The following is a 72,089-nucleotide window of genomic DNA, read 5'->3' as shown; positions in this document are numbered from 1 at the left end:
AGCCTGACATTTTGTGAGCTACTTAATACACCCAGACAGAGTTTACTGGAAATAGCAATATATTGTGCAGAGTTCCTGAAAAGAAGGAATATTCATTTGTGTATTAGGTTTCTTTTGCTTTCTTCTTGTATGAATTATGCTTGCTTTTTAGTAGAGATAAATATTTGTGAGTTTTTTACACATTATTTTATAGATGTGCAAAAGTTATCTCTTCTGAAATTGAAATATTTAACAGGATATCTGTAGTGTTCCCAACATTTTAGTTTTGCCTTCCATGTAAATGATTTTAAAGTTTGCTTTGTATGTGATTCAAATGTCCAGAATAGGAATGTTAATTCGGTCAGAATGTGTGACTTGTGTGTCAGCAGGGTTCAATAAACACAGGACCATTTTTGATGATGTTTATTTAATAGGATGAACAGTAAAGCTTTAAAAGAGGAGCTGTCCATTGTTCAACTAGCTTATGTAGAGAGTAAAAAAGATGGAATGTAGTATCAATGGGAAATTGTTCATAAATGCAGTTGAAAACTTATTTTTATCAAAAAACTTATTTTATCAAAAGACCATTTACTTAACGTTGATATTTAAATGACTACTAATGGATGTTTTATCCATAGTGAAAAATAAATACCTCAAAGAGATTTGCTAAACTTTTTCTACGTGCCATCAGTTGAGACCGAGAATGCAATATTTTTTAATATTTCAAAGAATTGTGTTCATTTATAAACCTTCTGTGGGGTAAACACCATACAGGTCTAGAGGATGCCATGCGTTCCCTAGGTGAGTGGGTCTGTATTGCATAAGAAAAATAGAAAAATGTGAGTCTAGAAAAATACATTATGCAGACATTCTCCAGTGTCTCTGTTTCAGTTTCTGCCTTGAATTTCTGCCCTAGCTTTACTTGATGATGGTCTGTAGCTATAATCCCAATAAACCCATCAAAGTTGGCTTTGGTTAGTGTTTTATTTCAGCCACAGGATCTCAAACTAAAACATCTGCCTTACCAAACTGGGGTTACAACCACAACCTAGCATGCTTCCTTAAAAATTAATATGGATATCTTAATTATGGATACTATTGCATGATAAAACAGCATGACCAAAAGCAACTTGGGAAGGAAATGTTTTATTTGGTTTAAAGATAGCCCAAGTCACACTCCATTAAAAGAAATCAAGGTAGAAAATTAAAGTCAGCTGGAACATGGGGGCAAGAGCTGATACAGATTCTATTTGTATAAGCAGGGTGGGGTGCTTACTGTCTTGCTCATCTATGTACAACTTAATTCCTCCCTTACTCTCAACCTGTCAAGTTTTCACTTGGTTATCATTTCAAGTGGTGTAGGCTAGTATAGAATAAGACACCATTAGGAAAGTATAATTGTTTCTGGGATATTAGATATAAAATATTAGATAATATTTTAAAACTGTAGCATAATTTGTAAGAAAAGCTTTTATGGAGTTTAATACATAGAAGATCAGAGTATTTATTGGCATGTATTCATGAAATTATGTTCTAAAAAATAGCATTGAAACAAAGTTCAAACGCAGAATTTCCAGAAGAAATATATATGTTGGCAGAACTTATACTGGAAAAATTCTTTGCATTTGAACCACTGAACTGTTGCAATGGTAAATGATGGTTGTATTTAATTTTGCATCAAAGTTACTGTAATACTATAATCTAAAATTCCCCTTTGGTCACTTAGCTACTGGTCAATATAACTAATTAAATTTTTTTTTTCTATTTAAAACCTATGGTTAGCAAGCAGGAGAGTTTGCTCAGTGGGTAAGAGCATGTATTGCTCTTGCAGAGGACCCAAATTCATTTGCTGCCACTCACATTGAGTTGTTTACAACTACCAATTAAGTCCAACTTTGATGGCTGAGCTGAAACACTCTCTGTACTTAGTGAGGGCCTGCATTCGAAAGTACATACTCGACACACATATTCACATGATCAATGATAAAATAAAATGAAGGTGAATAAATAAAGTCTGGCGATAGAAATCATGACCTAAATCATGAAGTAATTGTATGTAACTGAGGAAGAGACCTGGTCAGTCGTCCTCATCAACGTAGATCATGAAACCCAATAGGTACAAGATCAACAGAATCACCATATATGGGCTGCCTATTCTAAAAAAGAATTGTTCAGGTTCCAATACTCCCTCAGAGTTTGTGTTGAATGTATAAAGGCTTAGCTTTTTGAGAATATCTTTGTTATTCTTCTGCACATAAAAGAGACAATAGTTAAAATATCATCCTCTAAGATATGTAGAATAAAAGCATTTTAACAATGAAGTGATTTCTACTAATAAATGCATTCATTATTTATTTATTTTACTGAAAAATTTTTTATACAATGTATCCTGACTATGGTTTACCCTCCCTATACTTCTACTTCCTCACCCCATATTTTAATTTTAGTTATTTTTCTTTTCTTTATATACAGTTTAGGTCCTTGGCATTCATATTATAACCTCCAGGTTTTTTTTAAATGAAATTCCTTTGTATGTGGTCAAGTTTGTCTCCACATCTATATATGGGTTTGTGTGTGTGTGTGTGTGTGTGTGTGTGTGTGTGTGTGTGTGTCTTGTGCTCTCATGGTTATTTTGTACTACACAGATGTTTGTTTTTGACTTACCTTATTATGCTAAATTATATTACAATCCCTTAATTTTCCATTTGCTTTGCGGTGATATAATGTATTTGAACAATTCTCAGAACTTTGTATTGTCCTTGAAATACTCATATTTGGGTTCAAAAATCTTTATGTACCTTGGAATTGGTCAGGAATACTGGCTAATAACGACATAATATGACCTATTCCATTATTAGTTTATGTATCATTTCCCATGGATTAGTTTTTAATTACTTTATTGCACAGTTATTTTATGCTCCCCTGATTGAAATTCATATGAGGGTGTCATGGATTATGGTAGTTACTTGCTGTATAAAATGGGAAATGTATATTCAGAAATATTCCTATGTAAATCCTGAGTATTAAAAATTAATTACAAAAATCAAGCCCAGTGTGTATAAAAGGTAATTAACTGCTAACGGATTATGCAAGAAGGGTGTAATTAGTCCCTTGTAGTAAGCTGGAATTTAGAGACAAGCTTATGTCATACAAGGTAAGGATTAAACTGTCCTAATTATTAAAAATATGAAGATTTTATATGGATATTTCACTGTTAAATCTAGGAAAATCACAAAACTTAGCAAAAATGTCCAACAGCCATATTAAATGCTGTATAAATAGAGTACTTTAATTGACAAAAGTAGCAAAACCACTCAATATTAAAAATCTTTTTTAGTGTTTATAAATTGTAAGTATTAGGCAATCATGTTTCCAGTATTATGGTTGGTTCAAGATCTAAGGACTGTCTTCCGAAAAATAACACACCATATTGAGTAAAATATTTCTGTGATTTTTGTCTGATTTTCTGGGCCCCCGAGAATACTACAAAGCCAACGGGAAAGGTGGAATGTGAGCATTTCTCGTAAAGCACGGAGGCTAATATTGAGGGGTGCTATGAACTTTGAAATAGATAATAAGCTTTCCTGGAATTACTCAACGTTTGGAGCCTGTTCTAGACTCACCATACATATTAGCCCTTCAACGTGTGGTCAGCTAGGAAAAACACAAATGTTTTAATCCTACCTTGTTGGCAGTGTCTTCAGAAATAGAAAGATCCAGTTGCAAAGAAAACTATGTCTTAAGTAACAATAACCAAACCACAATTGCATCATGAATTTTTTTTAATTTGATATAAATCTGGATATAATAATCAGTAAACTCTTCTATGGAATTAAAATAGATATGTAATAGGCAAAAAAAATGATCCAAAGAGGTATATCTGAAATACAATCATAAAGGAATATGTAAAAATTCATAAAACAATTTAAATTCAATGTACCTTTTATTTATGCCATTTTAATTGCACAGTTATATTAATAATTAATATCTATTCATAAATCAGAAATTAAGTTAAATATTCACTCTCTTAATTATCCAAATTCTTTTTTAAATTTTTTTATTCATGAGTCAAAGAAATTTTATCCAAATTCTTATTTAAATATTTACTCCATAATAGAGTCTATGGATTTAGAAGACATGGATTTTAGTATATTTCTTATATTAGGAGGGGCACAATTGAACAATTGTTTAAAATATATTAATAGTCTTGCAATGAATGTAAAATATATACCATTGTTAGACTTTTAGTTTCTTACATTTGACGGATAATCAGCATGATATTCTTTTCTATCATTAATATTGGTCTTGGCTATGGTTTCCTTTGCCTACATAAATTTGGGAAGTTTGAAAGGCTATAAGCACCAAACTAAAGTTTTAAGAGACGTTATGATGTTTTAGGTAATTGCACTATGGTGCTGTGGTATGGCATAAAATGTGTTAGTCTTAGGCTCTTTTCACAGGACAATCTGGAAACAGTAAATCCAAAGTAAGTCAGAGTCACCTTTAGGATTCCAAGCAGAAATTTTACCCACTCAAAAGACTAATGAGTTAGCAAAAAATACTGATATTGAAAATCCTCAGCATTCAGAGATAATTTGTTTCACAACATCACTTCAGAGACCATTAATGACTAAGACATATTGGATCAATCAGAAGAAAGAGATTAATTCTTCCATTAGCATAAAATATTAAGTAAAGCTCTGCAGAGGTGATGGCATCTCACCTGAACCTTGAAAAATGAGTTGACTTTGAACCTAAATTGCTTAACTCCTTGTCTCATATTTAGCTGTTCAATCAGGGTAATGGAGTATGAAAAACTATCGATGGGTACCTTAATTTATATTGGAAAAATTTGGAAGAAAATCTGTGGGCAAGCAGCATTGAAAGAACTCTGGGCAGTGAAGGGCAACACAAAAATGAATTTATTTCTTAATGAAAACCTAGTTTTGCAAAATAAATATTTTTAAGTTTTATTTTTATAGTGTACTACTTCTATAAATCCATTTGCTTTTTCTGTAGGCATATTGTAGAAAACGTTGAATGTATTTTGCGTCACCTTTGTCTGGATGAACCACCCCCAACACACACACACATGCACACATGCACACACATGACACACACATGCACTCACACACAAACATGCAAACACACATACACACACATGCACGCACGCGCACACATTTATTTGTTTATATAATACATTTGTAAAGTGCTCTTCACTACTTTGTTTCATCAATCATTCTCTAAAATTTGCAATATAAACATACACTTGTATAAGTTTTGTTTACCTCCTAATAGGTTCTTAATAGGGTTAGATTCTATCTGTTTTTATCTCAATTACAAAATGGGCATGGACAACCCTCAGGAAGTAAGAAGTCCATCAAAAAAGAAAGCAAAGATATCAGCTGGAATTTGGTGTAGAAAACTTATGATGAGAATCTTAGAGAGTTTATTATTATTTCACTATATCCACATTCAAATAAAATTAGATGTAGATGAGTCAAAGTAGACATTTTATATAGTGGTAACTCTTTTTATGTTTCCAATGGTAATAAAATATGGACTTATTAAGAAAAGAGATGGGCATATGTAGCTCTTTTTTCCTGCTAAACCAATTAATTAAAATCTACACAGGATAGAATTTATTCTGAAAAAGCAAGGGTTTTTGAAAAAAATCAATTAATCATTCCAGAGTGTTCCATTGTTTAAACAACTGGCTTGTTCAAGCGTGGTTCTACCTGCCAGTCATTTTAGTTCACATGTTAAATGCTTCTGTCATCAAAGTACAAGATATGTGTTGTTGATTGCTTTAAAAACTTAAAGCATTACATGAATCTCAAAAATGCAGAAATTCAGAAAGATATATAAAATTTCATTGTTGTAAATGATTTTTAATTTTATTCTCTTATTAAAACATGTAAGGTCTACTGAAAGGCATTGCCCTGTCTCATCTGTCATCTATCTTTCTTTGAGAAAGCCAGTTTTCGGGCATACTCACCTCTGCCTGTTTCTGCTCACTGTCTTTATAAAATACTTTCCTCATAGTCTTGCAGTGGTCTCACTAGTTATGAAGTAGTAATAAGTTGGATAGAATTTGTTTGTTAAATTATTTGCTTAAATTATGCATAAGTGTCATGCTGGGCTTTAATTTAAACTAATAGTATTTCTAATAATACCACTGCAGAAACAAGGTGCTAATAATTTCCTTTTTGTCTACCCCCTACTTGGTTTGCAAATATGGGGTTATATATTTGAGACTAAAAACAAAAAAAAGACAAGAAAATGGCAGACCTTCTTTATGTAAGTAGTATTTTATATATATAAAAAATGCCAATTTCTCTCAGTACAACCCCATTCCAACACATACACACACACACACACACACACACACACACACACACACACCAAAGACCAAAAGAAGTAAAATTACAGTGTCCTTATACTTTATAGAAGTTCATTTGCCAAGTTATGAGTTCAACTTACAAAATCTGTGTTGACAATTAAAACTGAATGTATTATATGAATAATGATTAATACAATAATGGTTTTTATTTATCTCAGAAAAATTGCATTTATTTATGTGCATATACATCATTACAACTAACTTTATTAATTTAGTATGTATATATGCTCATACATTGAATAAATACATGTCATGCTGTCATGATAACCAACTTAATTAGAATCACCACAGATATTTCTTCTAAAACGCATTTTCAATTCTCCTGAGTTCCTCACAGACACTGGAAATCCACTTTATATATCATAATTCAAAGTGAAGAAAAGCATACCTGGAGTTGTAGAAATATATCATGGAATGATTTATAATGCTTTGGGATTTTTAGATTTTTTTTGCATTGAATTTGTAACTTTGAGTCTAACAACGCTGTGTTGTTTCTTTTATTTTAAATTCTGGATCTTCATTCTAGAGCTTTACAGAACATATTTCTCCATAATACCACTTATATGTATTTCTTCTCAGAGCTGAACATTTGTTATTGGGAAATCAATCAACCAATTGCTGTGTTTATCTTATAACCTTTGCCCTCATTATTTTGTGGGCTCCCATGTGTGTTGAGGAATATGTGTGTGTGTGTGTGTGTGTGTGTGTGTGTGTGTATAAACCTGTTTATTCTTGTGTGTAACAAGTGTTAATGAAAAAGAGGCAATGGAGGGGTGCACAGGAGGGTTATGAGAGAAGACAGATGAAAGGGAAAATATTTTGAAGCCTTTCCTTTCATTTTTCCTCAATATTTTAATATATATTTACACATTTGCACAAGCCATTATGAACAAAACCAAAACCAAATCAAAACAGACAAAGTAAAATGTGGAGGATATATCAGACCTTTCAACTATTGGGCACAGTAGGTATTTATGAATTCATAGTTTTATTTTTTTATTTCCTTTAAGAGCAATTATGTTATATCTGAAATATATTTTATCCACTTATTCTCAATTGAGTTAAAGTAACTTTCAGTGTTTCTCTGTCTCAGGTTTCTTTCTCCACTTCCATTATCTATTGTTGAATTAGTTTATTTCTCGAAGTTTTTGAGGCATATTCATATATATATACATATATATATGTAGGTAAGTATGAGTTCTGTGAATATGTTTTCTATGCTTTTCATTTATGTCGATGATCAGGCAGTATTATGACATATCATCTAAATTACTCACCTATTATTTTAGACACAAGCATAACTTCACCACGGAAGCAAGAAGTTTTGCTCATGCATAAACTTGATGTTCTTTTAAAAAAATAAAATTGTCTATCAATGATTTGAATGTGACCATAAATTAATCTCTTTCAAAAAAAATCCACCCATTTATACTACAATGATGTTTGATTATTGCTATACTATCGCTGTCATTATTGATGTCATTTTGAATTAGACAAAATAAATTATCTGTCTTCAAGAGAGTTTCACTATAAAATTTACTAAAAGATATTAGAAAACTATGGTGTCTCACTGTGTATAAATAAAAGAATATTAAAAATGACAACCAATGAATTTGGTGAACACCAAGTATTTAACAGTGTTATCTAAAAATAATAAATGTAAATAAAAGAAAGGCAGTATATTTCAGCACAGGTAAGACATAAGTAAAATAGGAATCTTAGATAGCTTAATATTGACAATATTTATATGAGAAAGTCGCTTAATATGTTGCAGTAGTGACAATAAAGTAAGTTTTTTATATTTGGGACTCCTGATGTGTTTAGACTATAACAGGAGCTTTTCATATATTCATAGCTTTTCAGATGCCTCTACACAAGCTAAACTAGATTTTATATCTAAAATGGAAAAAAAATACTAAAAATTGGGTTTATTTTCTCCCATTTTTCTGATTATTATATTGTTCTTGTTATGTTTAAAATATGTATTTGGAAATGGTAAGCATTATATCTTGAAGGGAAAATAATAGATAATGTATTATTGCAGAATGAGATATTATTCCCATTTTAGAACCCCCAAAATCCTGTTGCATAAGTGATTTTCATATGAACATATTATTACTCTCTCAGAGAGTTTTGGTGACGTAAAGGTCAGTAATGTCAAAAAATAATAATACACACAAGGTGTTCAGAAAGATCAAAATGGAGAGTACATTACTTGTTGTACATCCTAACACATTTGTCTCTAGTTTATTGCAACATATGGTTGAATTGAAAAATAAATTCTAATAAATAACATTATATGATTAAAGGTAAACACTGTACGTCCTAAAGAAGATTCTTTCACCCATTGTTTACCAGATACAACTGACATAATTGTGCTCTTAGAAAGTAGAAATAGACTACCAAATTAAAGAAATGTCTAGCTAACTACATAGTTATTATTAATGTAAAGATAGGCAGATAAAGTATGAGCCAAGTAGTGACAATGACTCTGAAGTCCAAGAAGAGGACACATTTAAAAAACACAAAGAAACGAACAAAAATGAATTCAATGGTGTTATAATAACATCAATAATTGCTTAAATTCAGAGTCTGGATGAGATTTATAACATGTGCATCATGTTTTAATATTACTTTCCAACTGGAATCCAAAATAATCTTAATAAGAGGAAAGATGAAATTTCAAATCTAGACAGGTTATGCATAGTGAACACAAAGGTGAGAAATAAGGCAGAAGTTTATCATAAACTTATTGGAAATGACATTGAATTTAAAGAAAGAAGGGGAAAAGTAGCTAAGGAATAACAATGGGACAATAGTAATTAAATATTAAAATCACGAAAATTCAATGAATAGTCTAAAATGGATATCAATAAAGATAAAAGAAAAGGCATAAATACAACAACATTTAATGGAAGAGTAAGCCATGAATTTGAAAAAGAGAAAGGGTGGGTAAGAAAGAAAGAGAGGGAGGGATCTCAAAAATATAAGATAAAATTTAAAAATATAAAAGAATAGTTCTATCAGAAACCAAGACAAAAATGGATTAAAGAGTGTCAACGTCTAGTGCGTTGGGGCCCCTGGGGAAGGGTCTCACACAAATCAGGAAACGGGATGCAGAGTGTGAACAACTGCATAACAAGCTTTATTTTGTATGGCTTTTTATACAGACTAAAAAGTATTACCTCAACTCTGAACCCCCCCCCCCTTTATTCACACAAATGATCATGAGAAACTCTTGCCTCTCCTTGCAAGAAACAATACCTCAATTAATAACAATAATAAAAATGAAAAGAAGTACATAGAAACAAGGCAAAAAGTATACAGAAGCAAAGCACTTCTTTGTAACTGGTAGAGCGTGAAGAACTGAGATCAGAGGCCACTTCCTTATCCAGGGTACAGATTCTGACAGAACGTTTGAGAAATGGGTAGAGAAAGTTTGCTTTCATCTATGCTCGGTTTGCCGAGCAACCGTTTCCCAGGTTCGTCTCATCTGTCCCAGGAGGAGCCTGCACTCTAAGTCAGTTCTGTGTCTCCACAAAAGAGAATGGAGAAGAAACCATGACGGTAGTCAGCACTATGACAGCAATGAAAATTATGGGAAGAAATTTTTCTTTGAAGACATCCAAAACTGTGTCTAAAATTTTCAAGAAAATAAAAAAAGCAGGGATCTGAAGTGATCACTAAGTAATTAAGAATAAGTCCTACTCTTTCAAAGGATGAGTTTGATTTTTCAATGGTCATTTTCAGAGGCTCAAAATCCTAGCTCATGTTCTACAAGATTAGCCATCCTCTTATGGTCTCCTTGAGAACCTGCTTTTCCATGAATATACTCCTACATAATACATGTGAAATCATTAAAATAATAAAATTTATCTGGTAATTACATAAGACAGAAAACACAATTAACAAAAAAAAAGATAACATAAAAGTCAAAAGCATTTCATAGCCCTGAAAATGAGGGCAAAGATGGGACAATTGTGTAAAGGTAGAATGTATATATGTGAAAAGATATGTATAAAAATTGATATTGTAGGTTGTAGTCATACTTTCTGGATTCTGGTCAAAAGAATAATCCTATTATATTTTTGGTTATCATTTTAACTATACATAATTATACAATGACAATCGTTGTGATAATTTAATTGATGCACATAGTATGTAATGACCTATCATGGCAGTTTATAAAATCTGAAAATGTTTAGTCACATAATTTGTGTAAATACTAAACCTTTTCGTATTTGAATATGTATATATAATGTACAATTGTTATATCAGTACAGTTAACATATCCATCTTATTGTCCTTACTTTATATGTGAAAATAAGAAAGATTCCCACTACATGAATGTCTTGATTTTAGTTTTCTTACCTTAACTCTAAAATGAAAACAATTTTGTGGTTTTAGTCCCTAAATCTGTTTTAATTCATTACACTGCAATTGAGAATAATTCATTTTGTAAAGACAAGCTAGAGCCTGACTCTAGGTTAAAGCTATTGAATAACTTAGAATAATAACTTAAGAAATAACTTAGAATCACCATGACCTGACATACAACAGCACTGTACTTACACAGACATGGCATTCAGATAAAGTGCATTTTGCCGCTCATTGAAGTGTAACAACAGAAATAAATTTAATTATCGACACAAGATGCTGTTTTTCTGAACAATTTATTTTATACTCGATATAATTAATTTTTAGAAATATAAAGTTTGAATTTTTGAGAATGCAGATGCTTAAACTTTGCCCTAAAAGTTCATTTTCTATTCTTCCTCAGGAAAAAAAAATCAAACACGCCTTCTTAAAACTGAAAGTGAAATAAAGCCTTATCTTTCACCAGTAGATGAATATTATCTTGGATCATTTTGTTGAATAAGACTCAATAGAGGACAAGAGTTTGATTTACAGCATATACAGCATATAACAGTCATCTGGGTTACAGAGTATCTGATGCTCTTTGGACCTATCTGAAAACCAATCAGAAATGTTCCACAAATGTCCATGTAAACAGAACACTTGTACCAATAAAATAACTCTCATGTGGCTGCTAGAGACTTGAACTTATGCTTCTGGTCTCAAGCACTTTATCTCCTTAACTATATCCCAGTTGCTACTTTCTTTTTTTAACTTCAGTTTTATTTTTATATAAATTGAATAATGTTATTATGGATGGGAATTTTTTTAAAGATTTACTCTAATACAATAAATTGAATGTTTAGAAACAAATCATTTTGTCAGTCATTTGTTTTATGACATACAAAGTACCAACTTATTCCAAACAATATTTCATCAAAATGTTACAATGTGACCATGTAGCACATTTTTTTTTTTTTTTTTTTGTTTTTTTTTTTTTTTTTTTTTTTTTTCCTCATGGTTTATTTTTTTTATATTTAAAAATTTCCATCTCCTTCCCTCCTCCTCCCCCCTCCCTCCCCTCCTTCTCCCCTTTCTCTCCCCTCCTTCTCCCCCTTCCCTCCCCTCCCCTCCACCCATACCTCCCCTCCCTCCCTCTCAAGGCCATGTAGCACATTTAAATTCAACAAAAAATTTTGAGTGCAGATCCTGCAAGAGATGTGTGACAACATGATCATTTGATGTTTCCAAGACGCCAGGAGCACAAATGACCTAAAGATTCATGCATAATTCCACTGGCCTCTAGTTGCATTTAGTTGTATGAAAGTAATTTTGGATCATCCCAATGTAGAAATAAACACAATACCTATGTCTCATATTGTAGTAGATTTCAGATTACATAAGTAACAAACATATTAACTGAACATGGGCTAATAGCTATAATAAAGTGCTAGATTTAAATTTCTGAGTTAAAATTTTTCAGAATATGCTTATCTTCCCGTGGCATTCTACTTGAATCTCACAGTTAGTTTATTACTACTTAACAGCAGGAAACTCTCTAGACTTGAACTTTGTGAAGGAATGAAACAGTATTTGATTATCTTCCAGAAAGGAGATCATTATAAAATTTTGTTTTAATATTTTTATCTTGATTCAGATTAACGTATTAAGCTCTATGTAAATTGAAAAACAAAAGATCACAGTATGAGGAACACTACCAGACACCTTTAGAAACTATATTTTATTCTGTAGTCATTTACAGAGTTCCACAATGACATGCACGCAGGAAGTATTTTTTGCTTACATTTATTTTTTAAAAAATACATCACTTAAATTTTAAATTGACACATAATTAATATTACAGATTTGCATTTGAAATGAGAACACATTATTTTTTTTTACTGCTCCAACTACTGAAATGCAAAAATCAGCATGTAGATGCATTTTTGTTTGTTTGTTTGTTTGTTTGTTTAACTTTGTTTTGTGAGACAAGATTTCTCCGTGTAACAGACCTCACTGTCTTGGAATGCACTCTTCAGACCAGGCTGTCCTTGAAATCACAGAGCTCTACCTATCTCTGCCCGTTGAGTGCTAAGATTAAAGGTGAGAGGCATTACTAACCGGCTAAATAAATAGATTTTTAACTAGTGTCTGAAAACAGCATTTATATTCATCATTATCTTTCATCAGTGTCTTATGATTTTCATTGTAGAAGGGACACATACTCATCACCATGGTCTCTGCCCTGCTTTCACTTCTATGATACAGTGAATGCTTGAAAACTGAGATAAAAGCCTCCCACACTGCCAAAGCTAAAAAGCAGAAAAAGTGTAGAAAAGTGAAGCAAACACCATCTGACTATTGTGTAAGACAATTGGTAAAAATGAATTACCATTTTAAATGTAAAACGTGAATGGATAAAACTTTGAGCAGGGCACAAGCAGAAGACAATATGGTTTTCTCTTGTTTGTTTTGTTGTTGTGCTATTTCTGTTAGTTGTAGATTTAGATAAGAAACGAAACTCACAAGAAGCAGATGGTATTCTTCAAAAGAGATTCAACTTGACTAAAAAGATTCCTTTCAGCAAAGGAAACCATAAAGAAAATTAAGACTTTTAAATTGGGAAAAATATTTTTAAATTAATTGTATAAAATGTAATTGATATCCAGAATACATAACAGGGGAAAGTAAACAGAAAATATCCACTGCATGTCAAAACAAGTGATCTGAAAAGTGATTTTCCAAAACAAAAACACACTAATGCCTAAGAGAACATGAAAAACCGGTCAAAGGACTAATCATTAAGAAGATTCTAACGCAGAGTATGTGGATGGCAATCTTTTATGGGACTTCTCCTGGACCCTAACAACACTGCTAAAGAGGGTAAGAATCTAAGACTAGATAGATCATCAACTCAGGGAAAAATCCTATTGTCATTCTTATGCAAATGAACCTAACAATAGAATGACTCCTAATAACACATTGCTAAAACCATAGACAAGTGCCTTGCTCATCAGAGAAGCATAGTCTTACAGCAGATGAATGAATGTTAGACCTCAGAGCCACAACAGGACAATGTTCAGAGGAGAGACTTCGAGGTAAAAAATTCCTAAACGAGGTGTCTTTATGACTCTCCTCCTCTCCCACCTCACAGATCCATGCAGGAGTGGAAACTGTATTGTACAAAAGCGGTGTGGATGGGAGCAAAAGTATTTTATCAAATATATTTAAAACATCAAAATATTCATGAAAGTGTCATTTTCAAAATGTACAGTCATTTGTATTAAATATCAAAGGAGAAGATCAGCAGAAGTAAACAAACTGACTCCATGAACTAGTAGTAAAATTTTTATTTCCTGTACAGTAGTAATAAAGTGGTCCTTGTTCAAAACACAATTTAGAATAATTGACTATGCATCAGATCTTTTATTCGTTGTGATTATGCACTATTCAGTCGAAGTGTTTAGACTGAACTGTATATATCATATCCTTCAAACTAACTAACCAGCTGTGTACACAAAATTAAATATGGCTAGGTGGTCATATTTAGGAGAATGGTTGTTAATTTGTTAATAGAGTTCCCCATGGTTGGAAGTATGAAATAATTGCTGTTATAAAGAATGAGCTCATAAAATGTTTCATGCCACTTTTATTTTTTTTGTAAAACAAATTTAAAGATCTGTAATCTATTTACCTTTTAAATTTTAGTAAAAGAAATAATGTACAGACTGAGCAGGCACAGTTGACCTTTGCGAAGTGCAAGCTCTTCCCATAGAGCAAGTCAAGGGGATGCAGCAGGAAACCACGAGTCTATAAAAGATGTACTACTCAAGCCTCTGTGGCATTGCACTGAACGCAAGCATCTTTACTCCACACTGCACAGTATTTCATGAAACCGCATACTGTGCTGGAGAAGCCAGGTTCAGTTCTATGCTATCATGATTGGCAGAGACCTCATACACAGAGCATATCAATTTCTTACAGACATATGGAGAGAAAGCAAGAACAAGACAGAAATCTTAACATCTTCTATTAGACATATTTTCATTTTAGATGAAGGAAAATTCTCCTATTTTTGTGCCATTCTTTTGTCAAGTCTACAAAATTGCATAGAATTTTATGAATCTTTTTATGTACACAGTTCTATAAATATTTAATATTCTATTAATTTAATTTTAAATGTCAAGTATTCCGTGGTTATATTTTGTTACATTTTTTTAAAAGGAGAACTTTTAACATTTTACAATGGTTTTATGAAGGAATTTATTGTATGGAAAATAAAATGGTTCAAAACTCAAAAGTGATACATTTCAAAACTTCTTTGAGAATCAAAACAGTGGTTAAAACTTTTCTTTAAAAAAATAAGGTAGCTTCACATTTTCATCATCATGAATATTTAGGAGCATTATACCTAATTTTTAATATTTCAATTAAATATTGGGGTGAATTGTACATATCAATGTAATTGGGTTGTGTAAATATCCCAAAATGTTCATGAATTCATGGTAAAGACATGAGGCAACAGTGAAGGGTACTGACGAATGTTAGGCCTGAGAGGCAACCTTCATCAAGACTTCCATGTAAGAATTGTTTCATGTGGGAAGAAAATCTTTGTAAAGTCGACGTTTTCCAAAAAGCATAGGTGGTATGTAAAAGACAAATGTTTTATATCACTCATTTATAAGATCAAAAGAATAAAAATAATGAAAACATGAACTTTAAAAATCATAACATCAATGCAAAGGTATGTATAGTGCGTATCAATTGCAAAAGTGAAATCTTGATTACATTACATTATTTTAATTAAATAATGTACATAATATTGATTGATCTATTCAAATATTTAAATAATTTTAAATGATAAACCACATAATTGAATGTCTATTATTTAAGTTGTCTATTATTTAAGTATGTTGCTTTAAATTTTTTTTATGTAATTTTGTACTGTAAGTCAATAGGCATTTGTAATTCTCCCTTTCTTGCTTATAAAATGTCAATCTTACATTTATCATATTAATTATACCTTCTTGCATACTGTACCGCCCGCCTGTACTATGTGACTGCACGGTACTACTCATGTATTGTGGCGCCTGCACTACAGGACCATTCGCTAGCCAGGCAAGTGCCTGGAGATTTAAACACACAAAGACACACAGACAGAGTCATGGGTCATCCTTGAAACAGGAATGTTCCCCCACCCCCTTATTCTGTCCAGGGACAGTTTAAATAGCCACACGCCAGCCAAATGCACCAGAAACCAATCCCCTGCCATCAGGAATTCCTGAGGGTCTTGTGCTCAGAGCAGGTGCAAGCATTCCAAGTTGTTTACCAGAAATTCAGGATCTGGGGAGTTCATAGCTCCCAACAGCGTACAAAAACAAACAAACAAACAAACAAACAAAACAAAACAAAACAAAAAAAACAGAGTACTACTCTAGGAAAAAATTATAAGTAAGAAATCAATGGTTGCCCAGAATAATAACCTTAAAACACTAAAAAGAAAAGGTTCAGATCCTGTTTTCTTTAAATGTGAAATAGCTAAACACTCCTAAACATAAAAAGCAAATGTGCCAGCTGGGCAGTGGTGGAGCATGCCTTTAATTCCAGTACTGGGGAGGCAGAGGCAGACGGATCTTTGTGAGTTCTAGGCCAGCCTGGTCTACAGGCTCCAAAGCTACAGAGAAACTTTGTCACACACACACCAAAAAACAAATGTACCTCCAAAAACATCTATAACTTCAGCTCAGTATTATTCCAAGAAATTTATTCAAATGTGTACTGAGGATTCATTAGGATATCTAAATATTTTGCATAGTACATTAGTTATTGTAAAAAGTGACCACAGAGGTTTGTAGTTTCTTTTATTATTCATTACCTTATGAATTAAGAGATATTGCCACAAAAGTTTAATTTTTAGAAATTATAAAATTTATATAATTGAAGGCATGAAAAATGTATTTTGTGGGCTAATAAATAATTTTTAAAATTTATTTAAAATTATCCTTGAATTTATTTGATATTAATTCACTTGTGTACACATGTGTATGTCAAATAATGCCTGATATTATGTAAACTTTGTAGTACTGTGATTATATACCTAAGAAAAACAATTTATAAAATATATATGTATATATATATATATTGATTTAAGAAACTTTAGAAGGTTATTCAGGGTGCTTTGACTTTTGATAGCAGAGAACATCAGAGTAAAAAATCATCTCCTGGCCACACACCTGAAGAAAAGTGACTATTTCCTTCCTTGAACAGCTATGTATTGCCGGTAGCTGCTTGCAAGCGTGTGGGAACATGTGAGAACTCCTTCCTCTGTGCTGAAAAGTTTAATTGTCTTGCTCTTGCACAGGTTTTGTGTCGGTAACTACTGCAGGGTCTGGATTATATTTCAATAGCTATAATAAAACCATCACTAAAAGCAACTTCGGTAAAAACTTGGTTGTTTCATCTTACACTTCAGTTCCAGAATGGAGGTATATCAGGACAAAAATTCCAGCCAGAAACAAACCATAGGATATGGAAGTGTGCTGATTACTAGCTTGCTACCCATGGTTCACTAAGCCTGCTTTTTGTACTATCCAAGACCAACTATCCTGGAGTGGCATCACCTGCAATGAGTTTGCCCTAACTACATAAATCATTAATTAAGACCATTTATTAGAGGATTGCCTGTAGGCAAGAAATTATTGTCTCAATTGACTTTCCCTCTTCCCCAGCTATTCTCAGGTTGTCAAATCACCAACCAGGACAGTGAGCTACTGTGATAGATACTCCTGACACTTCTAACAACAGCAATCAGAACACTTCCTTTGTTAGGATTCAGGCATCTGTACTGGTCTGACCTTGAGGCTCTGAGAGGATGTAGCCTCAGCTATAGGCACTAAGTGGGCCTGCAGTGTACATTCACTACTTTCTCTTTTATTAGGGCCCTAACCACATCCCATCTCACTCTTTCTCTCCTCTTCTCTTGTGTCTCTCCCAAGAGACCAGTCTCCTCTCTCTCCTCCCCTCCCTTTTCCACTCTCTTTTCCTCAACAACAACAAAAACCTCCATGTGAGTTCTGTCACGTCATCTTTCTCTCGCATGCAGTTTATTATAAATTATAACACTTTTGAATTTCTGTAGATTTATTTATATATATTTTCCATCCTCGTTCTGAAAAGTCTCTTGCATCATGGGGAGTGATTGTTGATGTAGATGTCTTAGCTATCATTGAGAGGCAATAATGGTTTTGTTTTGTTTTGTTTTGTTTTTTTGGCACTTTGAACTTTAATTTATCTCTTAATCTCTGCTGACTGCAAAGAGAAGGTTGTCTGAACAAGGATGGGAAAGTCACCAAACTATGGATGATATGTTCATAGATGTTTAGAAAAAAAAAAGGTTATCTTTTCTAAAATACTGTTTGCTAACATAACTTCCAATTTGGTTACCCTTTCTCTAACACTACAGCATCCCTTTCCTGTTTATGTAATTCTCAGAAGCTGAGACGGGATGGAGCTAGTCAATAACATCTCATTTTTTGTGAAGGTGGTAGGTTTTTATCAAGTGATTCTGTTGAGTTTCTGATCTCAGTGTTCACATAATTAAGCACTTGAGGTACTTCCAATCACTTAGTATTTATGACCTTGATGTATCAAGGAAATTGCTCCACTTATATCTTGTTTTCTGTGGTTCTATATGAAATTTAGAACACAAAGCACATCCATTTCATAAATATTCTTTCATAATTAAAGAAATAGTTCTTTCATAATTAATTAATTCTTTATTAATCTATCCATTTGGGTAACTTCTTTTGACAACTTTCAAAATATGTACTGTTTCTTGCCAAGATATTCATTTTTTTCTCACAAAATGTAAAATATTTTCTAGCTTTCTGTAAATCTATATAGAATTTGAATTGATTTTTATCAATAATCAGATAAAATCTATTTATATGAGTAATAGCCTCATTTCTCTTGAGATTTTATGTAAAAATATATATATTTTACTTTAGTGACAAAACTTGTTATTCATCAAAATTGCTACCTAGTTCACTACAAATTAGATTCCGTAGAGACACTTTCCAATAAAGGATGTAAACTTCAGCATAAAATAATAATAAATGTCATAAAAAATGTGAACTATTGAGCCCATTATCTCTAAGAAGTAAATTAAATTTTCATTTACATATTGATTTAGAATACTCCTGGGGAAATAAGTCAGAAAATATTAACCAGATCTTTGAGAAGAGACAAAGTTGTATAGAATCCTGAGTTATAAATAAAAGAAAACTTCCAGGCCATTAATTTGCTCCCTATTTTTCCCACAAAATTTGTTATTCTATACAACCATTAAAAATGGGAGGAAAAAACAGCTGTATAACTCTAACTGAAAATATAATGACACTAAAATATTTAGCCTGATACTAAGAAGAAGAATGTAGCAAAATATGCCTGCTCACAAGAGGTCTATTCAGTATTATTTAAGGATGAAGCTGTGGAGAGATCCTGTAAGAAGAAAGAAAAAGGAAGGACAGAATGTGAAGGAAGGAAACGAAGATTCCTAAATATAATAAAAGCTATTTACAGCAAGCCGACAGCTAACATCAAATTAAACGGAGAGAAACTCAAGGCTATCCCACTAAATTCAGGAACACGACAAGGCTGTCCACTCTCTCCTTATCTCTTCAACATAGTGCTTGAAGTTCTAGCAATAGCAATAAGACAACATAAGGGAATCAAGGGGATTCAATTTGGAAAGGAAGAAGTTAAACTTTCATTATTTGCAGATGATATGATAGTATACATAAGCGACCCCAAAAACTCCACCAAAGAACTCCTACAGCTGATAAACTCCTTCAGTAACGTGGCAGGATACAAGATCAACTCCAAAAAATCAGTCGCCCTCCTATACACAAAGGATAAGGAAGCAGAGAGGGAAATCAGAGAAGTATCACCTTTCACAATAGCCACAAATAGCATAAGATATCTGGGAGTATCGCTAACCAAGGAAGTGAAGGATTTATTTGACAAGAACTTTAAGTCTTTGAAGAAAGAAATTGAAGAGGATACCAGAAAATGGAAGGATCTCCCCTGCTCGTGGATTGGGAGGATCAACATAGTAAAAATGGCAATTCTACCAAAAGCAATCTATAGATTCAATGCAATCCCAATCAAGGTCCCATTAAAATTCTTCACAGAGATTGAGAGGACAATAATCAACTTTATATGGAAAAACAAGAAACCCAGGATAGCCAAAAAAATCTTATACAATAAAGGTACTTCTGGAGGCATTACCATCCCTGACTTCAAACTCTATTACAGAGCTACAGTATTGAAAACGGCTTGGTATTGGCATAAGAACAGAGAAGTTGACCAATGGAATCGTATAGAAGACCCGGATCTTAAACCACAAACCTATGAACACCTGATTTTTGATAAAGGAGCCAAAAGTACACAATGGAAAAAAGAGGGCATCTTCAACAAATGGTGCTGGCATAACTGGATGTCAACCTGTAGAAGAATGAAAGTAGATCCATATCTATCACCATGCACAAAACTCAAGTCCAAATGGATTAAAGACCTCAATATTAATTTGAACACATTGAGATTGATAGAGGAGAAAGTGGGAAGTACTCTACAACAAATGGGCACAGGGAACCGTTTCCTATGCATAACCCCAGCTGCACAGACTTTAAGGGCAACATTGAATAAATGGGACCTCCTGAAGTTGAGCAGCTTCTGTAAAGCAAAGGACATTGTCACTAAGACACAAAGGCAGCCTACTGACTGGGAAAAGATCTTCACCAACCCTGTAACTGACAAAGGTCTGATCTCTAAAATATATAAGGAACTCAAGAGACTAGACGGTAAAATGCCAATTAACCCAATTAAAAAATGGGGCGATGAACTGAACAGAGAATTCTCAACAGAAGAAGTTCGAATGGCCAAAAGACACTTAAGGTCATGCTCAACCTCCCTAGCTATCAGGGAAATGCAAATCAAAACAACTTTGAGATATCATCTTACACCTGTCAGATTGGCTAAAATCCAAAACACCAATAATAACCTTTGCTGGAGAGGTTGTGGGGTAAGGGGCACACTCATCCATTGCTGGTGGGAATGCAAACTTGTGCAACCACTTTGGAAAGCAGTGTGGCGGTTTCTCAGGAAATTCGGGATCAACCTACCCCAGGACCCAGCAATTCCACTATTGGGAATCTACCCAAGAGATGCCCAATCATACAACAAAAGCATATGCTCATCTATGTTCATAGCAGCATTATTTGTAATAGCCAGATCCTGGAGACAGCCTAGATGCCCTTCAGTGGAAGAATGGATGAAGAAACTGTGGAATATATACATGCTAGAATACTACTCAGCGGTAAAAAACAATGACATCTTGAATTTTGCAGGCAAATGGATGGAAATAGAAAACACTATTCTGAGTGAGGTAACCCAGACCCATAAAGATGAACATGGGATGTACTCACTCATATTCGGTTTCTAGCCATGATTAAAGGACATCGAGCCTATAAGTTTGGGATCCTTGAGAAGATAATAAGAAGAACCTCCACCTGACGATAGATGAAGAAAATGACAGAGCCCCACCTTGGAGCACCGGACTGAGCTCCCAAGGTCCTGATGAGGAGCAGAAGGAGAGAGAACATGAGAAAGAAAGTCAGGACCGTGAGGGAACCTCCAGCTGGCGACAGATGGGGAAGGTGACTGAGCCCCACATTGGAGCACTGGACTGAGCTCCCAAGGTCCCGATGAGGAGCAGAAGGAGCGAGAACATGAGGGAGAAAGTCAGGAACGAGAGGGGTGCGTTCACTCATGGAGACGGTGGGACAGAACTAATGGGAGATCACCAACTCCAGTTGGAATGGGACTGATGGATCATGCGACCAAACCCGTCTCTCTGAGTGTGGCCAACAGCGGGGGCTGACTGAGAAGCAAAGGACAATGGCTCTGGGCTCTGATTGTTCTTCATGGACGGGCTCTGTGGGAGCCTTCTCAGCTTGGTCGATCACCTTCCTGGACCTGGGGGGAGTTGGGAGGACCTTGGTCTTAGCATAGAGTGGGGAACCCTGATGGCTCCTTGGCCTTGAGAGGGAGGGAGGGGAGGTATGGGTGGAGGGGAGGGGAGGGAAGGGGGAGAAGGAGGGGAGAGAAAGAGGAGAAGGAGGGGAGGGAGGGGGGAGGAGGAGGGAAGGAGATGGAAATTTTTAAATATAAAAAAAAATAAACCATGAGGAAAGAAAAAAAAAAAAAGAAAGGGAAGAAATTTGGAAAATGAAGAATACAGTTGTCTTTATTTCATATGGTGCATTAATTCTTACTGAAATTCTTAACATGACATGTATACACACCAGTAGTAATGCTTTCCCTGATAGCTAAGGAAGTTGAGCATGTCCTTTAGCATCTTTTGACCACTTGAAATTCTTCTGTTGAGAATTCTCTGTTTATTTCAGTACACAATTTTTCACTTTAGAATTTTAATGTCTAACTTCTTGAGTTCTTTATATATTGTGGACCTCAGTCCTTTGTCTGATGTGGGGTTGGTGAAGATCTTCTCCCATTCAGTAGGTTGTCTTTTTGTCTTATTGACTATTTCCTTTGCTTTACAGAAATTTCTCAGTTTCAGGAGTTCCCATTTACTTATTGTAACTCTTATTGTCTGTGCTACTGGGGTTATACTTAGGAAATGGTCTCCCGTGCCCATGCATTTTCATTGTAATGTGAGCATAACCAAGTGTTTACTTTCTTGTGGGCTTTATTTGAATATGACTAAATTAGTACTTTAAAACGCAAAGAAGACTTAGTCATTATTGTAGAATAATTGAAATAACATAAAAAACTAAAGAAGGAATTCAAGTATACCAATTATATAATTACAACCATAGAGCAAGATAACAACACAATCTGGTCAATCATTTCATTTGTTAAAAAACTTATTTATATGATTACTAGGGAAAAATTAGCATGTTTTCTTCGAGTAATTTCTACTTTCTTAATTTTAAAAAACAATAATATTCTGTACATATTAATTGGAGTTTTACAAGTTTTTAAAAATTCCTTCATAAATCATATTTTATCAGATTCATTGTCCCCACAACTCCAAGATTCGCCCCCTCCTTTCTCTCATAACAACCCAGGTCTGTATCCATATTAAAAAAACAAACAAAAAGCAAAAACAAATAAAAAATTGTCCCAAATCCATCAGTGCACTTTGATTTACACTTACACTCTATGTGAAGGGAAAGTGATTCTTCCCCTCCCAAACCAGACTAGCATATACTAGAGTTTGGACTTCAAGACCAACTCTGCTGGGATTTGTTTCACTTGAGTGCCATTCTTATCCTTTACCCAGGCGACTGTATTCAGGTTCTCCCTCATTTATAAATCACAAATTAAATTATGATATAAAACAAAACTATCTTATTAAAATCAGACAAAACAGACCAACAGAAAGAAAAGAACCCAAGAGAAGGCACATGAGTGAGAACCTGTTTCACACACTCAGGAATCCCATAAAAAATAATAAGCTAGAAGCCATACTAAAATCACAGAGTATCAGGTGCAGATGCATGCAGACCTGTGCATGCTGCTTCAATCTCTGTGAGTTCATATTTAATTTTCCATGTTGATTTGGAGGGCTTATTTTCTGGGGGTCCTCCATTCCCTTTGGTTCTTACATTCAGAAAAAAATATCATAAAATGTTATTTAATTTCACACAAACTATTAAGTCATATTGAAACCTCTGCATGAATAAACACAGATATGTTCATAGTAAACCTACTAGGTTTTCAAATAATCTTATCAACAATGAAAACAAATTGATAAATAAGAGAAGGTAAAGCATTTGTGATTTACAAAGAAATCCCTCCAAAGTGAAAGTGATAGGGTTATGTTGAAAACTGAGAAGAAAGAATCAATCAAGATTTGCATGCTTTTATGCTGGACTATGTAAGTAGAATAGGTTCAATTACAAAATAATTGTTATAGTATATAATATACTTCATAGCTTGATGGCACTTACTATAGCTCCTAAAGTACCAAGATTAATAATGAGCAAAAGAAATGAGGGCATAAAAATCCCATCAGGTGATATTAATAATTTCCCTTTAGCTTGCCTTTTCCTGTCAACACCATTGTCAGAGATCTTAATGTCATGCATCTGTGTCTGTTATTGTTTTCCTATTATTATGATGTATAGATTTAATCACATTAGAAAAGACTGTATCATATTAAGAAAGAAGTGTATTAATGTTGCATCAACAACATTTTAAATATTAAAATGGTCCCTTGAGATGAAACAATAATTTTCAAGTTTATTCCTTGTATTATGGCCAGATATTTTAAATTCCTTCTGTCTAATTTTACATAATCAATTACTGTATTCAGCAGACTTCTGTGGAGCAACAACTGATGAAATGGATATACATTTTAAAAAAGGATTTGTCAGATTGGCTTACATAATAGAGACTGAGTTAGCCAAAAATAACCATGTACATACTCTATGCCTCAGAGCCCAGGGGCTGCTCAGATCATGAGGCTGCATACTTCAGGAGACTTAGTCTGCTGCTCAGTGTCAGTCCACTTTGGAACCCGAGACCTCTGCAGCATGTTCTCAGTGAAGAACAGCAGCGACAACAGTGGTTGCTGCAGTTCAACAGAAAAGAGAGGTTCAAATGCAAGCAGTGCTGTATATGGGGTCTCTTTTATCTCGGCCAATCTGCAATCCTAATCCGCTTTAAGGGAGCACTTTTTTTCCTCTTCCTAGATATTTCCTCACAGAGGTATTCACACGCATGGTTCAGTTTACTCCAGATCTACTCCCTTTGATAAATCATGACAACTACTTTAAAAGTTACATTTTTTGTTCTGTTTGTTTATTTGTTTGTTTTTTGAGACAGGTTTTCTCTGTAGCTCTGGAGCCTGTCCTGGAACTAGCCCTTGTAGACCAGGCTGGCCTCGAACTCATAGAGATCTGCCTGCCTCTGCCTCCCCAGTGCTAGGATTAAAGGCGTGTGCCACCACTGCCCCACCAAAAGTTACAATTTTTAAAAGGAAGGTAAGCTTGCATATAGTTTACAAAAGATTTAGTTCTACTTTCTAATTTGCTAAAGCTTTATCTAAAATTTAGAAATAAATATTTGGGAACATTTTTTATCAAAAATAAAATTTGACTTAATGTTTGATATGAAATGAGATGTCTTTCTGTAAAGTAGGTTATTATTGTGGCCGTTTAGCAGTCTGCTAAATGATGAAGCTCTAAACAAAACTTCAGGTTTTGAGTGCATTACTTAGTCCTAAAGGATATTTAATGTAGGAAATGGGGCAGTTTGCTGTTCAAACAGAACTTTTTAATGAGCTCGCTTTTAGTTCTCTTTGGTTTTATAGCTATTGAAAACACTGATTTCATGATAGTTTCAAAATATTATTCCTGCTGTGTATTATATGTAGAAATTACTTTAGTCTGAGCAAGAGAGCTAACTTTATTAAATTAGTTAATTGTGATCTAGTAGATGCAATTTGGATATGAAAATGATTATTATTTACATATATGCTATACTAAAGTAAACCTAATTATTTTTTAGTTACTAAAGGAAAATGAATACATTATAATATATCTATTCATACTTATTTTAACAGGAAGACAATTATCTTATGCATACCGTATTTAACTGTGTTCTCCCAGAAGAACTACAAGCATGCTAAAATTGCTTATGAAATACTATTTCAGAAGAAATTCAGAGTCACAAAAGTCAATCCAGGAGATATAGGCAGTAAATTAAATGTGTTTAAACTCCTAGCTTCAGTGCAGTAGAAAATGTTAGCACAGTGTTTGACAAATCAGTGCAATTTCTTTAATACCATCCTGTAATTCGTAGGTTCTGCCTAATTCTTATATTCAGGTTTGTACTTTATCATTATACATACTTTATATGAACAATGTTATTTGCAAAATTCATAGTTCTACTTATGAAATAAATATGAAAATGTCTGAACGAATGTATTATTAAACTAACACAGGTAGTGGTTGCAGAGTTGGGATCTTACTCAGTATTAAAAAGTAAACGGTATACAGTGTGTCCATGAAATTGTCTTATTTTTATAACTTTATTTTGCAACCATTGAGCTCTTGTCTTCTGTGTGACCTTGAATCATTTGGTATGTTCTGCTTAATTTGAATTTGCATTCCTTTGTTTCAAGTGCAGTTGCCTATACACACTAAAGATTATCTCAATAATTTAATCTTAAGCATTGTATTTTAGAGTCATATTAAACAGTATTGATTCATTGTGAATACATATATGTACATCTACACATGTGTATACACACACACACACACACACACACACACACATGCCTTGCAAGTGAAAGAACAAATTCTGGGAGTCAGTTTTATACTTCCACTGTGAATTTTGTTGATAGAATGGAAAGTATTTAAAAGATAATAAATCTTTAGTTTTACACAAATTTTACAATTAATGTTCACTAATAGGATTAATATAAATGAGCAAAGGCAGATACAATTCTTCATATTGTCCATAATTCATTAACTATGTGTTATGAGCTTATCTAAGTTCATTTTAATATCATTATTTTCTTATCCTGGACAATTACACACATTTGCATAATACATTTTAGTGGCACTCATTCCTTTGTTCTTTCTCATTCTTCTACCTCTCCATGCTCCTCTCTTCACCAAGTGCCAGCCCCACTTTTATTTTGTGGCCATTTGCAACATGAATGACTCACCCGTAAGCAGGTCACTGTAGACAATGAAGTTGGAATCACGTTTGAACTCTTACTTATTCTCACCTGAAGGTGTATCTAGAGTCTGGATATCCCTTACAAACCCACGGTCACATCTCTTATTTCAATGTGTCATAACTTTTATCTGGGTTAAAGAGGGAATCTTGTATATCTTCTAACATAATCTATCTTAAGTGTTCTTTCTTTACTGAAAAACTAATTGTGGTTCTGTAAAAATAGTTCTATAACTCACTTATCAAAACCTAGTCCGACAACAAGCCACGTCCTGGCATCTTTCCTGGTTGTTAACTCAGTCGTATCACTTCAGCACAAGGTGATCTTTTCTAAAATCTGTGCAGTGCATTCATTTTTCCCTTTCATTTTTTTCTCAAAAATATATACTTTCCAACTGGAGTGTCCGTGTTTACTTCACTCAATTTAAATATCTCTCAGTATCTTTTCCTATATCCAATTTTGCTGCTAAATCATAGTGGTTTTTAGCCAAAATTTCCATTTATTTTCTTGTTGCCCTGATTCCCTAGCACATCAAATTATGGAGTGTCATCACAGATATTTTGCTCTATGTTTTTAATATTTCAATGGGATGAAATACAAGAAATACAACTTCCTAGTTATAATATATGAGTAACTTTTGCTTTTTCATGCATATTTTCAAATTCATTTTCAAAAGCAACATGTCAATAAAAAAATCTCGCTTATCACCAGGGAGTTGTGGTACACGCCTTTAATCGCAGCACTTGGGAGGCATAGGCAAGTGGAGCTCTGAGTTTGAAGCCAGCCTGGTCTACAGAGTTGGTTCCAGGACAGGATCTAAAGCTACACAGATACCCTGTCTCAAAAACCCAAAAAAAAATCTTCCTGGACACCTGGGAACCCCTCTAGAGTCAAGTCTCTGCCAACCCTAGAATGGCTCCCTTAATTAAGATATATAATTCCTTGTTCCCATATCCACCCTTCCTATATCCCAACCATCCTATTCCCCCAAGCTCTCCCCATCCTCCACTTCTCACTTTTCTCTCCCCATCGCCCCATCCCACCCCACCCCGAAGTTCCCATTTTTTGTCTGGCAATCTTGTCTACTTCCAATATCCAGGAGAATAACTATATGTTTTTCTTTGGATTCACCTTCTTATTTAGCTTCTCTAGGATCATGAATTATAGGCTCGATGTCCTTTATTTATGGCTAGAAACCAATTATGAGTGAGTACATCCCATGTTCATCTTTTTGGGCCTGGGTTACCTCACTCAGGATGGTGTTTTCTATTTCCATCCATTTGCATGCAAAATTCAAGATGTCATTGTTTTTTACCGCCGAGTAGTACTCTAATATGTATATATTCCACACTTTCTTCAACCATTCTTCCACTGAAGGGCATCTACGTTGTTTCCAGGTTCTGGCTATTACAAATAATGCTGCTATAAACATAGTTGAACAAATGCTTTTGTAATATGATTGGGCATCTCTTGGGTAAATTCCCAACAGTGGGATTGCTGGGTCCTGGGGTAGGTTGATCCCGAATTTCCTGAGAAACCACCACACTGCTTTCCAAAGCAGTTGCACAAGCTTGCATTCCCATCAGCAATGGATGAGTGTACCCCTTACTCGACAACCTCTCCAGCAAAGGCTATCATTCCTTGGGCAGCTGAGGAGAGAAAGCCAGAAATGTCCAGATCCTATTGCCATACTCATGAATATCTTGCATATCACCATAGAACCTTCACCTGGCGTTAGATGGAGAAAATGACAGAGCTCCACATTGGAGCACTGGACTGAGCTCCCAAGGTCATGATGAGGAGCAAAAGGAGGGAGATCATGAGCAAGGAAGTCAGGACCGTGAGGAGTGCGTTTACCCATTGAGACGGTGGGACAGATCTAACGGGAGACCACCAAGTCCAGTCGGAATGGGACTGATGGAATAGGGGACCAAACCGGACTCTCTGAATGTGGCTGAAGGTGGAGGAGGACTGAGAAACCAAGGACAATGGCGATCGGCTTGGACTCTACAGCATGGATGGGCTCACTGTGAGCCTTGTCAGTTTGGTTCATCACCTTCCTGGACTTAGGGGGAGTTGGGAGGACCTTGGACTTAACATAGTGAAGGGAACCCTGATGGCTCTTTGGCTTGGAGAGGGAGGCAGTGGGGGTATGGGTGGAAGGGAGGGAAGGGAAGGAAGGGGAGGAGAGGTTGAGATGGAAATCTTTAATAAAAAAATTGAGAAAAAAAGCCAAAAAATCACTTATCATTTTCTAAGACATCACACTTTCATAATATTTTCAAAATTTATAATATTTTAGATGTAGCTTATTTATGTGATAAGCAATAATGGAATTTTGGGTTTTTTTTGTTATTGTTTGTTTATTTGGGGGGACATGGTCTCTTTGCATAGCCTTGACTGTCCTGGATCTCACTCTGAAGATGTAGCTAGGCTTGAATTCACAGTGATCTGCCTGCCTCTTCCTCCCAAGTGCTAGGATTATAGGCAAGCGCTAACACTAGGTCAACAATAATACAACCTTAATGATTCAACAGTATATGCATTTGATTTTTTATTATTGAGGAGGTAGAGCATAGTTACAACTATTTAGTAGTTCCATTTGTTAGCATATAATTAACTGTCATCTTGTTCTCTTTACTCAATGTTCAATTCATCAATTTATAGGGAGTTTTTATCCTGTCTTTTTTATAAAGGGCCAAATGGCTTAAATAATATCATGTATTTTATGTATAATTCACAATCAGCTATAGCACATCAACTTCTGTGGAATATGAGATAAGCTATGCTACATTACAACATCTGCAATGTTTCATATGTAATTGCCAACTTGCTTATATCTAATAATTCTAATAACACATCATTCCTCAAAAACACAAATTATCCACCCATATCTTAACAGTAAATTCTCATGAAATATCACATCAATCTGGGGAATGGACAGAAAAAGGACTAATGATGATATGATATTAACTCAGTTTTTCAAAGGTGCAAAGTAACCTTGTTGGAGCTAATATATGGGAGTTGTCTGTGCTGGAAATGCTCTGTGCCTTCATGTGGAAGTAGAAGATCTCACTCAAATATGTAGAAATGATAAATAGTTCCCAGTGTGCAATGAACTTTGTGAGCTTCATAATTTATAAGATATCGTAATACCATAATTAGTATTAGAGATGACATATATCATTTATTTAAATATGTTTGTGTGTGTTTCATATACATATTCCCTTGCACATTCATTCTGTGTTAATAGTCTAACAGAATGTACTTATTGTATCATAATACTCCTACCGTGATATTTTTGTCAAAACTATGAAAATATGAATAACAAATTATTGGTGACCAATAGAAACAAATGTTTCCTGGACAAATAATGAAAGCTTCCCTGAACTTCAGTCAACCTCTCTATACCTGAGAATTTAAGAAGAAGAATAAAACCCGGGACTCCTTATTTTGCTGCCTTAAGAATCTTTCTTGCTGACCCTTTACTCATCTTGAAAGTGTGGCATAAAAAGTATTTCCCAAGACTCTTCTGTAAGACATCAAGGGAGATATTTGGCAAATATCAAATTATAAGGAGCTCATTTCTGTAACATTAATTTACTAAACATAGTGAAGGAATACATCTACATATTTTTGTATGACTGTGAAAAGGTCATTTTAGTTTTGCATTCCTTCAAAGATTTTAACGGAAATAGTTGAGACTGCTCAACTGAATAAAAGGTATAGTTACTAAAATGTAAGAAAATATATAAATGTTGTCTCCAATGACTTTTTTTTCTCATTTTTTTATTCAAGATTTCCATCTCTTCCCCTCCTCCTTCCCCTTCCCTCCCCTCCTTTCCACCCATACCCCCACTCCACCCCTCTCCAAGACAAAGAGCCATCAGGGTTCCCTTCACTATGTTAAGTCCAAGGTCCTCCCAGCTCCCCCTAAGTCCAGGAAGGTGAGCAACCAAACTGACAAGGCTCACAGTGAGCCCATCCATGCTGTAGAGTTCATGTTCATTGCCATTGTCCTTGGTTTCTCAGTCCTCCTCCAATGACTTTAATGTTGGAAGGACAGCTATGGGGTACTGGTGAGAAAGTGTGTATAACATAACAAAGAGAAAACAATTTGTGCTCTTTCCAAGTTGTAGAAATTCACACTTGAAATGTTTTCTATTTTTACAAGAAGAATTCTAGAAACATTTTCCTTTCTTTCTCTTATTTTACTAATAAACCTAATATATATTTTGTTTTCCATCCATCCCCAGTTGATAATTTCTGGTTGAGTACAATGGAGGATGATTTACTGAGCCTGTGACAAATTTTAAGTTGGTACGAGCAATAGAGCACCTGACACAAAACCTAACACTAAATTCATCAAAAAAATTATAAAGCTACTATTTCACATTTTTGTTATTAGCAATATGAAACAATTTTATAACAAGGATGTAAAAGAGAGTTATTAAATATATTTTTGAGAAAATTTCATAATTGTGTTAAAGAGAAAATTGTGTGAGGGCAGAAATTAAGCATATTTTAATGATATTATTTCAAAATCAATAATTCCTTAAGTAGAAATGAGTGTGTATTTTCCTTATGGAGAAAACAACTGAAGTAGAATCTGAATCCTGTAATAAATGTATTTGGTGTGATGAAGGAAAAACAGTATTTCAACAACAGCAATATTGCAAAAAAAATGGCTAAGTATTACAACAAAAGTGATTCACAGTTACTGACTATTTTATATGAAGATACAATAAAAACAAAAAGAAATAGAAGCTTGACTTGCTAAAAATAAGTTGTATTTTACCTTATTTTATATCGAGGTTTATATTTTACACTTAATTATTCACAGATGATTATTTATAGCATTTGTTCAGAGAATAAATATTTTTTTCCTAATATTTCTTGCCTTACTATTTTTTACTGTTTTTGAACACACTGAAAATGAAAATGAGAACATTAAAGTTTATAAACTATATAATTTACATTAAGTGGATAATGTAAAATTCTATAGGTAAAATTTCTGTGCATTTTAAAATTGATGTGGGATGATATTAGAAAATACATAGTAGTTGCATTTCAATTAATTGAAATTAATTGAAATAAAAATAATTACAATAGGTTATTATTGAAAGCATTTTATGATTTAAAAACTTTATACATAGAAAGATAGATATATTAGATGCATAGAAACTATTCTTTAGACTTCCATGAGAAAATCACAGTGGAGTTTCTCTGGAGATTAACAAGTAGGAAGTTTACTATAAATGCTTCCTGGAAAGAAATGAGACAAAATGCACCAGGAGAGAATCTGAGGAGAGGTGCACATTGTTTTTGATGAAGAATTCCAATGTATGACTATCAAGGAGCTCTCTCCTACGTGAATATGAATTTTTTGCGGGGGGGGGGAACCGGGGGAAGAATTTACAGAGCAAAACCACAGAAGAGGTTTGACATGCAGCAATATGGTTTCATTTTTTCCCCCAAATAAATTATTTTCAAAAATAAAAGGTAGGCACTTATAAATTCACTGCACTATTGAAAAAAATGTAGGCACTTAGTTAATAATGGCCATCTAGCATGAGAATATTCACTGACAATATTGCAGGGATGGTAACCTCAAACCCAACTCTCAGTTAAAGACGTTATAAGATATTTCTGTGGAATCAGCTGAAATTGGGAGGCAACATTTGGGAAGAAGAAATTGTTCAGAAGGGCATCTTAGGGCCAAGATAGAGTCCATGCTTTTGATATCTAGTTACTTGAGATTATATAGGCAATAGGGTCTCACTTCCATTTCTAAAAAGTTAAAAGAAAGAAAAAATGAAAATCAAAAAAGGACATTTTTAGCCAAAAATGGAGGTATACTCTAAAAATTGAGGAAAATAAACAGGTGATAGATTTTTTATTTTGAACTAATTTATGTCAACCATAATGAACATAAAATAAAGTCTTTCAGATAAGAAACTATTCATGAGTTAACACCCCTCATAAGACTACACATAGAAGCATAATTGGAAGCTTTAATATATCCCAGATGGCAAAGAAGAAGCAGATACTTAAAATAATTAACTCTGATGCAGAGAAAAAATTTCAATAAACTGTCAATGATAAGAACAATAGTAAAATTATATTTATTTCTCCTTCAAAGAAGATATTAAAACAATGAAAATGTTAGAAAGTACAAGTGCTGAAGTACTTATTTTTTATAAAATTAAATATTAAAAAGGAGCTTAATGAACTCAAAGAGGACTACTGTGTTAAAATAAAATCAAAGAAACACAAAGATTAAGTAGAGTAAAAGGAAGAACTGAGGAAGGGGAAACTATAATCTGAATATATTGTATGAAAACATATTTTCAATAAGAAAAAAGAAAGAGAAAAGAAAAATGAGAGAAGGATGAGGAGGAAAACAGGAGGGTTGCAGAAGCAGCAGTAAGAAAGGAAGGAAAGAAACAAAGGAATGAAAGGGAATAAGAAAAGAAAATTTACTGAACGAGGATTCCACACCTGGTAAGAATATGCTTGAAAACTCACAGAAAATTGTTGCCGTTTTCAGATGAATGAAAACGAAGCAGCAACAAAACCACTTTTTATGAAGAAAATGTTTGATTATAGAGAACTGACTTAATAGGAAGTCGAAAGTGTAAACAAAATGGGAAATATAAAACTAAGTTTTTTTTTTCCTGGCTCAATCTAAGCATGTATTAATGTGGATATTGCCAAAGAGACGAAGGATATAGATGTTGAAGTTTATCATGAGTAAAACAGTAAAAACAATATATCCATGCTTCATCTCAGTTCACAATTCAAAATTTTTTATGGCAATTAAGAGATGAAATTAAATTAAATATACATCAGCAATACTGGATGAATGGTGGTACATATACATGATATATAAAATTTTAATATTTTATATTTTTTATATTATATCACCAGTTGGGTTGTAAAGAACTGCAGAACAGTTTTAGAAATGTCGAAATGTTGGAGAATGACTTTTTTAAAGATTCATGCTGGCTCTTAAACCAGACCTAGTTAAAGAAACTCAACCTGGCTTTGCAACCAGCGCCAGCAGAAGAAACACAGCCTAGCTCTGAGACCCAATCCAGAGAACAAAACACTTTAGCCCCAAATCCAGAACCAAAGACATACACTCTGACTCTGAAACCAGTGCAAAAGAAACACACTTTGGCCCTAGAAGCAGAGCCAGTGAAAGAAATATTCCTTGGCCCCAAAACTAGAGTCAAGGAAACAAACAAACAAACAGGACCAGTGAGAGAAACACAGTTTGGCTCTGAAATCAGCATTCTCTGCCCCTGACCTACTAAACTAACCAATCCCTCTTCTCCCTGGGAAAACTCTGCCCCTAAGAAGCCCTATATAAACACTGTACCTGTTCAGTTTTCTGCTGTTCTTCTTTCACCCTGGAAGAGGCAGCCACTCTCCTGGAATCTTCCACTCCAATAAATTTCTTGAATAAGAACAAAAAAGAATCATGCAGCACTCATTTCCTGAAACATTTTTCCAATGCTATATTTTAAATAACTCATGGAAGTGGAATTCAGAAGTCAACAGGAAATCACCACAACTATTCTTGATTGATCTTTGTGGCAGTATGATCCCAGCATATCTTCATTAAACTGGCTCTGTGTCCTTATCACCCATATTCTATATCACTAAGATATGAGTCCATGGCACATTCTCATAGTATTTTGTGTCTATATTAACAAGTACAAGATTAAATGAAATATTTATTTTAGACATATAAGAAATACTGTAAACCACTTCGCAGTTATGTGATGATGAGAAAAACAAATTCAATATGGGTATATGAACTTTATATTTCTAGTTTTCTGGTTTATATAAAGTAGGAGAGAACTCATAAGATTTGATTTAAAACATTGAGAAAGTAGAAGGACAAATGCTAATTTGGTCTCTATGCAGAATTAAGAACATGAAAAAATACAAAATTTTCTTCTGTTAGTTTGCTTCCTTCTCTTCTGTTTCTCTGTTTGTATTTCACACTATTTTATTTTATTCTATTATTATGTTATACGTGTCCTTTTGAATGTTAATCAGATAAATAAAATAAGGTCATGGGCACCGTGTCCCCCACCACTTGGTCATGGTCTTACTCCTGTCAACTTGGCACCATTGTGCTTCCATGGTAAATGGCTCAGCTTCGTATTGCTTACTCTAGTATTCTGATATTGACCAATGAGATGTAGTACTAGTAATTTTTTATTGTTATGTACAGAAGACACTTTTTCCTTGTAGTCATCTTCTACCTCTGATTTTTGAACCTTTCCATTTCCTTTTCTACAATTATCTCTAAGCTTGGTAAGTGAAGTATATAGGATTTAGGTCTGGGCAGTTACTTTTATATGTTTTGAATTAACTTTTAGTATGTATTCATTCATAAAATTGCCAACTGACTCTTAATGATTTGGCTCTAATTTAGCTAGGGTTTTACTGGCATAAAGAGACAACATGATCACGCCAATTCAAATAAAATAAACATTTAATTGGCGCTGACTTACAGTTCAGAGGTTTCCATCATGGTGGGAAGCATTGGGGCATGGAGGCAGACATGGTGCTGGATGTAGCTGAGAATTCTACATATGGATCCACAGACAGCAATAAGTGGTATTATACTAGACCTGAATTGAGCATTTTAGACATCAAAAGATGCCTTCTTGTGATGCACTTCCTCCTACAGCACTAAACCTACTACAACATGGCCACATCTAATAGTACCAGTCCCTATGAGTGTATGGGAGCCATTTTTATTCAAACCACCAGAGCTTTATATTACTTGCTTTTTTAGGCTAGGGAAAAATTATGTTTGCATCAACCTAGATTTTATTAGAAATATTTTTCAGAAGCATTATGCTTTCCAATAAGTTTGGTATGCAACTTTTATTTCAATCTTGCTTGCCTTATATATTTATTTCATTTTCAAAATGAAAGGCAGTTTCACAAACCTAATTGGATAGTACATTGGATGATTGAAAAAAGATTCATCACTTACATCAGCAATTATAATTTAAGATTTTTATTTATTAGGTAGCACATTTTGAGCTGTGCTTTTATATTTAACAGTAATAGTATTCATCCTTGAATGAGAGAAGTTTTAAAAACATGATTTCAGAGAACAGCATTCACCAAGAATTTTGACTGATCTAATTAAAGCTATAATAGTACAGTCACACTTCTCAAATAGGGCCTCTTATTAGCCTTTCAGGTGGTTCCCCTTGCAGTGCAGCATGCCATGGCCAGGTCTGTGTTACGGAAAATTGGATTCATTATGACAGTGATGACAAATTATCTTCTGCAAGAATTGTTCAGCATAATGGGTCAAAAGAGAGGATGCCAAACAAAAGAACAAAATGGCATGAAAAAGAATAGAGAATAAAATAGTGTATATAAAAAATGAAGAAATAGAACAAATTTTTAAAACCGAATAAGTAGGTAATGTGAAAGTGTATGCATAATTAGCTTTTCGTGTCATTAGAGGTTATTACATTCTCATTTATTTTATATTCCTATATGGCAAGCCCAGTATTTCAGTGCTCTTACCATGCTCAGCAAAAGCAATATATGCAAAATTACAGGAAACCCTTTTAAATAATGGCTTATCGTGAAATGTGAATCACTAACTTTCTTTGCCAAAAGTCAATAGCACTTAGTATAAGTTTAAAGTTGAGTTTTGATTTGTTCAAAGATGAACTTCATTACGTATGACATAACCACTTTCCTATCTTTCCATAATATATTTTTTTCAATATCAAAGATTGGAAAGGGATTTTAATAGTTTTTGACATTTCTATGCTATTCACGTGCTAATGATTTTGTTAAATACAGCTTGGAATAAGATCAGCCTGGGCATTCTTAATATGAAATGAATTTCATCTGGTGTTTGGATTCAGAACAAAGACTATAACCATGTTAGCAGTGTTACTGTGTTCATATAGTCGCTTTAATACATCCTGTAATACTATTAAGGTGACGTGGGGAAATGTTTCAACTCACATTATTTCTTTACTTACGAGTTGTCTGTGCATCTCATAAATTTGAAATTTTCATGAAAGTATTTTTATTTGACTTTTGTAGAACGTATCTTGATGATATAGATGGTATAGTTTTAATAATAATTAAGGTTCTAAAAATAAATATTTAAGGAGACAAAAATGAAATACACTACAATACAATTACTCCAGAAGTTAGTAAGAATTTAAGCTAAGCTTTAATGAGTAAGAGCCTTGTGCTGTCTTCCAATACTCTAGGACATATATAGTGTATAGATTATTAAGGATATTACATGATATAGAGTACTTAACATCCTTTGAAATAAGGTGATGCCTGCGCATTTCTACATTGAAAATTTCAAGCTATGAATATTACTACTTTCCATTATTTTAAGCAAACTTACAAAAATAAATATAGGGAGAGATTCAAAATCCTATAATTGGGACACTATATTAACATTTATTATTATTTTATTTTTATATATTTGTACAATTATATGTTATTTAATAATAATACCTTATTACTAAAATATAGCATTTATAATTATTCTTGTTATTGACTTGGTAAATTCTTTTTTTTTTTTTTTTGGTTTTTCGAGACAGGGTTTCTCTGCAGCTTTTTTAGAGCCTGTCCTGGAACTAGCTCTTGTAGACCAGGCTGGCCTCGAACTCACAGAGATCCGCCTGCCTCTGCCTCCCGAGTGCTGGGATTAAAGGCGTGCGCCACCACCGCCCGGCTTGACTTGGTAAATTCTTTTGTGTGTTTTACAAATCAAAAAGAGTGAATAGAATAAAAATTCTAATTAACAAACATGTCCTGTGCATAAGGATATCAAGCCCAGATTGTTCTTCAGCTGACTTCTCATGTCTAGACAACTGAGGGGGCGAGTTTTATTGTCCTGAAAACTGCAATCTCTGACAGGAAGTATTAGGTAGTCATCATAGTAAACTGGATCTCTATTTACTTCCTTCTGGACAGTGGAACCACCTATAAATTTTGACAGAATTTTTGGGACCCACCTCTACTTCTTGTTCCCCTATTGTTGGGGTAGGGAGACAGCCTTACCAACCATACCAAACTTCACCACTTCGTTGTGTCTTTAGGAGTCTTCTCCTTACCCCTCCTCACTCCTTTCTAGTTGTAGTGACCTATTTCTGACCCCTTGCTGCAAAATGACCTCTTGTTTTTGTTTCTGTTTTTGTTTTGTTTTGTTTTTTGAGATAGGGTTTCTCCATATAACAGCCCTAGCTGTCCTGGAACTAGCTCTTGTAGACTATTCTGGTTTAGAGCTCACAGAGATCTGCCTACCTCTGCCACCCGAGTGCTGAGATTAAAGTCATGTGTCGCAACCACCTGGCTGCAAAGTGACCTCTTAACCAAAGCAGGAGTCTCTGTTTCCTTTGCTCCCCATCAGTCTGTGTGACCCATGGTTGTCTGGCTGTTCCTGACCTTCTTCTCATTCAAAGCACACAATATGACACACCTTTTTCCTTTACTGGCTTCCAATATCAATTTCCAGACATGAGATAATTGAAATCTCTCTACAGATGAACATCATTCCCCTCTCGTCATTCAATTACAAAACGGAACGAAATATATCACCCTGTCTATCCTCAAAGTCTCAGGGTGTTTAAACTTCTTTACTCTGACTTCTTGAGAAAAATTATTCTGTGCCTCACTTTTTCCTCCTGTATCACCCCCATACTTGTAGTTAAAATTGTGAATGGAGTCTATCACTTGGTTTGGCATCTGACTTATTAATTCCACAATGGTTCCTCTCCACCAAGTAGTACCCCACCCCTATATTCTTCTTTTTACTCTCTGCTCATGGATCTCTTATTTTTTTCTGCCTTAGACCACAAGGATGCCTTCTTTTCTATTTCTCTTGACCCCAGTCAAAAATACCTTTGCCTTTACTGGAAGATACCATGAAACCCACATATCTAACCAACTCACCTAGACTGCATTAGCCCAAGATAACCCACATCTGTTTGACCCTGAGACCATGTGCTTTCTGTCCCTAAACTCCCTCCAGAAAATCTCATGACTTTTCTATGAACTACTGGGCTTTGTTCTTACCTCCTTGCTCCTAATTGGAGCTGATAATACTTCCCCAGTGGAGTTTGTTTTTGTGACTCTTCTTCTTAAACTCCACAGACTCAGTTTGATTCAAATCTCATTGTTACTACACACAGATTGACCTCAGTATAGTCAATGGCCAAAATTAGCTTGCTCGATTTTCAGTGGTGTCAGCTTCTATCACTGCACAAATAAATGTCGTAAAATTTTGCTCTCTCCTTCTCTATTATCCCTATCTACACCTGTCTGCAGGAACTCTTAAATATGAACTTGCAATGGCCAAGATAGTAGTAGCCCACAGCCTGTTCTAGTGGGGTCAGGAAATTTTTCTGTGGTAGGTTGTCAAAGGCTGACCCTGTTTCCTATACCTTTGCTATTCATCTCTTTCTGACCTGGGATTACCTCATATGTCTGTTTTCTCTATTTTGTATGATAATCCCTTTCCTGAAGCAGAAGCCATAAAAATTTGTGTTCGTGAAAGATAGGATTTAGCAAACAATGTTCTTTTAATAAAACATTAAAGCTTCACCTTCATGCATTTATATACAAGATTGTACCTCATACTGGTAGCTGAACTTTGTAATATATAAGTCAGCTAGGAGGTATTAGTTTTAAAGAGACATTCAGGGGTCATGGAGAGCAATCGAGGCTTAACAACATGTGGCAGGACAGAAGTTTCTAGAGAGTCCAGGAGAGGCTATTGTGAAAATGTAGTTCAGTAACAATGGCAGTGTAAGAAAGTCTTCTAAGGCAAGTAAAGGAAAGTTCTGAGGTATAAGAAAGTGTTTTAAGGCATGTACAGGAAATTTCTGAGGTATCAGAAAGCGTTTTAACGCATGGAAACAAAAAGTTCTGAGGTAAAAAAGCATTTTAAGGTATGTAAATGGAAGTTCTGGGGTATAACAAAGAGATTTAAGGAAAGTAAAGGAAAATTTGCAAGGTATAATAAAATACTTTAACACATGCAAAGTTCTTAGGGTATAAGTTATTTAAAGTAATGAAAAAAATGTTTCAGATATCTTTTGACCTCTATGTTTTTGTTATATTATGATTTGCAAAGCTCACGAAAGCTATACTCAGGATCATCCAGACCCCTCTTGTGGTGAGATCTGGAGACTGCTCACCAGCAAATTGCCAATAGGAAATGATTATCCCTATAACAGCCAAATTGATTTATAAAACACCTATCTTCTGTACTTGCTTTCTCTATGATCAAACTGTGTAGATATTGGCCAGAGACTTATAGAGGCTGCCCTAATTGGTTCTGTAGGAGACATGATGCATATTTAGAAAGGCATTCCTCCTCTTATGCACAATGGTGAATTTCTTATATGATAATTAAAGACCTGTGGCACTCTAGATGGTAGATGGGAATCTTGTAAAAGAAAACTTTGAAGTAGACACTAGGCAGAAAGAGTGGATCTGGAATGGGATGTTAAAACTTAAAGGCCCACCTCCAGTGAAACCCCTCCTCCAGCAGGGTCACACTCTCTCCAACAAGGTCACACATCCTAATTGCTCCCAGTCCACCAACCAGGAAACAAGCAGGAAAACATACAAAGCCAAGAAAGCCAATCACGTTCAATCCACTATAACAATACATCTCAAATAATCTAAAACTCTCAAAGTACCTACTTATCAAAGAATTCATAACTTCCAGTGGAGCTATATTACAACCAACCATGTTAGACACATATTTCATATCCTCTGGAACACAAATGAGCAATGTTGTCTTAAATTTACATACCTCACCAAAATAAAGGGCTTAATATGTTTGGCTCCTCATATTAGGGTTTAAATTAAACTTGGTTTGCTTTGGAAACATTACATTTATTTACATATCTATATATTCATTTATGGAATGTGGGTGATATAAAAATTCTATGATGTAGGACCTAAATTTACTTCTTGTTTAATATTAGTCAATGTACTGCCCTAACTGAAATCCTGATAGCTGTAGTATTTAATGATTTTAGAAAGAAAGTAATATGATTATAATTTTCAGTTAAACTGAGGAAATCTGACACACAAAATACATTTTCAAAGTTAAAATTTATTAGTGGCATATTTGCTCATATTTATTATGCTTTATTAAAAAGAAGCGGGGATTCAAACTAATATTTCATATGAAATGCCATCAATACACATGGTTCACCAGGACTCAACCCATATTGAATGCACGGCTAGTATTTACTACTATAAAAAATAGTTACCAACTTAAACAAAGAAAATCATGTGTGCTTCAGCTGCTGAGGACTTCCCCTTTAGGCCCCATTGAAGTTCTTTCTGTGAGGTCCATATGTCACATTAAACATCTCTTGCTAGGAATTGTGACCATATGAACCAAGTGTGGGCTATATGCAGAGTATTTGAAACTTTTTTGTTTTGCTGATCATGTCCCAGAACTCTAAATTCTCATTCAATACTTATTTTTGACGTAACGTTATACTCATCATTTATGGAAAATTATATGTCAGTGTGTTGAACTAATTACCAGCCAAACTCCAGACACGAGTCAAGAACTAAGCTTTTCAGCAAACCTTCTAAAAATAGTGTTAGAAGAATGCCATGTTAACTTTTCTACATTGAAATTATTTTTTCTTGGGAAAATTATCGCAAATACAGCAAATTGTTAACATAAGGAATTAGAAGCAATGAGCGAAATGGCCTTGCATACTAATCCTTAGCAATGTAGACTGAAGATGCTAAATGACATAATAATTACTGAACTACTAATAACATCTAATTAATAAAGCCATGGACACAGGTTTTAAAGCTCTATCACTAGGCTTGCCTCTCACCAGAATAAGATAAAACTATGATTTTACAAAAGTGCCTGCCCACACCAGAGTTATGAATTGTTAATGATTTTTTCAGATTACTCTTAAGTCCAATCAGCCACTTAGATGTGAGGAGCAAGCCTTAATTTTAATTTTCACTTTTCATTTATTAAATTTCATAATTAATTTTAATGTGCAGCCGACTTCTAGCTTGACTGTAAAGAGGTTAAGTGGATACCAGCAAGAGGGTTATAGAAAGCAAATTTGTTGAGACTGAATGAGAATTGATTGCTGTAAGGGTTCAAGGCTTGTTAAAGAAGATTTAATTGCTCATTAACACCTTATTAAAAGAGTTTATTCTTCAGCAGCACTTTCCGAGGAATCAATTGAGATGTATGATCAGAAATTAATTTTCTCCATGGGAGTCAAGTAGATTAAGGAAAGTAAAAAAGTTACAACGAATAAATAAGATTTGCTGAGTAGAATATGTGAATTTTCAAATCCTAAATCTAAATCCAAACAAATTTTATCATCTTTCCATTCTCATCCAGTGACACTGGTAAGCATTTGTAGACTGTCTCCATTCCTTAGGCAAGAGGTGAGCTATCTGTCATCTCTACATAACAAAACCATCAGCTGCTCAAAGGTGACAATGTTTCCTATTTGTCCACTAATGTCGCTTATTAGCACTCTCTCATGGTCTATTTGTTATTTAAAATTTGAATTTTCTCCATTTAAACTCACAGGTAGGTATACATAATGTCCTGTGTGAAAATTAAAATCGACCTACTATAAATCAATGTAAGTTTCTCTTATAATAAAAAACACATCTTAGTCTCCCCATTAACAATATTTCTTCTGTTTTCTATTTCTTTAGAATAGTCAAATTTTATAAATATTTTTAATAAGAATATCCTCTGTACCTTCTCACCACTCAAATTGATACATTTAAAAATGTATTTATAACTCTATTTTCAGTTCTTATAACCGAGTATCTGAGACTGCATAATTAAATATTACAATGGCTTCTTGAATTTTTGATTTCTAGGTTTGAAATCGTCCCAACATATCAACACTTGCTTTGTTTCCTTATGTTCGATGGCATCATAATAATTGAATGTGTGCGACGAAGTTATGACATATAAGGAAAGTAAATCAGAGTATGAGGACTTACATGTCTCCTAAGTACTTTGAATTAGGCATCTTAAAATTGCCATTGCATCACATGTTACCAGGCTGGGGACAAGTGTTTAACAGACGAAGCATTGGGGTTCACACACTTCCAAAGCATGCAGTCCCCTTTTCTTTTTACTCAATTCTTAAAATTTATGTCTTCTCATCAGTAACTAAAGTAACTTGCCAGGGAGGAAGAAGGAAGGGGGGACCTGGGGTTGATATGTGAAATGAATAAAAAAAACTTAAAAATTAAAATATATGAAAAAGCAGCCTTCTTGGAAGCTTTGACTGCAATTTTTTTAAAAAAAAATATTTATTATGTATACAATATTCTGTCTGTGTGTTTGACTGCAGGCCAGAAGAGGGCACCAGATCCCATTACAGATGATTGTGAGCCACTGTGTGGTTGCTGGGACTTGAACTCAGGACCTTTGGAAGAGCAGGCAATGCTCTTAACCTCTGAGCCATCTCTCCAGCCCCCTGCAATTTTTGTTTTTAAAATAGGTGTGTGCATTTCTCTAATAACAGTAGTAAGAGTCTCACTAACTTGTACTGTATGTTTTCTGTGAGACTGATCTAACAGGAGTACAACAAAACCTACTGCTTAAAACAGAAGAAATTCAGTATTTGTATTAGTTAATATTAAAAGCTAAGGAAACTTTGCAGCAAGTGTTTTAAGAATTCCTTGACAAGTCGGGAGGACATCATGATTAGACGCCAAAGAAACATGTAATGATACAGCAGCTGGAGTAAATACGAAACGTTTTGCTCCTTGTCTGCTGCTCTTTTTGCTGTGCATCCTCTCCCATATGGTAATGTATTTCACACAACCATCATCACTCTCTCTCGTCATCCAGCTCCTTCTTCTTGTTTTCCTAATTCATTTTAGCCAGCCAGCTACTCTACTGGTTTTGTACAAATCATTTTAGATCTACATAGGAAATATGCTCTATTTGTCCTTTTGAATTTCCTTATTAGACATAACATGACATTTTTGTATTTGACAGCAGAACTATTATCGAACACAGGTATTTTCTTCTGGTTGAAACTGAGAAAAAAATAGTTTCAACTCATTATTACTGTAAGCTAATTTAGGTTTGCATAAATGTTATCAGTCATTATTTGTATATGATAAAGTTGAACAAATATTATATTCTCATTTGTTATTCCATCCCAGACATCTTCTTGGCTGCCAACAACCACATCCAGCACACATCATTTGTTGAGTTAATGTCAGTGAGAAAAAATAAAATTATAGAGTGCTCTTCAAAATATATTTGCTGTAATAGTGGCTGTTTCTGCTTTTGTCATGTGGTAAGCATAGCAGGTCATTTTTCCTGCTTCTTAAAAACTGCAGCTCAGTTTCCCATCATATGATTAAAATTTAACTATTCTAAGATAAATATGTACATAGATCCCAGATTCTTTGACGTGATACTATGGAATAAATGTAAGATGTAATTACGTTTCCTAAAATTGTAAGCCATAATAAAATTCAGTGATAAAAAGAAATACCAATGCCATGACTTAAAATGATTTGTGTGATAATTAAGTGAATCTGATCATTAAATAACGCAGTGAATATATCGTTCCCACCTTATTAACATAAACCCATTAGTATAATTGATACCCAATGATGCACATGAGAAATAATGAGAATTAATCTTATATATTCCTCCATACAAATTTCAGATACATCCTACTTTACCTCAAACCTCAATGTATTGCTGTTTAGTCTTGTAACCAAATTATTCTTAGTAGGCCTGGTAAATTTAATGACATAAGTTTAGTTCATATATAATACTATGTTTATTGTGGAGCGATTTTATGGGTTACATACAAAGAAATAGTATAAATGCAATGCCAACTGGTGGAATTTTGGCCTGGAAAAAAATAAGACTATTTTAAATTAATGAATTTATAGAGTGAAAACTTTCAGAATATTGTTTGATATTACATATTACACTGTTTGGACACTGATCTATGTTAACATTATTATCAATTATTGTTTTCTTATTTTGTCGCTTATAGTTTATAAAATATATTTTATAAAAATTTATAAAATATATTTTATAAAATTGAGGATACTTTTTCCTTAAAGTTAAAAAACCAACATGTTAATAATAGGGTATAGTCATAAAACACTATTACTAAGTGAATAATGCATCCTCATACTACACTGATTCCTTGTGTTCCAACACAGAAAAAGACAAACGCAATAAGACATGTATTTGGTGGTCATTGTCCTTGCAGATGGTCTTCAGTAAGTCTGCTTTAATGTCTAGAAAATTATGTTTTAAGAATGCCAAAGCAGCCTATTCCCCCAAGCTCTTCCCATCCTTCACTTCACACTTTTCTCTCCCCATCCCCCCATGGAAGGGTGGATATGGGAACAAGGAATTATATATCTTAGTTAAGGGAGCCATTCTAGGGTTGGCAGAGACTTGACTCTAGAGGGGTTCCCAGGTGTCCAGGAAGACGCCCCCAGCTAGGTCCTTGGGCAGCTGAGGAGAGGGTGCCAGAAATGTCCAGATCCTATTGCCATACTCATGAATATCTTGCATATCACCATAGAACCTTCACCTGGCATTGAATGGAGAAAATGACAGAGCCCAACATAGGAGCACCGGACTGAGCTCCCAAGGTCCTGATGAGGAGCAAAAGGAGGGAGATCATGAGCAAGGAAGTCAGGACCGTGAGGAGTGCGTTTACCCATTGAGACGGTGGGACAGATCTAACGGGAGACCACCAAGTCCAGTTGTAATGGGACTGATGGAACAGGGGACCAAACCAGACTCTCTGAATGTGGCTGACAGTGGAGGCTGACAGAGAAGCCAAGGACAAAGGCGCTGATCTTTGTCTCTTCTGCATGGACAGGCTCTGTGGGAGCCTTCTCAGCTTGGTTGCTCACCTTCCTGGACCTCGGGGGAGCTGGGAGGACCTTGGACTTAACATAGTGAAGGGAACCCTGATGGCTCTTTGTCTTGGAGAGGGGTGGAGTGGGGGTATGGGTGGAAGGGAGGGGAGGGAAGGAGGAGGAGGAGGGGAGGAGATGGAAATTATTAATAAAAAAAATGAGAAAAAAATAATTATCTGTTGTAACAATAAAAAAAAAAAGAATGCCAAAGCAGCTATTTCAAAATGAAGTCAGTAGGACATATGATTTCAGCTTTTTACCCCAACATTTACTATTGTTGTTCATGGAAGGCGAAAGCAGTAGAAAGCGGTTCAGTGTCATGCTCACCTACATGTCCCATGGAGCCAGCCTGTGATGCGATATACTTTCCTAAGCATTTAAAACGGACTCTTTTACTTTTTTAGCTGGTATTGCACTATATACATGTATATGCGTATTTATAAATATTCCTAAATATATCACGTTGAGTCCATATACTTTCTCAAAGTCCTGCTCAGGGCCAGTTTGCCAAAGCAGGCTTTCCTGAAATCAAGACCAATTATCATTTCACGGTCTCTTAAAATGTGCTAGTTGACACTAACAAACCTTTCCATTATTTAAAATTAATTTGTGTGCTTTTATTAAGCAAGCTATGATTTCTATATATATATATGTATATATATAAATTCTGTGATGACATTCATGCCCAGCATTGCTTATAATCCTAAATGCTTCAGAAATAGCTGACATTTGCTAGAACAAATTTATCAAATGTTAAATCCTGCAAAACTACAAACTGCATTCTCTCAGCTAAAATTTAGAAGTAATCGCCTTCCATCATGTCACAACTAGATAAAACACCTTTTGATAATTTCCCTTAGTCTAAGGATGCTTCTTTTATTAGTTTTTATTGTGTCAATGTGCCATAAATAGTTATTTAATTGCTTTGTCCCTTAAAATGTATAGACAAATATTTTCACTTCCTTTCTTTTAGATGTATTCAAGAGAATAGGTGTATAATAAATACATGTATTTTAATAAAATAAAGCTCTAAAGATGCTGTTTGGACTTACAGTCTACCAACAGCATATGCTCTTCATATTTCATTCATTCCTGCATCGAGATTTTACTTTGGGATTAGAAAGTACCCACAAGAATATAATGCTATAATTAAAACTGTCTTACTTTCAGTCCAAAAAAATGGTAGCTATTACTACAAATAATTAGAACTCTTTGTGCACCTTTTTAAAAACTTGTATTCAGAGTAGTTACAAGAAAATTCTGCTGTTTAAGTAACGTTTTCATATTGAGATTTAGTAATGCAAAACAATTTGAAAATGACTGAATAACATATTATCATGCTCTGATTCGGTATTCATGTTTCTCATCATGCCAATATTTGACTAAAATTGCTACTCTCTATTTCTTATTATGACAATGTTGGAAATTGGAAGCTTATGGTGTTTTTTATTGCACTGTCCTTGTAATTATTGATGCTGAATATTTCACCCTGTTTCAAGTGGATAAGTATATATGATTTTGAAGATATATATTCATATAAAATATTGGATAGAAATTGAGTTATATGTGATTTTATTATTGATTTTAGAAAATTATATATTAATAATAGATACAATTATTTACTAAACATATGAATTATAAATATGTTCCCATCTCTTTCACACTGTCTTTTCATTTCTTTATCTTTTTGTTTTTGTTGAAAATAGAGACTTTTCTTCATATAAAAGTTCCTCTCTCTCTTCTCCTTGCTCCTTCTCACCTCACCTCCCACACAAATCCACCCACGTTCTGTCTCATTGGAAAATAATCTGGCTTTTTAAGGAATTGTGATAAACTATAACAGGATAAAATATAATACAATAAAGTCAAACTATAACATCGGTGTTGGACAAAGAAGAGAAACAGAGGAAAGAAGCCCAAGAGAATGAACAACAATTAAAGAGCCATTTGTTCTTCCACTAAAAACAGTGAAGTGGAAGTTATAATATGTGCACAGAGGACCTGGTGCAGATTCCTGAAGGCCCTGTGCACGTGGTCTATTTCTGTGAATTCCTGTGAGCTTTGCTCCTGTTGATTAAGACGCCTTGTTTTCTTGTTATCCTCCACCCCTTGTAACTGTTAAATTCTTTCTTCCATCCTTTCCAGGGGATTCCCTGAGTCCTGAGGAGAGGGTTTTAGTGTGTAATAACAATTATTAGTAAAGAGGAAGTAAATTTGAAAGAAAGATGAAGAGATCACACATGGGATTAGAGAATATAATGAAGGGGAGAATGATGTCATTATACTCTAATCTCAAAACGTCAAATAATATTTTAAAAGTTAAATAGAGAAAATTGAGTTGAAATTTTCATTTAGCACTCTCAAATGTCAGAAAAAAAGAGAGAAAAAATGACCAAGTACAAGGAGCAGACATTTGGTCATTTGACAATGCTGTTAAAAGGTGAGTTTAATTAGATAATTCAAGGATGTAATGAAATTGCACTGTTAGATTTGAGCTTCAAGTACTGTGGGTAATGTCTTAAATGTTTGATTTCTTGCTTGTTAGGTGATGTATTTTCTACTCATGTGTATGGATGTCTTTCAGCTCTTCCACAAAATGCTCTTCATTTTATCCTATTGAAAATTAGCCGGGCGGTGGTGTCGCACGCCTTTAATCCCAGCACTCGGGAGGCAGAGGCAGGCGGATCTCTGTGAGTTCGAGGCCAGCCTGGTCTACAAGAGCTAGTTCCAGGACAGGCTCCAAAAAAGCTGCAGAGAAACCCTGTCTCGAAAAACCAAAAAAAAAAAAAAAAAAAAAAAAAAAAAAAAAAAAAAAGAAAATTAACAGAAAACGTGTATGTGCGTGTGTACACAAACATGCACACACATACATATTTCAATATTATAAACATTTAAATGTTTATTCACCTTTCATTATACCAACCTAATTCAATGTATGAAAATAGTCTAGATAGTTTTATACATATATCTTGTGCTGACATCACGTTGCAAGACTAAGGTTGCTCTTCATTAAATTAATATGTAATTTTAAGTATAACATCTGATTCATGTTCAGATCTTGCTTTCATAGCTATATTGGTGAGACTTCTTGAGTATATTTCTGATTTTCTACATGAAGTAAACTCACAGAAAACACCACTTTTCTTTATTCTTATTTATACATTTATTTTTAATGTAAGCAACCTTAAATTTTAGAAATTTGTTGTTTTTTCCTAGTTTGCATATAGTTATAATGTATCAAGTATTTATATACATTTAAATAAAAGGTTTATATTCTATTAAGAGTGAAACTTAAATCTAATAAAAATACATACTATTAATTGATATAGTAATACAATTGCTAAGTAAAAATAATACTGTGTGATAAAATATTAAACACTGAATTAATGGTAACATTTTAATTGATAACTTTTTATGCTCATATCTATAAATATTATACCGTTTATTTTATTACAACAAACTAACGATTACTATGAAGTATTATAACATTAATTTATTGACTACAGAGAGTATGCTATATCTCAGATATTGATGCATCTGAGAGCTGATGTGGGCGTTGGTCTAAGTACTGCATTGTCATCTGAATTTATAGTAATACATTATATATCTGCCTGACAAAGATAAAGTGATCTATTTAATTCATCTTTGTTTTCTTCAAAGACTTTCTTTGATTCTTAAATATACTAGGTGATGTAAAGAGAAGTTTTAGAGAGAAATAAAAATTTTAGTTTTTTTTTTTTTCTGAAACAGGGTTTCTCATTGTAGCCCTGATTGTCCTAGAACTCACTCTTTAGACCAGGATCACCTCAAACTCAGAGATCTGTCTTCCTCTGCCTCTTTAGTGCTGAGAGAATTAAAGTTTTATAATACATCATATCTTTAAACTATTAAGTCATAATAATTATTTATTAAGTTAAATCACATTAACTTACAAAATTTATTTATTATATTAATAATAAAAATTCTGACAAATGCCAAACATGCTAAGCAAAGTGATATAAATATTATAAATATCCCCAAATGCTAAATCACAATTAATTCTTGTCATTGATAAGAACAATTAGTATTATAGACAAATTTATTTTAATGTACGGGTCTGAATAGTTAATAAGTATATCCTGATCCTGATTCTATGAAGAATTTCTGTCACATTTATCACAATGTATTGTCTGAAATTTCAAATATACAATATTTTTAAATAAAACAATTCAGATATGTACTAAATATCAAATAAATATTTATTATGAATTTTTAAACAAAATTTTGTGATGTTAAGCTTTAATATAGCTACAAAATTTTTCTCATTTATTTTATTTAGTAAACTAAATGAGGAAAATATTAATAAAATATTTTAACTGCATTTAAATATATAACTAATTGTAAAACTAGAGTGTGTAAATAATGTTATAAAATTATTTAACTACGAAAAGGGATTTTTAAAGATATTTCATATACATTAGAATGGCTTTTACAATTTAGAAACAATAGCAATTACTAATATGGATATCAAGAAACTGCTATTTTGTGCATTTATAGTGTGAATAGAAAGTAATGTGACTTCATTGTAGGTTTGTATAACTTCATCTTAAAAATAACAATATTGGAATAAAATCTATCATTGCCACTTTTAGCAGATAATCCCAAATGTAACTGGAAAACTGCACAGTTATATGTGCATCAATATTAATGACATCACTCATAATGTTCATAAGTAGGAAGTCCTATTTTGAAACAATAATTACATTTATAACAAAGTTTAACATGGGTTTTAATTTGAATAATACACATTTTAAAACCAATAAAATCCTTATCTATCTTACATTATACAAGTACCTTGAATTATGATTGAGTTTAATATGTCAACTATAAAAGGGAGAATGTCATGATACCATTTATACAAGATAGATAGAAAATCATTCATAGACAGGGAATCAGAGAACAGAGAATGGGGCAATATTTATCACAAGTGACAGTTACAATTAGCAATGATGAAAAGGAAATGGAGAAGATTTTATAGTAGTCTATTTACCATTTGTGTATTAATTGGGCATTTGCTGAGTTTAAGTATAAAACAATTTATTATGATATTAATATTAAAAACATAATTAGATTATTTCTAGAATGTATTGAATTGACAGAAAACAAATTAAACTATGTATGCTGGAGAAGAGTCTGATAGATCATGTCTGCCCCACTACACTGTTTGTGTGGGAGAATGGTGTGTATTCTGTCAATTATATTTTAAAGATATGCTGATTGGCCAGTAGCGAGGCAGGAAGTATTTGTGGGACAACAAGACAGGAAGTAGTGTTGGGTCAGTGAGAACAGGAGAATTCTGGGAAGGAGGAAGCCCATTCCTCTTCAGTCATGACCTGTACACAAAAGCAAGATGTGACTGCTTTGCTGAAAAAGGTACCAAGCCATGTGGCTAACAGCTACTAGAATAATTGGCTAATATAAGTTATAAGAGTTAATAAGAAGCCTGAACAAATGGGCCAACAGTTTATAGTTAATGTAGACCTCTGTGTGATTTCTTTGGGACTTTATGATTGCGGGAACAAGGTAAGACAGAAAGCCCAACAACATACTGCTAGCCATGGGGAGTTTATCATGTTGGTGAGTTTAATCTGAATGTTCGTGAAGGTGATGAGATATATGACTGTGGCCCTGGGGTGAGCCTCTGACTGTGGAAGGATGAGTCCAGTAACATTATTCGCAGAACCACATAAAAATTAATAATCAGAGGATAAAAGACAAGACAAATCTGTACATAAAATTCCAGTTTAGGTAAGGTGTCAAATTTGAATGGTCAATAAAGAAGAAATAACTGTATAAGAGAATTTTGGGAGAAAAGAAAATATTGTAAAAATTAATATAATCTTTGTATATAACTGTAAAATATGATGGAGAAAACAGCTGAAAACAAGCAGGTAATAAAGGGTATGTTTGGTGAGAGTGTTTGCAACTCAAGATAGTATCATGATTTTTGTTTAAAACAATACTATTCAAATTTTTGAAATCATGATATAAGATATTTAGAAACTATTTTCAGGACAGAATTTTCTACAGAATATTATAGATAGATTTGTAACTTCGGTTCCTTAATTCAAATTGAAATTTTAAACAAATTGAATAATGTCTATTACATATAACATCTAAATGATAAAATCTTATAAATATATAAATTATGAAATTACAAGAGTGAAGAAATCAAGTAGATTTGCCTTCTTCACTGGGCACAATTCTCATGCAAAACCTCTAGGTGAAAGGATGTGCCCCAGGTGAGCCACCATGAGAATATGAATGAGAACACATTAATACTCTTATTTACATTGATTTTACTATCTTTGTAATTCAAGAATTTGAGTTAATTGATAATATAATTTAAACTTACATATTTGTGAATAATCAAATATGTGATGAGATTATATAATAAAGTTGTTAAATATGTGAATAAAAATTTTGTAGATAAGGAATTTCCAAAATCTTCCAAATGCATGAATTTTCACAGCTTTACTCTGTAGCCTAGGCAGAGAATACATTAATACATAGAGAGTGTATGCACAGTGGTATTTCCCCTGCAGTTTCCTTTATATATATGTGTAAAAATGAATCATATGATCATATGCCAGAAATGTGATAAAACTTCAAAAATGTTAGAAATTTTTAAAAACACAGACTATATACTATTCTCTAATTTATTAAAGTGTAATGCATACCAGAGATACCCTTTACAAACGTATAGTTCCTTTAAAAGTACTAATGTATTTGTGAAATATTAAAATATTATAAGATGGAGAATTATTAAGTACATCAGCAGTTTTCTTTACAAAATTAAACTTGCTATTTCTCCAAGCATTATTTGAAAGAATGTTTACCCATATTGAATATATATTCACATAATTTTTTTCATTTAACGCAAATTTCCTTCAACTTTTAAGAAAATGTATTATATGAAATTTCCAAGTAATGTGATAATGATCACAAACTATGATAATATATCATATTTTAAGTGAAGAACATATTAAAGATCATATTCCCTCAGAAGGAAATTTTTAGATTGCTTGAACACAGTTCAACTTTTTTTTATATGTTCAAATTACGTGATATTGTTTTTTGTACCCAAAGATAGTTGCTTTCTGCTAGGCTGTAGCCGTGATCATTATCACCTGTGTGTAGTGTGAAGGCTGCTTGTCTGTTTCCTGGCTGCCCAGACTCCCAAATAACCACACAAAAGTGGTATTAATTAAATCACTATTTGGCCTATTAGCTCTAGCTTCTTATCAGCAAGCTCTTACATGTTAATACACGTGTACTGCCACGAGGCTGTGGATTACCAGGTAAAATTCTGGCATCTGTCCTGGTGGGGATACATGGCTTCTCTCTGACCCCATCTTCTCTCTCCCAGTAAAAAAATAAAATCTCAGAATAATATATTTACATAGAAGTAGGAACACACAATTTTAAATGAATCATTTGTCTTTGTAAATAATTAACATCTGAATAACTTCTATTGCTATTAAATATGAAAATGTATGTTGCCCATAAACGAAAATGAATATTTAAATATTGGTCTCCATCGTGGTTTGAAATAGAAAGACCCAAGTAGGCTCAATATTTAGTAGCTAGCTTATGAATTTGTTTGAAAATTATTAGACAGTGTGGACTTTTTGGAAGAGGTTTAACACTGGCCGATTTCAAAATCTCATGCCATTTTCAATTGACCCCTCTATTTCATGCTTGTGGATTAAATGTAATACCTCACTCAGCCCAACATCCAACTCCTGCCTGCCTGACAGCCTGTGGTCATACAACTCTCCAGGATGGCATTGTCTCTAACAACTCAAAAACCATAACCCTCTAATAATATGCTTTCACTTTTAAGTTGCCTTGGTCATGGCATGGCATTTTATCATGACAAAAGAAAAGTATTTATGACAGTGTCTTACATTTACTTTATTGCTTACTAATTTTTCTATTACAAAATAAATCTGTCATAAATGTTTACATATAAACATGTAAAACTTAGCAATACTGGGTTGCACAATACTTTCCACAAGTTTTCTAATATGAGCATGAACTGATAATTACATATATAAACATTAGTATGTAGAAAATTTACTACAACTTTTACTTATTTAATTTTTAAAATTATTCTACAATCTATAAAATTATATAACCAAGAGATTAAATATTAAGCCTTTTATAGTGAAACATTATTTAAGTAGTAAGTTGCAAATTGAAAAATTATATTCCTGCAATGTGTAGCTATTAGTATTTTAATATATACTAGTAATAAAATTAACCAAACAATGGAACATTATTAGATAAATGAAATAAGGGTATGCTTTTTTATTTATCTTTAGAATGTTTCTAGTTAACATTTTACCTCTACAAAATACAGTCATTTAAGTAGTCATATTACTTCCAGTTATTTACTTGCAATCTAATTATGCTGTATTCTAGTGGAAATCAAATTAAACTAATGTTTACCCACTGACTAAATAACCACCCAAAAAGTTTGCAAGTCCATTAGGGAACTACAAATAGCAAATTTACTGAAGGCTATGTTCTACATTGCATATACATTGTGTTTTAAACAAATACAAAATCATGTATAGTATTTAATTCAACTACTCCTAATTAAAAATGAGCAAGCAAAGACTACAGAGACTAATGATGTTCTTGCTTTGTTCATGTTAGGAGAAATATTACGGAACAAATCATATGGCTTCGTTGAGCTTTATTATGCCATCTGTGACAGAGTGTATTTTCCCAATGTGGAATGCCATCAGCGTTTCTCTCTTTCATTGTAATGCAGAATGGAACTCTTCATGGTTGAATTTGGACTGGTTTTCTCAGTATTTGTAATCAATATAAAAAGCAACTATCTGTAATGGGGTTTGGTGCCCTCTTCTGGCCTACAGGCATACACACAGACAAAATATTGTATACATAATAAATAAATATTTTTTTAAAAAGCTGGTATAGTTGTAAGGAAACATACATGAATATATAGACACAAACTCTCTCTTTCCGTCTCTCTGTCTCTCTGTCTCTCTCTGTCTCTGCCTCTCTCTCTCTCTAACATACACACACGCACACGAGCTAGAGAGAGAAAGAGAAGAGGTAGGACACCTTCTTGGATTATCATCAGCATTAAACCCAGTTTTCTGTGAAAACCATCCATTTGCTACAGAGTCTCACACTGGAGAATATATGTTTTGCATTATTCTTAGGCCTTGAAAGATTTTTTCTCCATTTAATTGTAATATAAGAATCTATAGACACAGTACAGATATCAGCAGATTGTAGGGGCCCTGCCCAAGTGGATATATCTACACCACTACTCCTGTGTCTATTGCTCAGAAAACATGTAAGAGTCAGAATGATAGAAAGTCTACTGTGATACAGCATCCTAGAAAAGAGTGTGCAAACCACACTGAAACAGTGGCAATAGACACAGTAATATAGAAGGAGGAAAACTGCATGAGTTTGCACCACTAGACAAAGAACTGTAAGCAGCTAATGATGACTAGGGGAAGGTAAAGTATCGTCTTCCAGGGATGACCCCCTTTATTTATTATCCAGTAGAAATAGGTCCTTCCTGGAACCATATACATACAAACACCAATAACAAATTCAGAAGATTGTATTTGTGGACATCACACACACACACACACACACACACACACACACACACACACACACTCAATAAGTAACTAACATTAACAATACTGATAAAACAAAAAGAGGCCATTGATTTTAAGGGAGTGGTTTCAGGAAAGGGACTAGAGAGAGGGACACTAAAGAGGCCTGGATGAAGGAAAGGAAAGTGGGAAAGTTACATAATTCTTTTTGAATTTAACCATAAGAGAAATAAAATAAAAATAAAACCAGAAGAACCCTATTCTCCTACTTTGCATAAGTAGCTTTACATCTCTTAAATGCCATTGTCAGTTCCTCATCACATGGTTATTATTTTTCAAATCTAAGAAGGAGGTTCTCTCTCACTCTTATATTCTCATGTAAGTTATGATACAATACAGCGTAACCAGGACACTATTGGTTTATTCTTTTCCATTTTAATTAATGTTGTATAAAGAGGGACAACCTGCTTCATTCTCTGTATACTACTGGTATACAGAGTAATAAGTTCTGTGTTCACTCAACCCAGAAAGAAATAACATATGACTATGACTTTGACTTAGACCCCATAGAGTGTATCCAACACAAATGTTTTTTGGATTGTATGTTCAGTCAAATAAAAAATAAAGGGTTAAAAAAAACAAAGTTTGATTAAAGACACAGCATGAAAGCAATGTCTGCTTTAAAGTGAATGAATTCTTAAGGATATATGAAGTATAAGCTTAATAAATTATTTTTCTTTAAATCCTTAATAGAAAATTGTATATATCAATTATTAATAATATATATTTCCTGAAATATTTTTTATAATTTTTCATCCTATATGCTTTATGGTTTAAGTTTTACAACATGATATAATGAAATTTTTATATTATACTTCATGTATAAGATGGAAGCTAGATTTAACCAACTTTTTAAAGACATTTTGGCTATTGTTGAGATTATAATATAATTACATTTTTTCCTCTTTTATCCTTTCTCAAAATTCTTCCATATACCCCTCCTAGCCCTTTGGCAAATTCATGGCCTCCAATTTATCTAAGGTAAAATAGCTAACAGAAGTAGATAACAGAAGTTTGAAAGAAGACATTCACAAAACTGCTATTGTACTAGCTAAAATGAATCCTCATTAATGTTAAATGCTTTATATAGTCTTTAAAACACCACAGAATGGCAATTTTAAAGTCAGTGGTTAAAGCAATTGCTACTTTTCCAGATCACCTGGATTTGATAAACATCACCAACATGCATTGATAACTGCCTGTAAATCAAGTTCCAGAGGCATGATAACTCGTTCTCGCTTTTTTAGACATTTTATTTACATCGTGTTCACAGACATACATGTAAACAAAGCACCCGTTCACAAAAAATTAAGAATTTAATCAAAACATCAAATAAAATTAAACATTACATGTTTTATAGATATTTAGTATTTCACATTCATGATATTGATCTTTGTTGTCTATGTATATGTATTGATCAACCAAAATAGAAAGTACCATTTCAGTGGAAATGTTTTTGGTATAATCCTGTGTCAATTTTTCATCAGGCACTATCTCATAGTGAAATTTGAGGAAAATAGAATGCTATATTAAAGCCCATTTGCACAATTTGCCACATCTTGACCTTTATCCTGCTGCTTATAGAGTCAGTATCGTAGAATATCTGTTCCCACAATGTGTTTGAAAATGAATTACAACATAATCTTTGACATTTTTTATAGTCCTGTCTTTTTATATACCTTTCCATCCTGCTCTACCGAATGTTACTTCTCAAGCGTTGAATTTATCGGTTTTTCTATCTGTAATTTCTACCCTAGATTAACATGATCCATCTAGTAACCTGAGTCACCGAGTTTTGTTGCTACTAATATAATGAGCAAAGAACTCAAAGTCTTTCCTTTCCCTTCAGTCTGCTCCATCTCCTTTTTTTTTACCCGTTGCCTTCACTTTCTCTTCTCTGGGCATTCCCTCTGTTCCTTTCCTCAGTTCTCCCTCTAGATATTCTCTTTCACTCTCTTCTGACCCAGAATGTTCTCATTTTCTGTGGTAAAAGGAAGGGGTTCCTTACCACTGCCTGGCTTCTGGCTGCCCAGCTAGTTTATCACCTGAACTATCCACAGAAATTGTATTAATTAAATTACTGCCTGGACCATTATATCTGGCCTCTTCTTGGCCAACTCTCACATCTTGATGTAACACATTTTTACCCATCTGTGTTCACTACGAGGCCGTGGCTTACCGGGAAAGTCCTAACCAGCGTCAGGCTCAGACAGGAGTTTCATGGCATCTGCCTGACTCTGGTCTTCTTCCCAGCATCCCGTTCTGTCTACTCCGCCCACCTAATGGCTGCTTTATCAAAAGGCCAAGGCAGTTTCTTTAATAACTAATGAAAGCAACACAAATACAGAAGGGCCTCCTACACCAGCTTTCTGAGTGAGAAAATATATTTTACAAAGCAAGTGATTTGTAATAGGAGTTTTATTTAGTTGATAAAATTAAAATTGTATGCTGTAATTATTTTACTAAAATAGTGATTCTTTAAAAAAACTTAAAAATCATAGTATTAATGTGAAATTATTTTTTAAAAAAACATAAAAGATCTATTTCTGAGTTTTACTTACTAAGATACAGCAGTAGTAAGAAAAGTACCTCATACATCTCAATATAAGCACTAAGTTGCAGGAATGCTCTCTTGAAGGACAGAAATATAGACCATAACATCTTATATTGATAGTGTGAGACAAGAGCTTATCAATAGGAAATAAAGTAATGACTTTGCATTGCTGATGGACCATCAAAAATAATTTATAAAGTCTGAAATTAAGTTCAGTAGTAGAGCACATGCCTTGAATGTACAAAAGTTAGGCTTTAAATGTACTTGAAAAATTAGTACACATTATACCATATAAATGTGTTTGTATGTATATGGTTCCAGAAAGGATCTCTTTCTCCTGGATAATAAATAAAGCAATAAAGCAGGTCTTCCCTGGAAGATGATACTTCACTTTCCCCCAGCCATCATTAGCTGCTTACAGTTTTTTGTCTTGTGGTGCAAACTCATGCAGTTTTCCTCCTTCTATATTATCCCCAAAAGGTTATATAACTATGCTACCAATAAGACTCAGATATGTGGAAAATCCTAGGTACCAGACTGTTGAAATACAGGTCCACAGCTTTATTCTCAGAAACTAAACATACTAACTCATCAAAACTTAATCCTATCCTTTCCCCGTCACTACTTGTCCTCCTGATAGATCAAGAAAATACATAATGAAAATAGAAAAATCTCAAAGGACTTACTTTTATTTTTGCTCAATTAATTATTTTTCTTTTTGCATAAGTGATTTCGCTAATTCTAAGAATTTCATACAATGTATTTTATTATAGTTAATATAATATTATAGTTTCTATATATACAATAGTTAATATTATAAAATAAAAACACATTAATCAATCCCAGATTTACCCAATCTCACTATTTTCAAGCTTAATGTTCTACTTTGATTTTATTAAAAAGAAAAAAAAGTCATACACTTCAATTTGCTCTGTTCCTAAAGTTTTTTGTCGGGGTCATCCATTGAAATGTGGTCAACTTAAGCAGAAGTCACACCCTAGAAGAATTCTGACTCTCCCTGCCCAGAAGCCATAAAATGTCTACAGCTCTTCAGTTAGGGCTGGATGTATAATGACACCTTCTCAATTCATTTAAAAGGCCTACTGGTTTAAGATTCATGTAGGAAACAATGATTCTCTCTCTCTCTCTTTATCTCTCTTTATCTCTCTCCTCTCTCTCTCTCTCTCTCTCTCTCTCTCTCTCTCTCTCTCTCTCTCTCTCTCTCTCTCCTCTCTTTCTCCCCCCTTAGGAGTGTGCATGTTCATTTGCAAGTGCAATCCTAATTCTCTGAAGTAAAACTGGAAATTATTGGGAGTCACTTATTTACACTTTGTGGTTTATAACATCAGCTTTGGGCATTCATACTTGTGTAAAATATCCTCCTTAAACTAAGTTCTCTCATCCATCCATAAACATAGTTTATGAATTCAATATAACTTCAACTTCTGAAGAAATCATAAATCTTCTAAATAATTCATCTTTCTCAAGATTAGAATGAGGGCAGTTTTAAAAATTGAAGAGAATGTTTTAGATTCTAATATTTTCATAGTTGTATGCTTTATTGTTTAACATACATTGAAACAGCTATTTGACTTTACATTCTATATCAATGAACATTTTTTATTTTCTCTTGAAAATCCCAAGATGTTTTTAATGAATATTTAGAACTGTTAACCTGATGACTTCCACAACCATTTGAGAGACAGCCTCTGGATGTGACTATGGATGATCATCTTCACCAGCTTAATTTTGGGGTGAAGAGTTGTCTAGTAAATGTGGCACCATTTGCTGGGCCATGATTGAGTACTATAAAGAAAACAAGAAAGAATGGGTAGAATAGCCATTTCTGCCTTGTTCCTGTGGATGCAGAGATGAAAAGTGGTCAGCAGCTTAAAGCTTCTGTTGCCTTGAATTCTACCCCACAGTAGAAGACAACCCCCATTGCGAGCCAGAGTAGAGCCTTCCTTCTTTCAGTTACTATGCTTTGGTAGGGTATTAAAACAATGGAAATAACTAAGATAGTGCCTTAAAAATTCTGTCAACTTAAACATTATTTTCTCCTAAGAAATTCCACTGGAACTATTCACATAGAGAATATCACATTCTAGTTGGCCTATTTAATGTTTCTATTTTGTCAATATTGTAAAATCCTGGATCACATATACCCATGGCATTCTGTTTTTACTTTTTTTTTTAAATTTGAAATTTAAAGTACTTTGAAATTTAATATTTAAATATATAGCTATATTAGAAATACAATTTTTTTCTATTGGTTAAAGTTATCATTTCCTTTCATTCCTCTTAGAATAATCTGCATGAGTAGGAAGAATATATATATATATATATATATATATATATATATATATATATATATAGGTTTAATAACAGCTTTCTTAAGCATTACCGTGAATGATTATTGATTATTCTGTTCAGGTTACTGTTCTTTTTATATTTGTGGTAGAAATGATTATTGTAAAATTTACAGTTTTTTCTAGTTTTTAAATACCTCCCCACTGTGTCCTTTCCTATTGAATTACTGTGTACTGGACAATAGTACTACCATTTCTTAGGTGAATGGCTTTCAACCTGAATTTCTTATTCTCAGGCTCGGTGTATTCGAAAATACTTTGGAATATAAGGACACATTTGCGTCTGTAAAAGCTTGAATGATATTATTGACATCGACTGGGTGAGGACCCAAGATAGTACTAAAAAGACTTGAATAAGGCAGTGATTGTATCTCTAACAAAGAGTGATTAGGGATTTAAAAACTCTAACAGAAGACATGTTGACATTTCCTTGAGTCAGCAATGCTGAGGCACATACAAAGTAAGTTAAGGGTTATTTGAGTGTAGCAGTGGCAAGCAGGAGTTGCAAAACACAGTTGTCCTACAGAAAAGTTTTTATATTGGAGCTTAGAACATATTTTGCCCTCCTTTGACCATTATTTAATGTTAACCTTTAACTAGTAGGTCAAGGAGCTGGGGAAATGGGCCATTGTTTTTGTTGTTGTAGTGTTGTGTTTTGGTTTCTGGCTGTGTGAGTTACAGTTCTAGCTTCAGTTTCCTGTGTATGCTACAGATGCTGCTTTCCAGTGTGTGCTGTTGACAGCTTTGTCAGAATGGTCTGTGGTTGTGTGGGCTTCTTGCTGGGTCTTCTGTTCTAGTCTTTGGAGCTACATATCTGTCTCTGCCTTTACCATGTTGATTTTGTTATTATGGATTAATAATTTGAGATTAGGTATCTTCAGCATTGGTTTTTCTCTTGAAGATTGCCCTAGCTATTTGGGACCTTTTATACTTCCATATGAATATTAGAATCTTTAAAAAATAATTATGTGAAACATGTCAAGAATTTTGATAATGAGCTTGCATTGAGGTTGCAAATTGTTTTTGGTAACAGTCACATGTTAGCCACCACGAATTCTTCCTGTCCATTTATTTCTTCAGTATCTTAAAGGTTTCATGTTTATTTGTTTCTGTTTTTTGAGTAATGATCTTAAAGAGGGCCAGAATCCAAAAGAACTCACACTCATAAAAACAATGCAAATATAAAATAAATCTTATGAAAAATAAATTTTAGGACAATGTGCTTATGGTATTGTGATTGTGAAATACTTAGTTGAAGTAAAACATTTCTGCCCTTTCAGATGAAGGATATTATCTAATTTATAACAAAAGAAAATCCTTAGCTGTTTTAATTTTATAAAAATAGGAATAAGAAAGATTCTGATTTCAATCTTCTTTTTATCTTGACTGATATCATTTGATCTTAAACCTTTTCATATTTGTAAGGGAATGTAATTTTGCTAAACTGCATCTGTTATCTAAATGAAAGTATGTGCCCTCTCCACCCACATTGATCCTCTAGTGGTATTTTTTTTTAATCTTTTGTATTGCTGCTTGCTGGGAAAAGTTTCTTCTGAATTTTTAAAAATATAAAGATCTACTTTTTGATAGTCATTAATCTTGTGTAATTATGTGCTTCCCTTCTACCATTCAATTTATCTGCGAGAATCTGGACATATTCGTTTACTTGCAAACATGGGGCTTTTTCCAAAACAACTTCCAGCTATTTGCATTTCAATGTTAATTTGAATTGAAAGAGGCAACAGAAAAAGATAGCACTACCGGTGTAATTATTTGTTCTTATTAAAGCAAACTTCTATTGGCATTACTGTGCTCTGGATGACAACTCTATCCAATATTTTCCTAATAGATGAAAAGTTTCAATTTAAGAACAATAGTCTGTAATTAGTAAAGTGTTAAATATTTGAACCTACATATAATATGAATTTTTATTGAGAAAAAAATTCAGGCCAGTTATTTTATCATAGATAATACCTAATAATTTATGCAATTAATTACCTTAAGTGAACTATTGCAATATTGTATGAAATGCTTTCATAAAATTTTAGAAAATACAGCCAGGCGGTGGTGGCGCACGCCTTTAATCCCAGCACTCGGGAGGCAGAGGCAGACGGATCTCTGTGAGTTCGAGGCCAGCCTGGTCTACAAGAGCTAGTTCCAGGACAGGCTCCAAAGCCACAGAGAAACTCTGTCTCGAAAAAAAAAATTTTAGAAAATATATTAAAGTGTATTAAAATGACAATACCAATTATAAATGACATAAAATACTATAGCATGATTTATTTTTATTTAGTAATACTATCATTTGCTAAAAGGATTCGTTAACTAAGATGTTAGGAGGCAAGATCGTAAGAATATAAAATAGATCCTCTGTCCCAGTCCCTTTCTGGAAAAGGCTGCCTCTCGGTGTAGAAGAGCGAGTTATAATGTTATTAAAGTAGAATACAGAATTTCTCTATCTTAGAAGAGAAAAATAGTCCCACTACATCAGATGGCAAAGTAAAATCAAATGGTTGCAGTTACTTCATTGTTTCATGGTTGGTATTTTGAGTATTAATTATTATTTCTGCGGTTGACTTGCCAATTCATTGCTAGTCAGCTGGCTTCTCTATTTTCGTGTCTTAGTCAACTTCTATCGCAACAACTAAGCATAACATGGACAGTAATGCCTGGAAGAGAATCTGAATAATGGGAGGATGCTTACTGAAGCATGGATATTTGTCTTATTCTGCAACAACAGTCCACTAAGAAAAACTTTAGCTTCTGCATGTCCAGTTTATACAGCATACCATCAAGCAATCCAGGCAAGAGCAGTTTCTTGCCCAAATGGCTAACAAACTCCATAAGGAGCCACTTTGATGCCCATCATCCTCTTGAAGTAGATTGGTGCTGCCAGGAGTAGATGTGTCTCATTGCCATGAAAAGTCCTTAGTTCTTAAAACATTTTAAATGTCATATTCTGTAGCCTTTGAAAGGTTTGAAGAAAAACTATTCATCTGAAATAGATCTCTGTACATCTCAAAATTCTAACTAACATGACTACAAGCTTGACTATTATAGATGACTATTAACCTGTATTTCTTAATTATACCTTACATTTTTAAATAAACTGCACAAACATAATACCTTAATCAAGAGTAGAAATATACATATAACAAAATTGACCTTAAATTTATCTCATTAAACCAAGGTTCATACCAATGCAAATTATTCATCTCTATATCATATCCCTCTTTAAGTGTAAACAAACATTTATAAACAATCATTTAGGGAATTTGGGTATTGTTCTGTAGACTACTTCTTGCTTATTGAGGTTGCTGTTCAGCCCACAGAAAAATGACTGCTGAAGTTGCTTAAAGAGGGTGAGATGGCCCTTCAGGGATTCTGCTTCATGAAAGTCTTCCAGACATTCTGCAGGACACAAAAGAAAGTGACTAACAAACTGCCAATAGAAGCAAAACAGTCTTTCAAATTTCCTGTTTCATGGAAAAGTCCACCAGATACTAAAAGGCCTGTAGGCTGAACATGGATACCCCAATGCCCAATGTTACAGAAGAACTTTGGGTGACTGTCCAGGCAACGAGATGTCTCTGTCAATTCTAAAGTTTCAAAAGTTGCTTACAATGCACTTCCTGTTTACTTAGGTATTATTATAATCTTCTGGGGCCTTTGATGAAGTTGAAGAATAGATAGTTATAATTATAGTTTTCCTTAGGTATTATTAAAGATAAAGTAAATATAAATATTGTAACTTCAATTATTGCTTGATACCTGCTTTATTATATGCAATTTTACCATGTTAAAGTTAAAACCTTTATATTTATATTTAGACAGAAAAGGGGAGATGATATGGAATTTCCCTCTGTATGTTATGAATATGTTTTATTACCATTGGTTATTAAAGAAGCTGTTTTGGCCGATGGCTTAGTAGAGTAAGGGCAGATGGGAAGTATGAACGGAGATTATAGAGAGAAAGTAGGCAGAGTTGAAAAGACACCATGTAGCTGCAAGAATGAGACAGAGACAAGAAAACCTTACCAGTAAACCATGAGCCTCATGGCCATAAATAGATTAATAGAAATAGGTTAATTCAAGATGTAAGAGTTAGCTAGAAATATGTATGCGCTAATTGGACAAGCAACGTTGTAATTAATATAGTTTTTTGCAATTATTTTTGGTCTGGGCAGCAGGGAAAATAATGAACTGTCTCCATCAGGTTATGGGGTAGTTGTAACTACCGGAGAGGGAAATGCTGCCTTCCCCCACGCTTACCAACAGAACCGGAGTCAATATTGGCTGCCAAAGCATTTTATATGCAATTTTCAAGTGTGTATATGTATCATTAAATTCTGATTTTAAAAGTTAAAAAAAAAACTTTGGCTTCTGATCAGACATGTATCAGAAAAGGCCTTTTATTCCCCATGCTTTCCGTAACACTCTATACTAAATGATGAATGAGCCTTTGGCGTTCTTGATGTTCCAAACATTTTTCCAGTATAGTCATTCAAGTTTATTTTGCTTCCAAATGAAGGCTTTAAATACAAAACTGAAACATTTACTCTTTATTAATCAAATTGATTAATACTTAGTATGAAATTTTTCTACCTTGCATTTGTTTGCTTATTATAGCGCACATTGAATCAGAATTAATGTTATTGAATACAGAGAAAGCAGGTTCCCTGCTTTCAAAGACTTCATAATATGGACAAGGATATTCCAATATTCTTATAACTAATAAATTAGTAGATTAACAAGGTAAGTTACCAGTGAATTAAATTATTTGACACAAATATGCACTGATGCAGTGTAGTTTTCTTATATTGTACATGATTTAAAATTAAAATTACCAGTAGCAATGTCAACTGGAGATTCATCCCCCAAATTCCTTTTGTTTCTTCCTGTTGTGACCAATTGAGTCCTGGCCTTCAGTTGCTCTTCCCTGTCTAGAGCCTTCTAGTTGAAGCTACTAAAAGCTGTGCCTTACCTAGAGGATCAGAGGATGGGATTTTCACCTGTTGGCCATTGACAGCTGTGTATTTAAGCCTCCATGGTGCTATTAAAGAAGGGCTTTGTACCAGTGATTGGAGGTCCGTGTGTCGGTCTGTCTCTGTGTGTGTTTCCTCAACCTCCAGCCCCTTGCCTGAAGCTGGATTCTAGCGCATAGAGCGCAGATGGGGGGCGTGTTGCGCAGCATCTTCCAATACTTTTTCATAAGAAGTTGGGAAACAAGATCTCGGTGAGTTTTCTGAATCTAAGCGATAACCCACTGTGTCCAAGTTTAGTATTTCAAACTATCTTTCCTGCTCTGCTTTGAAACCCATATTCATTCTACCTTACGAATACCTCAGTACAAAGCAAAATAGCTTTTAAAGAATAAACAGAAAGATAAGAAGAAAGATATTGTTAGCCAGATTAAATTTAGAGGAGTCCTGAAAAGTCTATAGACAGTTATTACAATAGGAAATCATTCCACATTCATGAGTAGTGATGGAGGTATAAACCTTAGCTGAAATTTCAGTTTTTAATATCAATAGAAAATCTGTTTATAAGTGTAGTAAAGAGAAACTAGAAAGTACTATGTTTCACAAAATACTATGGCATAAAGAAGCACCAGGTAGGAGACAAACAAAAAAGATTTCAGCACAGTCTTCTTGTGTAAAGAAGTAAGGGAAATTTAGAAAAAGATGTTTTTACAGGGACATCAAAAGGATCTTTCAGCCCAAACGATTCGTAAAGACTGAGTGATTTAGTGTGTGGGTTGAAGGAGATGGAATTGATTCTAAGCCAGAAAAAGCAGGTATTGGGGGAAAAAAAGTCCATTTAAGTGAACACACAAAGAACACACAGTGAATAGAACAAGGGTTCACAAGAGAGAAGGCAATAATAGTGGTATGATCATACATGTCTTAGAGTGCCCTAGATACTTCATTTCATCTTTAAGAAAATATGGTGATTTGAAAGAGAATATATCAATGGCTTATATATTTGAATACCTGGTTTATAGTTAGTGGTGCTGTTTGGGAAGGATTAGGAAGTGTGGCCTTGTTGGATTAGGTGTGGCAAGGGGGCAACTTTGAGAAATTCAGAAATTCTAAGGCTCTCTCTCTCTGTCTCTCTCTCTCTCTGTGTCTCTCTCTCTGTCTCTGTCTCTGTCTCTGTCTCTCTCACGTGCTCTCTCTCTTTCTTAGGTGGTTGCTGATTAAGATGCAAGTGCTAAGCTGTTACATCATTCTGAAACTGTGAATTCTAACTCTCTGAAACATTAAGCCCAGATTAAATGTTTTATCACATTGTTCATATGCTACATGACTGTAATCTTGGCTTTAGTTCCTAGCTGTCATTCTCTACTCTTATACTGCCTACTCCATCACCTGTCTTGGCAAAAATATAAAAAGTCTAAGAGTAGAGTGAAAAGAACATCTCTTCTAAAGTCAGAACTCCACAATTTCTGATTGACTAAGTTCTATCTTCACAAGGCTTAAGGTCAAGAAGTCGAGAAAATCAATACTGAGGCTGCTGGTTTTACAACCCTGAGCCCTAGATATGACCCTGTCGATAATCACTGTAGCCTGCTACCTGGTCATTCTTGCTTCCTTTCTCACTCTGGTTGTCTCTCTTCCTCTTTCATTTTCTTCTCTTTCCATGGTTCTGACTTCAAGCTTCAAAATAAGTAATGTAAATAATCTCTACAATGAGAAATGTTGCTGCAAATTAATGTCTTATATGTGTAGCTACATACACATGATGTAAGGCATCGGCACACTACCATATAGAAGACATTTTGCAATGATAAGGTCTATTGCATAAGTGGATTTCTACATCTTATGCCTGATTTTTAAACATATTTTGCAACTTCTTCACTAATTTCTGCTACTTTATTGTTTGAAAAAATATTCTAGACAGGAAGATTCTAACATCCTTAAAAAGCATTTCCTTCTGAAAGCAATACATGTCCATACTCAGTACAGTTTACTCACCATGGACTCCCCACACAGTGGTGTTCTGCTTGGATATTTAATGGTTTTGACTCAGGTCTATTAATTTGAATCTACTTTGAAGTTTTTAGCTATAGTGTAACATCTAGTATAATGAAATCTCTTTAGGTAAGATATGGACTCCAACATAGTTTGTAAGACACTCCTATTTTCTACTAATTTTCTGCAGGGAGTGTTCCCATTTAAGTTGTAGTTGTTGTTTGAAGTTGAGTCAGTCTGGGGGAACACTGAACCATCTATTTGGATTTGGAGAATCACTACATAATTAGGCATGTTAAGTCTAGTGGCATCAAACTTTAATTACCAGGACCCAAGAAACAGAGGTAGGAGATCTTTGTGAGTTTCAGGTTAGCCAGGGCTACACATAGAAATCATATTGAGATGGTAGGGTATATGAAAGAAGAGAGTAGAGAAAAGAAAGAGATATAGGGTACTCCTAGTTTTAAAAATAGAGCATATTCTTTTATGAATATGAATTATAAAGATTGCATTTTATTTCAGACTGCAGGGGATCTGCCCAGGAATATGTGCTGAATAAGATTCTCTAAAAGTGCTGATTGCCATGTTCAATAAAATGGTTTTCAACTTAACTTAAAACTTGCCTCCTTTTCTATTCCCTTCCCCTCTGACATTTATTTATCTTACTAATGCTCCCTTGGTTATCTGAAGGTAGAGATAACATTTACTTAAATTTGAGTATCATTAGATATATGCAAGTGATTAATAGATTTTATTTTGTGGACCAAGTGAAATGTCCTAATGATAAATGTTTAAAGTTTGAACAATTTTTGAGGTAGCTCAGGCTGTACTAAAATATCATGTATAGCCAAGAATGACTTTGAGATCTTGATACTTTGCCCTCACCTCCTCATGCTAATATTACAAGGCTGAAATATGCCTAACATAAGCATCCTTTAAATCTACTTAATACTACAATTCTCATGTGCAAGTTAATATTTGTAGTATAAAGGCCACTAGTTTGTTCCTGGCTGCTTAGCCCCGAAATAATCACACAGAAACTGTATTAATTAAATCACTGCTTGGCCCATTAGCTTTAGCTTCTTATTGGCTATCTCTTACATAATAATTTAACTCATTTTTATTAGTCTGTGTATTGCCACATGGCTGTGGCTTACCGGCCAATGTTCCAGTGTCTGTCTCTAGCTCTCCAGCGGGGCTACATGGCATCTCTCTGACTCTGCCCTTCTTTCTCCCACTCTTCACTTTAGTCCACCCCCCAGCTCTTTCTGCCCTGCTCTGCTATGGGCTCAAAGCAGTCCTTTATTAACCATTGCTATTCACAGCATACAGAGGGGAATCCCACATCAAATATTTGAAGTCAGAATAATATCATCTGCTCTTACACACAAACTGGCATTTGTTAAAGAAAATGAAAGGACTTCATTAAATTGAATTTAAAGAAATAAAGCTATTTCCATATTTTATGAATTTCATAAAAATGTAGAGTAGACACTTACAACATGTTATACTTTTTTGTAGAGAAAGTGAACACTACAGATTTTTCCAAGTCTGTTTACTCTTCTATGCATATACCTGTTTATTCATCTTGATCTTTGAAAAGCATTATTTTGCAAGTATATTAGCTAGATCCTGTGTTATTTTCTACAGAGAGTCAACCTAAATTGGTTGACATCTCCTTTCAAAGATAGTATACATTGTCTTCATTATTTATACTTACTGATTTATGTTAAATTTTTTCACTTGAGAAAGGAAAATTTCCTATTTTCTTAAAAACCACGAGGGAGTATTCTGTAGTTGCTGTTGACTCTCAAGCCAGTGGTTAAGTTTAGGAACTGAGAAAGTTTCTGAAGAATCAGTTCATTTTGCCATTAAATAGCATTTATTTCTTTTTATCACTTAAGAAAACATGGAAATGTAAAGGCAGAAAAGGTCGTTAGCAATCTCCAATTAATATCATTTTACATGTTTCTATAAACAGATATTGTTCTTGAGATAAATATACAAAGCAGTTCAAAAGTTGGGAAGAAAAGTTTATGTAGCTAAGTTATTTTTGTTCTACTTTCAGTGATATTTGGTCACCTTAATAATTTGATTTACAAAGTTTAAAATTTAACAGAAGAAATGTTTTGACTATGAAATTAAGCAATAAATTAATTTATCTGATCTGGGTATGCAAACAGAATTACATCTGATGCATATTAAAAACAATATTTTTTCATTAGAAAAATTTGCAGTTGCTACTAAATAATTGTACTGGGAAGTGATGGAGACAATTATACATAACAAGATCAAAAGCAAATTATATTTTTAGCTGATGTTATTTGAAAAACCAAATAAAAATGTAGAATAATGACCTCAATTAATTTGAAATATATAAAATTAATTTAATCATATCTTATTTGAATTGTAATTTCTCCCTATTTGAGTAGATACAATATAGAAATTTAATCCACAGTCTACTCCTCTAGGGTTTATGGATGTCTGCCCACAGAATGCTTTTGAATTCATTTCCCGCATGATGCCTCTTCTTATATACTGCACGAACCTGGCCACAGAAAGCAGTATGAATAATTTTAACACTTTCACAAGATAAATGTTAATGATTTTTCAAATCACCATAACTATTTTTTCTTCACACTTAAAATATTGAAGATCTTATGAATAGTATCAAGATTTCCTCATGGATACACTCTAAATTAAGTTTCTGAATGACTGTTCAAACTTTAAAACTTAAAGTGGGGAGAATTGAAATGACCCAACAGGTAACGGCATTTGATCCTCGCCTAATTATTTTAGTTTATTCCCCAAGAACCATATGCTGAGAGTAGGGAGGAGATTTTATTGTGGCATGCCTGGTCCTTCACACAAACATGGAAATAAATAAGTATAGCTTAAAATGTAATAATAGGTATAATGCTTTGTTTAAAATCATGTTGAAACTTGGAATTAATATTTTAAATAATTATAATTATATATAATAGATTCATACATAAATATGTATGCTAATTCCCTGTAATACATATCTTTAGTCAATAAAGAAAATTGTATGAATATTTATGAAAAGAAGTTATATACATAAAATAATTTAAAGTTAGTGTTTCAGCAAACTGAAAAACATCATTTTCTCTGAAATATCTTAAGTGAAACCAATTACATCCTGCACACACTATAAATTCTTGAAAACATAAGTCCTGTGTTGTTAATCACAGGATCCTCTTTTGTGGATCCTTGGTTCCCTTGAGGCTTGAGCTCCTGAAGTTTGTAAGCATTTAGAGATCCAGCCAAGGCAGAGTAATTAGATAAAAAAAAAAAAAAAAAAAAAAAAAAAAAAAAAAAAAAAAGTTTGTTCCTGAAAATTATTAGTGCCCATGAAACAGGAAGTGATACGTTCTTCTGTGATTGAGTGGTAATTATGTGAGCTCACTATACACACTGGGCCCCTGTGCTTATGTCGGAGACCAGCTTTGACAAGGCTAACTCTTACCAGGTTAGGGGCTTGAGAATTAGAAGAATAAGTAAAGAGAACGAAACACAAGTGAAAATAATAAACAGAAGCATACGATAGCATTAGGAGGGAGTTCCATTGTATACTGAAAGTTTGCTAATGTTTAATTTCTCCATTTCCTCCAATACCCTGACACCAAAAGATAGGGGTAAGATTAAAAAAAAAAAAGAAAAACTACATTTGCATGATACAAGGAATGAAAGAGCAGTTGAAGGATTACTGGCTACATTCTTAGTTAAACATTCTGTTTGGGGGTGGAGAGATGGCTCAGTGGTTAAGAGTATTGCCCAGTCTTCCAAAGATCCTGAGTTTAGTTCCCAGCAACCACATGGTGGCTCACAACCATCTGTAATGAGGTCTGGTACCCTTTTCTGGCCTGTAGGCATACATGCAGACAGAATATTGTATACATAATAAATAAATGAATATTTTAAAAAAAAATTCTGTTTCCAAAATAAGACAAGCAACCTCACACCCTAGAGCAAAACATTCTGAAGGCAAATCACTCCCTGGGTGAAATACATAGTTATCTCTCCAATGGAGTAGGCAGCTAGATGGATCCTTAGACTTTCATTTGAAAGCAAAAGAGGTTTATGGTAGTCTTATCCAGCCTGGCGGTGGTGGTACTTTCCTTTTTTCCTTTTTTCTCTTCACTCCTGTTCCCATCTTTGTTCTATTCTTCACATATCTCTTTTCTCCTATTTTTGACTTCGGATACAGTGTCTAACTTTTGTGCACAAGCTGCCCTCAGACTTCCTGTTTCACATGTCTCTGCTTCCAAGGTATTTTTAGTGAAGATGCATTCCATCTGGTTAGGCTTAATATCACTTGGAGAAAACTGGTCATTGATAACACCAGGAAGACAAAAGGTCTTCACTACAGTGAAAACGTCTCGGTGCACTATTACTGGTACCTAAAATCCCAAGTTAACTTATTTTACTGAATAGAATATTAATTTACATATTTCACTATTTTGCTATTGATTTCCAAATAGAAATCAATTAAATTTGATCATATATTAAAAACTATTAAAATTACATTTTAAAACTCTTATATCAATACTTTAACAAACATTTGTAATATTTTTATGACAATGTAAAATATATGTTTTAAGTTCAGCATTATTATATTCAATAATTTTCAAATACCTTGATTCATATACAGGAACTAATTTAACAATTTTGCAATTATCTTAGCAAAGTAATAACAAAAGGCAATAGCAAGAAACATAGACAGCTGTATAATTATTCCGTGGACTCCAACTGTATTGTGCAAAAGATGAATAGGCTTATATTAAACAAAAAGAAGCCTACATAATTCTGCTTCAGAGTTAGGCAACATATTTTGGCAGGCTAAAAATGGACTTACATGGTGGACTGACTAAACATAAATGCTTTCTAAGATGATATAACTTTTATTTTTGCTTGAAGTTTTTCTTTATAAAGGCCAGTTTCTACGTTTTGAAGTATGCAAAAGGAATTATAAAACTGAA

Source organism: Arvicola amphibius, chromosome 9 (assembly GCF_903992535.2).
Source record: "Arvicola amphibius chromosome 9, mArvAmp1.2, whole genome shotgun sequence".
NCBI lineage: Eukaryota > Metazoa > Chordata > Mammalia > Rodentia > Cricetidae > Arvicola > Arvicola amphibius.
This window is presented reverse-complemented; position numbering follows the sequence as displayed.